Below are 71,890 nucleotides of genomic sequence, written 5' to 3' on the forward strand. Positions count from 1 at the left end.
GCAGGAGACGTTGTCTTCCCAGCTGGTAGGCCCTTTCTGGGCAGGGATTCAGCCACGGGAAGACAGTATCTGCACTGCGTGTTAATGCAGACCCCACCGGTCAAGAGCTCAGTCCCAAAAGACCGCCCCCACTTCAGATGAGCCATAGATGGGGTGCCCAGGTGGACCACACATGTGCCCAGCTGACTGCAAACTAGAAGAGTCCTACCACCCCCTCCCGCTCTGACACCACCCTTACAGCAGAAAGCGAAAAAGTAAAGAGCCTCTTGGTGAAAGTGAAAGAGGAGAGTGAATAAGCTGGCTTAAAACTCAGCATTCAAAAAACTAAGATCATGGCATCTGGTCCCATCACTTCATGGCAAACAGATGGGGAAACAGTGGAAACAGTGACAGACTTTATTTGGGGCTCCAAAATTACTGCAGATGGTGACTGCAGCCATGAAATTAAAAGATGCTTACTCCTTGGAAGAAAAGTTATGACTAACCTAGATAGCATATTAAAAAGCAGAGACATTACTTTGCTAACAAAGGTGCAGCTAGTCAAAGTATGGTTTTTCCAGTAGTCATGTATGGATGTGGGAGTTGGACTATAAAGAAAGCTGAGTGCCGAAGAATTGATGCTTTTGAACTGTGGTGTTGGAGAAGACTCTTGAGAGTCCCTTGGACTGCAAGGAGATCCAACCAGTTCACCCTAAAGGAAATCAGTCCTGAATATTCATTGGAAGGACTGATGCTGAAGCTGAAACTCCAATACTCTGGCCGCCCAATGGGAGGAACTGACTCATTTGAAAAGACTGTGATGCTGAGAAAGAGTGAAGGCGGGAGGAGAAGGGGATGACAGAGGATGAGATGGTTGGATGGCATCACCGACTCAGTGGACATGGGTTTGCATAACTCTGGGAGTCAGTGATGGACACGGAGGCCTGGCATGCTGCAGTCAATGGGGTCGCAAAGAGTTGGACACAATCGAGCAACTGAACTTAACTAACCCACCCCCTCCCTGGGGGTCATAATTTGCTAGAACAACTCACAGAACTCAGGAAAGAGCTTTGTTTACTGTCACCAGTTGCATATAAAGGATGCAGCTTCGCTGCAACAGCCAGGTGAAAGAGAGGCGTGGGACAAGATATGAAGGTAGGGGGAGGTTGGGAAGCTTCTGTGCTCTCAACCACCCTCCCAGCATGTGGCTGTGTTCACCCACTGGGAAGCTCCCCAAATCCACTGAGATTTCATTATGTAGACATGACTGGTCCAACCATTGGTGATGGAGCTCAGTACCCAACCCTGCTCCCCTTCCCAGTGGGCTGAAAACTCTAACTCTCTAAAGGTTGGTTTTTTTGGTGACCAGCCCCCACCTTGAAACTATCTACTCACCTCAGTTATACTATCAGCTCACAGGCCGCTGTTATCACCCGGAAGATCCCACGGATTTTAGGAACTCTGTGTCCGGAACGGGGATGTGCTCTGCGTGTATGCTGGGTTGCTCAGTCATGTCCGACTGTTTGCAACCCTTTGGACTATATCCTGCTAGAATTCTCTGTCCATGGACTATTTTAGGCAAGAATATTGGAGTGGGTTGCCATTTCCTCCTCCAGAGAATCTTCCCAGCCCTGGGACTGAACCCAAGCCTCTTGTGTCTCCTGCATTGCAAAGGGATTCCTTACCTGCTGAGCCATTGGGAAAGCCCAGGGATGGAGCTTTGACAAAGACCAAGTGCTTACTGATTTATTTACTATTATACCACAGAGCCCATTTTAGATCTGCACCGAGGGTCTTCACTCCACACGGGACTGTGATGAATGGGCTGTCCTGGGTATTTTCTTCCCGTCCTGGTCTTACTCTGACTCCAACTCCTCAGACTTTTTGAGGCAAGAAGTTTGCTTCTCACAAACTCCCTCCCTGTCAACCTATCAACAGCGGCCTTTTAGGACTTGACGCTCCTGCTCAGCTTTCTATAGAGACCCAGTATTGTGGAAGTTAGCCTGGGGTCAGGTAAGGCGCAGAACAAATACAGGCAGGTGATGGGGTTCCAGGCAGACCACCCCCCAGTATGCTACTTTGGCAAATTGATTATTTTGATTTGAAATTGCTTAAGAAATGGCCAGTGGGTGAAGAATGTGAAAGAGATGGCTTGCATGGGGTACAACCTGCAGGAGGTGATTTAGACACCTTTTAGTTCAAGAAACTGAGACATTCACAAGTTAGGAGTGTATCTGTCTAATTGGAGTGTAGTTGATCTATGGTGGGTATTATATTAATTTCAGGTGACAAGTTAGGAATTTAAATGAGTACACTGTATTAGCTTACTTGGGTTCCCATAATAAAGTACTACAGGCTGAGTGGTTTTAACAATAGTAATAGTAACAGAAATTTACTTATCACAGTTCTGGAGGCTAACTGTCCAAGATTATGGTGTTGGCTGGGTTGGTTTCTCCAAGGCCTCTCTCCTCGGCATAAAGATGGCCATCTTCTTCCTGAAGCTTTTGTTTTATTTTGTTTTAAATTGAAGTATAGTTGATTTACAATGTTGTGTTAATTTCTGTTGTACAGCAAAGTGACAGAGTTATACACACACACACACACACACACACACACACACATATATATATATTTATGTTCTTTTTTATATACTTTTACATTATGGCTTATCACAGGATATTGAAAATAGCTCCCTGTAATATACAGTAAGTCCCTGTTGTTTATACATTTTATGTTATAATAGTTTGTGTCTGCTAATCCCATCACTTCATGGCAAATAGATGGGGAAACAGTGGAAACAGTGGCAGACTTTATTTTTTTGGGCTCCAAAATCACTGCAGATGGTGATTGCAGCCTTGAAATTAAAAGAGGCTTACTCCTTGGAAGAAAAGTTATGACCAACCCAGACAGCATATTAAAAAGCAGAGACATTACTTTGCCAACAAAGGTCTGTCTAGTCAAAGCTATGGTTTTTCCAGTAGTCATGTATGGATGTGAAAGTTGGGTTATAAAGAAAGCTGAGTGCCAAAGAATTGACACTTTTGAAGTGTGGTGTTGGAGAAGACTTTTGAGAGTCCCTTGGACTGCAAGGAGATCCAACCAGTCCATCCTAAAGGAGATCAGTCCTGGGTGTTCATTGGAAGGACTGATGTTGAAGGCGAAACTCTAATATTTGGCTACCTGATGTGAAGAGCTGACTCATTTGAAAAGACCCTGATGCTGGGAAAGATTGAAGGTGAGAGAAGGGGACGACAGAGGATGAGATGGTTGGATGGCATCACCGACTCAATGGACGTGAGTTTTAGTAAACTCCGGGAGTTGGTGATGGACAGGGAGGCCTGGCATGCTGTGGTCGGTCCATGGGGTCACAAGGAGTCGGACACGACTTCGTGACTGAACAGTGAACAACAACTGAGAGTTGAGAAGCTGCCTGGCCATAAGCTTACACCATGCCTACTACAGAGCAAGATCTCAAAAAAAATTTTCGCTGTAGCCATCATCTTCATGGGACAAGAGCCCAGTTTTCTAGGCACTGTGTCCGCTTTTTATCCCACTGAATGTGATCTGATGCAGCAAAACTGTATCTATATTTAATAAACGCAAATTTTCTTGTCAGGGAAGTTTTAACCAGAAAATTCACCTATTTTATGCAGGAGTTCATATTTTAGTTATTAAAACCTGAAATGATACTTTAGTTATTAAAACATAGGAGAATGCACACCTCATAGAATTATTCAGCTAAAGGGTGGGGGGATCTGTGTCCTGAATTACATAGTAAAGAGTGTTCAGGTTCAGTGTGGGTGATTAACCATTTGATGCCTTGTCAGGCTTTGACAAGTTCTCCCTCTATTTTTTTTTTTTATGCCTCTCACTATGTCTTATGTAATTAAGAAAGGGTGCTGAGTTCTTGTCATCTACCATTAAGGACTAGTCATAGATAGTTTCATAACATCTGCTTCTTGCAACCTTCTAATTATCCATAAAAATCTGGCAGAGGGCCCTGACAGTTTATCCGGAACGCAGAATGTGAATACAAAATAGGATGCTTTGCTTCTCAGTGTAGAGCGAGGGTGTAAAACAGGTCCTCTCTAACCTCTTATTTTGCATGCAGCTATGTTCCCTGCTCAAATAAAATCTGGGTGCATGTCTTCTCAACAAAAGACTCAATTTTGAAGAGCATCTTTGGACAAAATGAATGTGGGTCAGGGCTATGTTAATGGTGCTGTGTCAGAATGCGCTGTCAGTGGCTGCCCCAATATTCTCCTTGCGGCCCAGCCGGCTGTGGTGACTTCTGCTACTTCCCTGCCCTTATCTGCCGGCGTGGAGTTGTCTATGCCCTCACGGAAAGCACTGAGGGGCTCCTGACTGGGCCAGACAGCTGCCTCCAGAAGGTCAACTCCTGGCCTCCCGCTGCGTGTTTCCAGGCGTGAGCGTGCCTCTTTCCCACCAGCTTGTCCGGCTTTGCAGCCCCGGGCCTCACGGTGGCTCCGGAACCGCACCCTGTGTGTGCTCTGCTGAACCCCCTTATTCTGGTGTTTGGTCCCCGTGTGTCCTCCCTCTGCCGAGATACACCTCCTCCGGCCATCTGAATCCGACTTGCCCTTGGGAATCCACCCTTGCCTCTCTGTCCACTGGGTTTCAGGCTCCTACTTTTTCTGTCTTTAATTTCCTCTGGCTATGACCTCACTGCTTCTCAGCTCTCCTGGTCCTGCTGTCTTTCACTCTCTCTGTGACTTACAACCAGTGAGATGTTAAAAAAAAAATACTCCTATTCTTATTTATCATTCGCTGAGTTTTTTGTACCTACAATGACCTTGAGTGATAAAGAACATGATTTACTTTGTAATTTTTTTTTGTCAGTTGAAGCACAAATAGGTTTACTATTTTATTAAGGTCATAGATGCTGGTGTGAAGGTGTTAGTTGCTCAGTTGTGTCCGACTCTTGTGACCCCATGGACTGTAGCCCACCAGGCTTCTCTGTCCATGGGATTCTCCAGGCAAGAATACTGGAGTGGGTTGCCATTCCCTTCTCCAGGGGGTCTTCCTGACCCACGTCCTCCTCCTTTGGCAGGCGGATTCTTTACCACTAGCGCCACCTGAGAAGCCCATATATTAGACATTGAGGGTACCACTGCTATTCTGAAGTGCTGTGAGTTCAGATTGGGATCACGTGGGCCATTCTTATGCCCAGAAAAGATACCAGCTTCCTCATCACATGTCAGAGCCATGACAAGCCCGAACTGCCCTCTTGCCTTCTGTGCCTCTCACATCTCCCCAGAGTGGCTAAGGTGCCAGGGCTTCAAAGAAAGACCAGAGGGGAAGGAGCCAAGGAAAGACCGGAGGCCCCAGCCCTCTGCTGACCAAGGGCAGGCATGGCGTGGAAGGAACCGGCTTGGACTCTCAAGCCCTCCAGTTCTTTGCTACTCAAAGTGTAGGCCTGGGGCCACAGCGGCATTGCCCGGGAGATTGTTAAAAATGCAGACTCTCAGGCCCTACGCCGCATCTGCTGAATCATTTTGACAAGATTCCCTGTGACTTGTGTGCACACTCAAGTTAAAGAAGCACGGCTGGTTTATTAATCCACAGAAGCACTGAAAATTAACCTTCAAGATGCAGGACATGTTTAATAGAGCCCTCTTGGAGGGGCCCAGGAAAGTTGCTGCCATTATTGGCATGGGCTTAACTGAAGGAGGAAGGACTCTGGACCAAATTGCAGTAAATAAAGTGACTTAGCTAAAAGTCAGGTTGTCAGGAGGGCAAAGGGGAGTGCAGGAGGCTTTTGAGGTGAGGCCATTGACAGTTGGATTATGACACAAAGTGCCATAATGGTGTAGCAATGAAATGTAATTGATATGGTTATGCTATAAAAGGGGACATTTTCTTTGTTACAGGCTCTTTCTTAGAAAGCAAATGATCTGGGGTAAGGTAAGGAGACAAAAGGAACTCCTTTTGTAAACATTTCCATTTCTCTTTTAGCCTTTTCTTTGTCCAGATGCAGATGAGAACCTTCCCAGTACTGGCACCTACCAGGTAGGCAGTCTCCAGCCAGGACCCTCATCCTCTGAGATCAGTTGGGCTCTCTAGGGGGCTTCTAAGGTGGTTCAGTGGGTAAAGAATCTGCCTACAATGCAGGAGACACAGGAGATGCGGGTTCAATCCCTGGATTGGGAAGATACCCTGGAGAAGGACATGGCAACCTAGAAGGGTGAAGTGATCTGAGAGCCAGGCGCCTGGCAGGTCCGGTCTGAATGGTGTAACAGCTCCACTTCCATCTCTGAAAACCCCTGGGAATGGAGTCCAGATGCTTGGTCGGGGGGTGGGGACACGGCACACTTTCTGTCAGAGCTGCAGTCTCTTTTACTGAGATCTCCACCGCCTGGCTTCTGCTCGAAGCCGCTCTTTAAACCTCGGCCTCTGGCTTCAGGGTACTGAGCTCAGAGCCATTGCAGTCCCCTCACTGATGATCTGTTTGCTATTTCCTGATTTCTTTCTTGATTCATCTCTTGAATGTTCCACTTTCTTGGGAGTTAAAACCATTTCTTTCTTTATTAGCTCTTCACCAGTTTCTTCTTCTCTTGCACCTTGCACTTGCCCTTGGGAAAATAGAGTGAAAATTTGAAATGGCACTTAACCTGGAAAAATGGCTACTTACTTCTGATTTATGCCACGCCTACTTTGCAAAAGAGGAAAATCCTTCAGGTCCCTATGGTATGACACGTGCACTGAATATGAAGCTAAAAAGGGAAAACTCCCTGAAAATGAAGGTGATAGGAGGAAGAGAGAAATGTTCTAGAAGCTGAGGTGGATCGTGGTTGAGACTAAATGGCACAGGAAACTCAACACTAGGTTGCTGACAGCTAAAGATGCGCTAGTTACTTATTCCTGGTTGGTGAACACGGGGTAAGCGTCTCAAAGGTACTTGTCTTGATATTTGTACTGTCTTGTTATGACAACAATAAACACTGTTTTTGATTCTTTAGGTTCTACTGGGCACTTGCTGAAGGTTTTGCATGTGTTATCCTATCTCATCCTCACTCCAGCTCTAAGATATGGGAGAGAGTAATAGAGTCCTGCATGTGAACTCCAGGGCAGGGAGCTGAGGCCTGGAGCTCAGCTCTGCTGCTCACCAGCTGGTGGCCTTGGGCAAGTCCCTTACCCTCTCTCCGTTTCAGTTTTATGATGATAAAAACTGAAATATCAGTCATAACTCATAAGATGATTGGAAATGTTGAATGATTTAATACACACTGAGCATGCAATGCCCGGACTTTAGCAAGTATTTGCCATTATTACTATTATTTCTACTTGACAGATAGGGAAATTGGATCTTAGAGAGGTTAAGTGACTGGCCCAAAGTCCCCTGGCCAGATCAAATTGGCACTGGATCTAATCTGACCCCTCTTAACTACTTCACACACTGGCAAACTGCTGCCTGCTGCCAGGCAATGCACTTGGGTACAAATAAGAAATCGTAATAGCTTGAGCAGTCAGTGTTCGATTATCTTTGGTGAGAGTTTCTCATCCATCGATTATCTTTTGGGGAACTTCTCCCAGCTGTTCAGCAAGATGAGGCCTCTGGGATGATATCTCCTTTAAACATGACTTTTTAAATAATGAAGTTTAAATACTGAGGGAGTTGTGTTGCACATCATAGTATATGTTTGTTTATAGATTCCAGTTACTTATATTTACTCCTAGCCATATTCTTCCCTGGTAAAGTTGAACATAGCAGAAATGTAGGTGGGTGTCTACCCAATTGCTACTATATTTAAAGTCCACTTCAATACCACATACCCTGGGGAGCTGCTTGCCTTGCTATTTCCCATGATCTCAGAGGGTGCCCAAGTCTCCCTAGAGCTAGTGATGCTTCAGAGCCGTATGGGTGTAATTCCCCTCTTCCCCACCGGGTGTCCCACCCAGCCCTGCTATCTGAAGTGCATGAAGGAGAAATGGCCTGCTTCACCCCTCCAAATGGGAAAAAGGAATTGAAGGGGGATGGAGAGCTTCCCAGTAGTAGAGGATCTACCTTCCAATGCAAAAGGTTCAGGAATCACGGGTTTGATCCCTGGGTCGGAAAAATCCCCTGGAGGAGGAAGTGGCAGCCCACTCCAGTATTCTTGCTTGGAAAATTCCATGGACAGAGAGAGGAGCCTGGAAGGCTACAGTCCATGGGGTCTCAAGGAGTCAGATGCGACTGACTATAGAGGCGTTGTGAGGAGGAGGTGGGGAGACTGTGACAGGTCTTCTAGAAACTGCTCCTAGCCTCCAGACAAAGGGAATCTTTTGCATTGTTTTTCTCTGATGCCTAGGTGTCTCTCTCCAGAAAGCCTTGTCAGCTCCCTACAGTTTAGGCAGCTTCTAGTTCCACTAATGAACTGGTGTCTGGCCAGCCCTTCCCATTTCTGAGCTTGAGTTTGAGGCTGCTGGCCGCACTGTTTTCGTTTTGCCTGAAAGTCACTGACAGGCTCTCATCCCTCGGTGGGCTCTTTCCTTCAGGGTCTGACTTAAAAAAGAGAGAGATAAGGGAGGTACGGACCTGATCGGCCCATCTGGTCTGACCCCTCACTATTTCCTTAATCAGGGGAGGTCAAAGATGGGAATTAGTGAGTGGCTGTAGCATGGACTAGCCCTCGTGTAAACAGTAATCTAACTCGTCCATGATAGTAGTATTACTTTGACAGAGAAGTTCCTCCTTACTTTCAAATAAAATCGTCATTCACTTCTACGGGTGGTAGGAAACGGGGAGGAAGAAGGGAATTTGGATTCACTGACTTTTAAGAACTGGGGACATTTAAAGTTCCAGGATACATCTATTGCAGGTGGTTGGTGCCTCGCCTGCTATCATCCTCCCTTCCTTCTTCCTTTCTTTTGGGGGACCACACACAGGGTCAGGATTAGGGTCAGCATGAGAGCTCTGAAGCCAGGTGGTTTTTTCCCTCTGACACTGCCGTCTGCACTGGGGCCATCTGGAGACCTCTAGCCATTGTCGTAGGTCACTCCCGCAGACCCTGGACATTTACCATAGACCCGAGACATCCAAATGGATGCAGTTTTCTGAGCCGTCTGGCAAACAGAGGCCCAGATTGTAGTTTATTCTGAGATTGAAGCTTCACCCAGACAACTCATCTGGCCCTGGCTTTAGGAACGTGGGGAATTTCTTCCATAAAGGACCTTGATAAAGACCAGACTACCATCCTAGGGGAGCGTGTAGCTTCCGTCTCATTATATGCATGGCTTTTACTATTTGGAGAGTCTTCTGCCAATACACATTTTCTCGTGAACTGGGAAACCGGAGCCCGGATGCGATGTATTATTGATAGGATTGTAATTTACTCCTCTCAGGTTGTATCTACAGTGTATACCATTAGCACGAAATAGGAAATTACCCGTGTTGTATATATTTGTCTGTTCAGGTTTGGCTCAATGATATTTGCCTTTCGCTTCAATAAAAGATCATGAATAAAGCAAGCAGGGCAATATTATTTGTTGTTGTTGTTGCAAGGGAATTTTGATTGAATCATTTTCTCTGTGCTGTATTGTGGCGAGCCATGCTTTGCAGTGAAGATACGGGACATAAAATAGTGGGGGGTGGACGAGGAAGATGGATGGGGTGGTTCATGCCGGCTCACAGCACACCCTGGCTTCCCTGGCAGGCTGCTCCGGGCTGGCTCAGCCTCCTGAACGGGAATCCGCTATCCAGCCCTTGCTGCACCGGGCTGGGGGGGAGGCGGGGGGCAGGGGGGAGGGGGGAGGGGGGCAGTTCAGACCCTGCATGGCTGCAGTGAAGATGGTGTTGGAGGGGGACTTGGGTTGTGGGAACCCAACAGTGCATCACAGAGAGCTACAACACTGAGTCCTAGCTGGTGTTTGACACACTCACATACACACACACACACCCCATCTATAGTTGACCCTCTGGGCAAGCATGAACACACACACACACACACACACACACACACACACACACCCCTATCTTTCTTCCTTTAAAAGGCATTCCAGGTGGTAGAGCTCAAACCAAGCTGCAAATGAAAATGCCCCCATCACTCCGGCTTTGTGCTCTTTTTCTTTCAGAGCCTTGAATGGAAGATATTTGCTGGTTCATTAGCCCTGAGTCCTCTGACCCCGTCCCCACCCCCGGTCACTGTGTAATTTTACGGGTAAACATGTTTTCAAAATCTGCCTGTGCCTTGGCCTCCTGGCCCTTTTGTTGTCTGGGCCTCGGAATGAAGGGGTGAGGGTGACAGGGAAGAGGTTTTGAATCTGTTTGAATTTGAAGCGGGAAAATGTTTTGAAGAAATGCTTATTCCTCTTGGCTCCTGCCCTCAGTCTGGGAGCTCTTTCTTCCTGAGGAGCAGAGTCCCAGGGAGGGGTGGGGGTGGTGGAGGGTCCCCTCCCCGCAGAGGTCACTGACTGGGGGAGGGGGCTCAGATACCCAAGTGACAGGCACCCATCTGCAAAGTCGGAGTCTCCTTGAATGCAGCCTCCTGAGAAAACCCCACTCAGCCCGGCCAGGGGGCATCTATTGACTCTTACCATCTGGAGCACATTCTGGAGGTGAAAGCCATTTTTTCTGAAGTCTTGTCAGAACCAGGCTTTGTTCAGACTTTGCTGCTTTAGCAGACTGGCTGCCTGGAGAAGCCCCCATTTACCTGCGTGTGCGTGCTAAGTCGCTTCGGTCATGTCCAACTCTTTGTGACCCCGTGGACTGTAGCCCGCCAGGCTCCTCTGTCCATGGGATTCTCCAGGCAAGAATACTGGAGTGGGTGGCCATGCCCTCCTCCAGGGGATCTTCCTGACCCAGGGATTGAACCTGCATCTCTTATGTCTCCTGCATTGGGAGGCAAGTTCTTTACCACTAGCGCCATGTGGGAAGCCCCAGTTTACCTGAGGAAGGGGCAAGTCACAGAAAGCCTTGAGCATCTCCTCAGTAACTGGGTGAGGCTTCCTTTGGACTAAGGGGCCCACCCTCCTCCCCACAAACCTTCTCTTTCCTTAAAGGGGAGATGTGGATAGAGAAAAGAAATTTACATGGTATGGTAAAACCGATGAAATCAATGCTAAATCTATCAAAGCAAATCATAGACCCTGACAGCTGAGAAGTATTATTTGTTTTTCCTCCCTCCCAGATTTCCACCAAGCCTGGTGTTTTAATCATGTGTCTTGGGGAGAAGAGACCCATATAAAGGCAATTACAATTGGTAAATGATTAATGTTGGTCCTGACATTTTTATGTGTCAAATGTGTTTAAGTGCATTAACCTTTACAGAATTTACATCCATACTCTATGAGATATATCTTGTATAGTGTCTCAAATATATGCAATCTGCCTTCACTTAAATCTTATTTACATTTATTTTATTACAATATAAATGGGTTTTAAAAATCTTAAAGAGTTTTTTTACCCCATTCTGCAGGTCCTGCTGGCACTACAGGGAGGCTGAGGGCAATAGGGTTCCTTGCTGACTGCAAATAGAGTTCCAGTCACCTGTCTGGAAAACTCAAGGAGGTGGTGGTGGTGGTGGTGGGGGGGGAGTTGTGTTGGTTGTTCAAGCCCACAACTCTGTTTTAGCCCAAAGGGGAAGTGACTTAGAAGGCCAGGGAGTCCGCATGCAATAGCATGAGTCACAGAGACAGGCAACTTTTAATTTTTGTGAGTTACAGAAAACACCCACGTCCATTTTAGAAGTAACAGGCACATCCCATCTGCGGTGCCGCCCCCTGTCCGCTGCTGGCCCAGTCCCTTGTGCAGATGGACACATACACGGTGTCTGCATCTCTCATGCCTCTCACTGAGCCTTTCCTTTTCCAATTCAGGCCTGCTCTTGCGGGCGGCTCCGGGGTCAGCTCCACGCCTCCTGAACTTCACTCCACTGAAATCTGGTTGGGTACTAGACAGACTCCGGTGGAATGAAGGACAAGAGAAACACATGGACTATCTGAGGTCTTGATCTCAGAGGGCGGGCCACGTGGCAACCCCGGCCTCTGCCCATGGGGCTGTTTCTTGGCTGGAAGCCTTCAGGATCTTTGAATCACAGACTTGGGAGGTGTGGGAGACCCGAGTGCTCACACCTTCCCCAGGATCAATCCTCCAGGAGCCGAGAGAACCAGCTCACCAAGAACCACCCCCACCGTGCCTGTGGCACCGAGGGTGCTCAGGGGTGGGGATGCTGTGCAGGAGCTGGGGCCCTTGCTGTCGGTCTCCCTCGAAGCAGCCATTCCAGCCAAGTCCCTGTGGAAACGCCTCTGCGTCTACCCAGCTGGCATGCTGGTCGGTCTGCCCACGTCTGTGTCCCTCTGCATGTGCCAGAGCCGAGCTTGGTCCTGGCTGCAGAAGGTGGGTGTTCTGAACCTGCTTCAGAAAACCCGTCTACTGTGCTCTCGCTTACACAGGCGGTGGAAGCAGGGGTGGAAGTGCTCCTTTCCAGAAGCACTTTCCAAAGAGCACGAACAGCCTGTTGCAGGCCCGTTTGTGGATGTGAAACAGGGAGAAGAGCAGCCAGCTGCGGCTTGGCACACTCATGAGGTCTGGGATGGCCGCAGGAGGGCAAGCGTCCTTGGTCTTGCTCCTATCGACTCACCTAGGTTGGCCACTTTTGGGTGACCTCACATCCTTTCCCAAACCTGCCTGGAAATGGCACCTCTAACATCTTGTCGGGCATGTGGGGGTGGGGGGATGTGGGGACGAAGGCCATCACCTGCTCTCAGGGACTGAACTGAGCTGAGGTGATGGCAGCCCTGGGAGCTCCCCGTCCTCCTGAAGAAATGCCCTGCAGTTCCTGCTCCACCCCTTTCCTCACTGCGTCCAGACATGCCCCGGGCTCCGTGTAAGCCCGTAAAAGGCTGTTCTCAGCACCGACTTGCAGACTGGGTGAGTTAGGGCAGATCCACCCTGTTGTTTGGAATACTTTCTTCCTGGGGCTTGTTCTGACCCGAAGCAGGGAGGTAGTGACTTAGAATGTGGCTCCCCTCCCCCTCCATCCAAGCCCCTGGGCACCCGGCATCTCAAAGAGGCTCTTCAACCAGGGCCCAGGGTTCCAGGTACTGCTGAGGCAGGGCCATGCTTTCCTTGGTCAGGGGGACCCTGGGGGTGGTCTGGGAGTGCAGATCTGAGTGCTGGGAGGAGGGAGGCTGACCCATCCTTTCCCAGCCGCCTTCTTTGTTAACACTCAGAGTTCTCAATGATGAGAGAGAAGCGTGCCCCGCTTGTGAGTGATCTAGTTGATAAAGTCCCCCTGCACTGCCTTTGAGCCATTTCCTAGTCAAAGGAGAAAAGGGACCGACCTGTTTGGCCCTGCTAAATGATGGCAGACACAGGAGGAAATGGTTCTGGGATGGAAGGATTCTTTGCTTTCTCTCTGGATTTCAGCCTGACTCAGAGAGCACAGGGATGATTCCTTCCAGACCCTCCTTACCCCACTCTTACCCCTCCTAACATGCACGGTCCACCAGATCTTCAAATCCTTAGTCGGAGTGTGCAGAGAGCATCACCCTCACACGGGCTGCTTAACCTCTACGGCGGCTACTCCATCGACGACAGAGTCTGTAAAAGCACTTTAACTGTGAAAGGCTGTGCAAATAGACATAGCACTGATATCAGAGAGCCCAGAAAAGGCAAGCCCTTCCCTTATCACCGTCTCCTTGCCCTACAGACCTGTAGCTAAAAGACAGAGGCGGGAAAAGACGAGCTGGAACCTGTATCCAGAGCCTTGACCCACTCTGGGTCCCATCCCTCAGCCAAGATTCTTCTGCCCAGCGTGGCTGCACCAACTTGATGTGCCAGTGACCTCTGCCTTGCTCATTTGCAGAGTGGGGACTGCTCAGAGAAGCAAACCGCACATGTATTTGGCTATAGAGTAAGTTCATCCACTGACTGTCTTCCTATGCTGTCTAACTGCCTGCAGGACTGTGCCTTAAATAACTTCCAAATGAAACCAACTTGGACCCAAGAACTGAAGAATCTCCTGTTAGCGCTCTACCCTCCAGCCCAGGACTGAAAAGCCAGCCAGCCCCCTATTCCTCTAATTGGGTAAATATCCATGAAACCAGACAGAACTGCAATCAGGGAACTTAACTGATTAGCACCCAACTCAGCACACCTATTCCCATTATCAGGGAGACTTACTGAGATCCCTGGAAATCGGGGATCAAGAAAACCCTGAACTGACTGGGGATTTGGTAGAAATGCGGCAAGCTCAGTCCCTTTAGCCCTGGAGAAAGTTGATGATCAACTTCTAGTGACTGTGGCATTTTCCACAGCTCGCTTTCTCCTCTTTTGCCCAGTGCTTCTCCTGATGGAGCCTCTTGGCTTTAGATTTCCAAAGTCCCCCCAAGATGCAGAGAATTCAGACTCACCTGTCCATCTGAGTGTCTGTACCTTCAGGTAGCAGGGCCTCCTTTGAGCTTGAGTCAAAATAATGCCTAGATTTTTTTCATAAGATAATTCCAAACAAAGAAATGGCTAGAGACTCCAGGAGTCTTGCCTGGAGAATTCGTGGACAGAGGAGCCTGGATGGTTACAGTTTATGGGCTCACAAAGAGTCGGACATAACTGAGCGACTAACGCACAGGCCCAGAGACTCATACGCATGAGAGGAAGAAAAGGAATCCGAGTCCTGCAATGCTCTTTGACTCCTAAGATTTGAGGACAGGGAATAAGAAATGAGAAGCACTTACTGTATAAAGTGTCCAGCTGAGCAGGCCCTGTGCAAAGCAGAAATGGGTCCCTGAGGGCAGGTGGGGCCCGGTCCCAAGGAGTCACTCTAAGCATAGGATAGCAGAGGAAAGGGGAGATGGCATACCAGGGAGCAAAATCAACCAGAAAGAAAAATTTTGGAGTTATGGTGGGGCTCAGTTGAACTTTGAGCACAGACAATACAAAAGAGAGGAGCTGGTTTTCCTAAGGCGAGGGTGAAGAAGTAGGACTCGGCCCCTTTCAAGGAGGTGGTGCTAGTCCCCCACTTTATTTATGCACCGCTTGGCCGAGCTTCGTGTTACCTGTGGAGCCTGCCCAATGGGGAGAGGTCTGGGCTGCCGGCTCCTCCTCTCCGCACCCACACCCTCAGAGGCCTGGACTGGCACGCCTTTCTGCACCTACCCTGGCTGTCTTATTGTTCTGTAAACACCGGAAAAGGGAGGGGAGGTCTCTGGGTTGCAGAGAATGGTGAGCTGAGCGCTGCTGTTTGTGAAGGCCCTGGGCTCCCAGAGACCTGGGCAAGGAAGGAAGAAAGGGAAGCTCAGATCTTATCTTGGCTAGCAGAGACTGTGTGTGTTTGCGTGTGTGTGTGTGTGCGCGCGCGCACGCATTCATGCACACTCCAGGACAAATACAGGTTGTGGGACTGGTTGGCCTCTGGAACTTTCAGAGCTCTTAGCTGCGCCCTGAGTGCTAGCTCTACGCAGGGCACTTCAGGAATCCAGCAGAGGTCCGTCAGCCCATCCAGGGACCCTTGGGTCTGAGGAGAGTCCCACCCCATGTGTTCTCCCGGCATTTAGTACAGAGTGAGTTTGCTCTGCTCCTTGAGAGGAGTAAGTGGCTTTATAATCCAAGAGGCTTTGCAACCTGTTTCTCTTTCATTTCAGAGGGTGGGGAAGAGACAGCCTCCTGTCTGGGGAAGTTGGGAAGAGGAACTGCAGGAAGAGCCAGCCAGCTCATTAGGAAACATGAAGGCGGCTGGTCTATCAACTCCTGGTTGTTTTAAGTTCCCCTCCTCTCCTCCCTGTTCCTGCTCCCCTCTCCCCTCTTCTCCCCCTGGTTAGGAGAGTAGAAGTCTCCTCAGAGGTGGTGTCAGAGAAGGCAGTGGCAGCCCACTCCAGTGTTCTTGCCTGGAGAATCCCAGGGACGGCAGAGCCCGGTGGCTGCCGTCTATGGGGTCGCACAGAGTTGGACACGACTGAAGCGACTTGGCAGCAGCAGCAGCAGAGATGGTGTATTTTGTGGAGCCTCCTGGTCTGACTTCCGCTTGTTCACAAGGCAGGTCTCCCGGTGCAGAGGGAAAGGAGGGGAATTAAAGAGCCTGATTGATAGGATACTGCAGGGCCACACTGTCTCACAGCCCTTCTTAGAACCCTAATTCTTTCAGCTCAGAATCTCTTTAGACAATCAGTCAATTCAAGCCTCTTACCAAACAGATGGGGTAACAGGCTCTGAGGGGAGAATTTCTGTCTCACTTGTAGGGTTAAGATTCAAATCTACTCAGATCCCCTCCATTAAAGGACTCTTTAGAACAGACACTCCGTGATCGTCTTCCCCGTTTCTGGAGGGTCTTGCGTTTGTCTGGAGCATTCCACACTCTTTCTGGAAGAAGAGAAGGCTCCACTGGGATGGGGGTGTGTGTAGATTTTCCAGGTGAGGGTTTTCTTACGCCTCACCTCCACGATCCTCGACGATCAGGGCCCCTGAACTCCCTGGCAACTGGACCCTGTTCACCTTATCACAGCCTCAGCTCTCCCTTCTCCCCACTAGTGATGTAGAGAGAGAAGCAGGGATGACCAAGATGACACACCCTTGTGCCCCGTCCACCCTCCCTCCCTGTATTTCATTCATTCACTCACTCATTCATTCATTCACTCTCCCCCTCCCCACCTCCCTCCAGACAGCATGGATTCTGTACCAGCTGACTGAGGAACTGTGCTTACCCTTGAGGAACTCCCAACTTAGCGACGCACATACATGGACAGACAGAAAAAAAAAAAAAAACAGGCTGAGAAAAACACTACGAATGACCTCCAAAAGGAAACTGCCAACTTTTGTCCGTGAGATTCAGAGACGGTCCCAGAGAGAAGGTGCCATCTGAGATGACTCTGAAAAGATGAGGTGGAGACAGGGGCTCGGTAAGGACCTGGCTTGAACGGAAGTGACGAGGAAGGAGCCGTCCCCCTCTGGTTAAGAAGCTCGCCCTAGTTCCGGGTAGGACTAGAGGCAGGTGGCTGGCTGCTGGTCCCCAAATGTGGGGTGCTGGGAAGGGAAGGATGGGTACGGAGGGCAGAAAATGTGCACAAATCCTGCCCGTCAGATTCTTTCCCTCACAGTGGCGTTTTTGACCTCTAAATTTGTTCAGAAAAATGGAAACAAATGATAACCTAGCTGACAAGGCCAGAAGAGTCCCACCTGCCCTTTATTAGTTGGGCTTCCCTCAGAGCTAAGTTGGTAAAGAATCTGCCTATGATGCAGGAGACCCCGGTTCGATCCCTGGGTTGGGAAGATCCGCTGGAGAAGGGATAGACTACCCACTCCAGTATTCTTGGGCTTCCCTTGTGGCTCAGCTGGTAAAGAATCTGCCCGCAATGCGGGAGACCTGGGTTTGATCCCTGGGTTTGGAAGATCCCTGGAGAAGGGAAAGACTACCCACTCCATGGGAAGCGCCTCAGGGTGGCTTGGCGGGAAGCCTCCTGTCCCCCGCTTCTGGGTCTGGCCCTTTCCTCCAGAGTCTCCTTGAGAGTCAAAAGCCCCGGGCATCCGCTCTCCCCCACATGTCTAGTTCTGCGTCTCTAAGAGGCTTTCCCCAGACCGTTTCAAGGGCTGCCCTGCCTGCCTGCCCAAGAGTGTTGGGCAGAGTGAGAAGGGAATGGGACGGCAGAGTTGCTGAGCTCAGAGCATGGGGCCGTCGTCTGCACTCGGGAGCTGGCTGTTGTAACGCTGTTTGCTGACTTTCTCCAGTTGAGCCGCACAGTTTGGTTGGATCGATCCCGACTTCATCTCCCTTCAGCACGCTGAGCCAAGGCTGGTCTGCTGCATAGGACCTTGGTCCCCACAGGCCTCTCTGGGTCTGGGTTCCCTCTGCTCTGACCTCCAGCCGTCTATCTGAGTGCCCCTTGGGCTGCCTGTGGACTGGAGCCTTTGTTACCAGCTTTCCACTGGTTCTGGAGCTCCGGCTCTGCTCCACGCTGTGAGGCGCCGGGAGGAACCCTCCTTGAGAGGTTTCTCAGGGCCCAAAGTCCAGAGGAAAACATGCTAACTCACCTGCTTCTGCCTGGTTCTATACTTTGGCTCAGAAAGTAACTGCACAAATGTAGGGTGGAGAAGATATGACTTAGCAGCAACGTACACAGAAAACAAAACTTAGGATTTGAGTTTATGGTAAGCTGGTGCTTCCCTAGTGGCTCAGATGGTAAAGAATCTGCCTGCAACACAGGAGACGGGGTTCGAGCCCCTGGTTCCGGAAGATCCCCTGGAGAAGGGAATGCCAGCTCACTCCAGTATTCTTGCCTGAAAAATCCCTTGGACAGAGGAGCCTAGTGGACTGCAGTCCATGGGATTGCTAAGAGTTGGACACAACTGAGCGACTAACACTTTCACTTTGTGGGACCCAGCGTTGTGATGTGGCTGCCTAAAGGGCAAGCTCTATCTTTGGTGGTATTATTAGAAATATGAGATGGAAAATGAGGGAGGTGATATTTCTACTCTGCTCAGTAGTGCTTAGATTATACTTGGTTTGTTAGGTTTGGTTATGGTTTCACATATTAAGAGGAGTCAACACAAGACTGAAAGTGAGAAAAAAGTGATCAGAATGGTGAGTGGATTTGAAAATAGGTCACTTCACTCTGAGAAAGGATTAAGAGACAGGGGCTATTTAGTCTGGGGAAGTGATGGCTGGGGAGTGGAGGGAGGGAGGGATATGATTGCTGTTTTCAAATACCTGAAGATAACGCCATGTAAAAGGGGTTTATGTTTGTTCTCAGTGGTCTCACGGGGTAGAATGAGGAGTAACTTTTTCTATTACCAGTTCGTCATAGAAGTACCTTCTTAGAAACAGACCGCAGGGGGCACAGGCAGGCAGCAAAGGAAACCTGATGGTTCTGGAGTCAGTGTAGCCCCCCGAAAGAGGGTGAAGTCTCACCCCAAAGTGGAAGGACGAGGCATGCTTTCTGCATACACCACTAGGAGGTACAGAACACCTGTCTGAACAGGTGGAGCCAAAGGGCTAAACCCAAGTCCGTAAATCACGCTGAGGCCTCTTTCTGCCGTCGTGAATACCTTTCCCTCCCACGTCATTGTATCTCCGTAGTTGACTTGCCTGGTGCCAGTGTTGTGTCCCCAGAAGTGTGATTTGGGGCTGCTGCTCACTAGCCAGCCCTTTGAATGTTGGCTGTTTCCTGAGGCCACATCCCCACTCCGCACACACAATCCTGTGACCTGGTGCACGCCTCTATAACACGTCACCTTATGGGTATTGATTTCTTGCCTTTCTCTCTCTCTAGATCATGAACCTCTTAAAAGAAAGGAAATCCAGCGCGAAGAAGTTCCTGGCTCGCGGTAAGTGCTCAGTAAACATTTGTTGGCCGGGTGAGAGTAGGGGCGAGCTCTGAACGGGAGACTTGGGGTCCAGAGCTAACATCCCTCCCTGACCCGCCTGGCCCCATTTCACTCCAGTATGGTTCAGAACTGTATTGGATTTCACTCCAGTATGGTCCCAGTTTCAGGACCAGCTGTTTTCCTGCTCTAGGGGATCTGACAGCTTGCTGTCTACTCTTCTATTTCTGGGTGGAGGGCCTTCATTCCAGAGGTGGGTGTGTTCTCCAGAAATTGAAAAGGGGGTGAAGCCTGTCCTTTTGTGGGTCTCCTTTCCCAGACCCTCCCTCCCAAGGCCTAATCTAGTCCTTCAGGTGAGAGACTCGACTTCGAGGCCTGCCCCTGTGCCCCTCCTGGACAGAAGAGAGGGCCCAGGGGACCTTATAGCACGTGAGAGCCGAGTCATTCGTCTCCCTGGTGGCTCAGATGGTAAAGAATCTGCCTGCAATGCAGACCTGGGTTCGATCCCTGGGGTGGGAAGATCCCCTGGAGGAGGGCATGGCAACCCACTCCAGTATTCTTGCCTGGAGAATCCCATGGACAGAGGAGCCTGGCGGGCTACAGTCCAGGGGGTCACAGAGAGGGGACATGATTAAGTGACTAAGCACAGCACAGCCACCACTCTGGACGTTTCCTGCAGTTATCTGCTCCCCTAAACATCTCTCCAACCTGCCTGGAGGTTTTGTGGGTTGGGGGAAATTCATTTCCCTGGAGAATGCTTGTTAGAGATTTATTTTTCTCTGTCAACATCTGAATACTACTTTAAGAAAGCAGAGGGGTGGGGGAGCATTCTTAATAGAATAGGCTTTGATAAGCTAAAGCGGTTCAGGTTATTCAACACCAAGCGTGGGTGTTCAACACCAATGCTCAGTCATGTCTGACTCTGTGCGACCCCATGAACTGTAGCCCTCCAGGCTCTTCCGTCCATGGAATTCTCCAGACAACAGTACTGGAGTGGGTTGTCATTTCCTTCTCCAGGGGATCTTCCCCACCCAGGGATTGAACCTGAGTCCCTTGCATCTCCTGTGCCACCTGAGAAGCCCCTTTGACACCAAGAGGGGAATCCAAAAACACTGAGCTAGAGAGAGCTTGCATCTTCCTCTGTCCTTGACTTCTGACCCTCACCATTTGGAGAATTAGAGGGCTTGGAGAACTGAGGAGAGACAGGTGTCATTTGTTAACTGAGATCTTCACTCAACCTTTACTGGGCACCTACTATGTGCCAGATACTCCATCAGATGCTGGAGTTGACGGATGACTAAGATTTAGCCCTGGGACACAAAGGCTTTCCGGTGCAGTGAGGGAGCCAGCATGGGGATCTGGTCTACAGGAGGGAGGGGCCAGGACGGTAGCCCCTGCATTCGCCAGTAGTGACCAAGAGAGAGGAGCCTCTGTCTCCGCCTAGTAGATCAGGAGGACGTCACGGAGAGGTGCCACCCTGATGAGTTCAGAAATGCTAGAGGACACATGCCAACTGGAGAAAAGAGAGAATTTGGTGTGGGGACTCCTCGGGGCGGCAGAGCTGAGCAGGGGTGGGCAGGATGCCTTTCTCCTAAAGTAAAAGATAAAAAAAGTGCAAGCTGTACCCTGGGTCACTGCCCAGACAGCAGGTTTACTACCTGGGGGGTCTGGAGTGAAGGGTGGGAGGGGATTGAAAGAGCCCACCCTGTGGAGGAGGAAAAAAAAATTCTAAGCTAGACTTCATCAGCACCTCGGCGAGATGGATTGACGCAGGTAATCAAATTTGGCAATCTCCGCTGGCTGCCTCAGTGCGTGTTTTTGTACGTTTCATGAGATGCCAGTTAGAATCTGCTAAATAAAGAGGGAAGATTGGCAGGAGAGGGGCACATTTTAATGGGGAGAAACTGACTGGTGAGCTGGTAAATGGAGACAGGCAGACCTGAGGCTTCTAGAACGCTTAGCTCAGCACTGGGAAGGGTTGGTGCGTGCATAAGTATGTGCGTGCATAGGTGTGTGTGTGTGCACACAGGTACCTGCAGCTAATTAATAACATCATGGCATTTTAGCCTGGTTTACGTACTAGTCACAGAAAGGCGATTAGGTGGGCAAAATGAAGGAGGTAGGAAAAAAGGGGGTGGATTGGACAGTTGTGAAACTTTTCTGTGAAAGGTTCCAACCCTCGCTGAGTGAGTTGTTCCAGGGCGCAGTGAGCCAAGTTTGGGTCTCTCCTCTCATACCTGCAACTCTTAGATGAAACAATTAAGAGACCAACCCTTCAGGTTGGGGAGTTGTTTGGGGGCTCAGAGCACAGGCCTCAGCTCTCACCCGACGCTGGCGGGTGCCAGCTCATCCATCACGCCGAGTGCTGGAGAAGCCCACGCCGGTGCTGAGCTCAGCAGTTCTGAGCAGTAGAGCAATAAACCAGTTCGGGAGCCCTGTCGCTGCAGCGGAGGGGGATAATCCTACAATTTAATAAGCAGGAACATGCGGCAGGACTGGAGCAAATTGTGTGGAGGTGATGAGATTGCAGTGCCTTGCCGGTGGAGAGAAGCCTGTGAGCAGTTCGGGGTTTATGACACTGGGGGAGGGCTGGATGAGGGGGAGATGAGGAAGAAGAGGGCCTGAGCTCCACCAGGAACCCTAGGATTCACCTTTCAAAGGCTAGGAGGACGGATGACCTCAGTCTGTTCAGCCTCATTTGAAGCACAGGACGAGGGGGGGCTGGAGAAGGACCCATTCTTACTGAAGTGGGCTGGGCCAGGTCTCAGGCGGAGACTCGTCTGAGGTGGGCTGAGGGGTCAGGCTCCATTCACTGCTAATTGTGCAATTTACCCAAGTGACAGGTCACTCTGGTGTCCTGACCTGTTAACAGGACGTAAGAGTGACGCCTGGATAAGGCCTGGGAACAGCTCCCTGAAACCAAGCAGGACTTCAGAATCACTAAGAGTGTTTATCACACCTGAGGTCCCCGAGCGTTTAAAGGCAGAGAGTGGTATGGACTCAGGAGGTTGCTAGGTGGGCCCTGTTACTGGTTCTGTGTTAGACGCGGAGGGCCCGGCGGGAATTGCCCAGTTTTTAACTCAGCTTAGAGATGTGCCGCAGCCGTAAGAGCCAGTTGTTACCATTTCAGGAAGTAGCTTCCCATCTGGCTGTTACGTGTGTTGGTCGCTTGAAATCAGCCGCAGCGGGAGCGCTGACACCTCGCTACAAATCAGGGTCCTCCTGGGAGCTGGTGGTCAAGCCGTTCCCAGCCCGTCCCTGACCTCACCTTTCCCCCTTCACTGGTTCTCCGCGTTACCTCCCCAAGGCCGGCTTCCCTGCCCGCGTTTCTCCTCAGTCACGCTCAGCACGCTGGGGCAGGGATGGGAGGGCCCTGACGCGGGCCCAGTTGTGGTCCTGAGGCTCACGCTCTGGTTCCCCTGGGCTGCTTCCTGTTGCCAGGAGGGGCCATCCAAATGTCTGTTTGTTTAACTCTGTGCTTTTGATCACGCTCTTCCCTCCGTGAATAACTCTCTTACGGTAATTACGCCAGGGCTACCTATCGGCCACACGGCACAGACATTGCGCAGATGTGGAAACGGAGGTTCGGTAGGCCTATGACGTAACCTAACTGGGAAGTGTGAGGACTGAGATTTGAGAAGAGATTTTTCCTGACCTGGGGCCAGGGCTTTTGCCGTTACTCTTCCCAGCGCATTTATTTTCGTTGTCATCTTCCTCTTCCCCACAGAACCCAGCTCGATGTCCTGTACAGTGTCAGGGTTTAACGTCTGCGTGATGAATTGACTAAAACGTCCCTTCCTCTCAGTCACGTCTTTTGTGATAAAAATGAGGTGGGGATTAGGGAGGAATTATAGCTGGTATTACTTCTACAGACTCAGCCTTGTCCTCAGCCAAGTCCTGAGGATCTCCACTCCAGCCCCCACCCCCTGGGTACTCAGCTAGACGTTCCCTTCAGAGTGAAGCCTGGAGTGTGTGTGAAGACCGTAGAAAGGGCTTCAACAGGGACACACATCTGTGGACTTGCAGCAGAAGAATATTATTAACAACGTATGCTGCTGTTATATTGCCAGGGTCAGACCTTCTCAGCCTCAGTAGAGGTCTTCTGCCTCTTGATCATGTTGTAGCCAGGATAGCAGATTAACATTTCCCTTAATTGTGAGGACGAGGGGGTCCATGTGAGAGTGAACAAGTAAATGGACTTTTTTGCAGTGAATAAGGGGCACTTCCAAAGGTTTTCTTGTAGGTGTATTTATTTATTTATCATTTATTTCTTTGTGTATTTAAGGGCCCCCTTCATCTCCACCTCAAGAAAAAAAACATAATAAAGGTAGGGAATGGGAATGGTTTAACAAGGAGAGTTTTTTCTATTTCTCCATAAGCCTAGTGCCTCTTTCTGTTTGGGCTTGGAGATATGAGTCTTATTCTTATTTCTCAGCCAGTTTAAAAAGGAAATAAGAGACACTTCCCTACTCCTGTCTTTTCTGAACTGTCAGAGCGAATGCCACACAGGGGCCAAGAGGCACCCGCTGGGTTTCCTCTGATGGAGCGTCCAGAGCTAAGTGTGTCTTCTTTCCCATGAAGGTTCTGCCAGGTCGACGGTAGGTGAAATTATAGGTTTACCTCCGGCCAGTGTTTTGAAGACCTGCGGTGTTCCTATTCTTTTCCAGCTAAGCTCTGATGTGTGCAGACTCCCTGTAATTATGGTATAATTGGATTTAACTATAGGGGTAGAACTAGTTTTCAACCAAGTCCTCCTCAAATAATTTGTTGCTTATTAGAAAAAAAGGGTACTCGTACTGGCTTTAGAGGCATATACGGCTCCCCTCGACTCCCCAAGGGAGAAAACAATTGCTGGTATGAGCCCAAGCGATTTAGTGGGGTTGGTTGAATCACAGCGCCCTTGAATCCTAGCTCTGAACATTCCAGAAGATTCACTTTCTCTGAAAAGGAAATCAGAGACGAGGCCTTTATAAGGTCCCAAAGTGAAATGACTCAGTCTTTCTCACTCCTGTGGTGAGGAGTTTATTCTCAATGTCCAGAGTTTATAAACCGGGGTCTGTGGGTTGAACCTGGGAATGGGTTAGGGCTACAGATGTAAATTAAGTGGTTCCACATAAAATTCCACATGTCAGCTTCTCCTGAAAAAAAAAAAATCTGTCAATTTTGGGCTGGAAGCCCTTGTTTACTATACTTTGATTGAGGGCAGGAGGAGAAGGGGACAACAGGGGAGGAGATGGTTGGATGGCATCACTGATTCGATAGACATGGGTTTGGGTGGACTCCGGGAGTTGGTGTTGGACAAGGAGGCCTGGTGTGCTGCAGTTCATGGGGTCGCGAAGAGTCAGACACGACTGAGTGACTGAACTGAACTGAATCTCAGGTCCTCTCAAGAAGGCAATGAGATTACCACTCACCCTCCAGTCCTCATCACTCATTTAACCTTCTTGACTGCTGGCATTTGAATGATTTGTATCCTTGGGTCTCTTTCTGTCCCTCTCTCAATTTGCGTCCACCCTGCCCCTCCATCTCTCAGTAACATGAAATCATCTTTTATTGAAGGCAGTGTGATGTAATGCCAAAAATAAGGTCTTTCGGGTTGGAGGAACTTATTAAAACCCCACCTTCCTTGTTCGTTAACTGTGCTATTTTGGATGAACAACTTTACATTTCTGATGACTGTTTCCACATCTGGGACTTACCTGATACTATGTCACAGGTGTGAGCTCTAGCATAATCCTTGGCACATGGCGAATGGTCAGTAAATATTAGTTTCCCATGCTCTCATTCTGCCCTAAATGGAAACAGAGAAGGCTATTGCTACCAGCCAATGTCACAGACTTCCTTACACTGAAAGGCATCTGGGAAGTTTGTCTTATTTACTTCTCAGCCTCTGACTTAACTCTCCTGCGCAGGTGAAAGGCAGAGAGAGGCAAACCCATTTGCTCCAGGTTACTCAGCGAATAACAAGTAAACTCAGGTGTCCTGGGCTCTTAGCCGAGGCCTCATTTCACTGGAGACAGCCTGCCAGACCCACACAGATTCTCTCCAGCAGAATCGAGGATGGAGTGAGCGTGGGATTTCTGTTGCTTGGGGCTTGAGAAAACGGTTGCAGACAATGAGTGGTTTGAGTGTCTGAAAAGAAGCATCAGGGAGTGGATCTGAATTAATCACACGATTAAAGCTCTGCCATTTCATTTCACTCTTTAATAATGCAGGTTGCCTTACCTTCCTTTTTGAGGTGACTATGCAATAAAGATGTGTCATCTAGGTCAGCACCTTAACTCAGCGTCTCTGGCTGTGTCCTAAAGTGAAGTAAAAATGATATCAAATATCTGACCCAGGCTCTTCTCCCTCCCACCACCAAGATCCCTGGGACCATGTGGCCATCAGACACGTGTCTTCACTTGCAAATGGCCCCAGAGATATGGTTAAGCAGAGGCCAGGTTCGGTCTTGGGTAATGATGCCACCTTCTCATAAAATGATTCAAACTCCCTGAGGTCTGGGAGTTAGAAGACCAGGATTCCAGCCCCACACTTGCTCTCAAGAATCTGTGTGACCCTGGACAAATCACTTCACATCTGTGGATCTCAGTTTTCTCGTATGTCAAGTGATGGAGGTAGAAAGACAAACTCTTAAGGTTCCCTTCAGTTGCAACAGTCTTAGATGACTATTAATGTATAACTTAACTTCTCAAAAGGTTGAAGATAGACTTTGGAAAGAATCCAAATCAGGTTTCTGAGGGATAGGAGGAAGGTTATGACCCTAGAATGTACCAGAGAGAGACAGAGGTCAAGGGATCAGATTCCATGATTTTTTTATTTACAATCCTTGGGAATCCCAATGAGCCTGAAGAATGCCAGGCTGCTGAGTTGTTTTGGTGGAACACAGTGTTGGGGTCCGAAGATGGTGCCCTGGAGATGGGCAATGAGGTGGTGAGGTAGCAAGTAGAAGGCGTTGCAATTTCATCCGTAGGTTTAGAGACCGAGCAGTGCATCTTTGGGTTTCACTCACTTACCTACCTCAGAAATGTAGATGTGGGAAGACTGTGTGTGGGTCAGGGATGAGATTTTAACAAGACTCACTCTTTAGTTGGGGTCAGACCAAAGATAGGAGCAAGGAGGAAAGAAGTGATGGATTTCTCTTTCATAACTGATTGAGTGGTTTCCAGCATAGCATTTAGTCTCTCCGAATCTCTGGGGTTGATGTCCTTCTTAGGGCTAATCTAATTCTGTTCCTTGAGCATATCCAAGTCTTTGAGGAGGGCGGCTTTAACCAGAGCCAGAGACAGTGCATGAATATTGACTTTTCTTTTGACATGTGACCTTGAACTTGGCTCAGGACCACTAGAACTGGAGTTTGGCATTTCTTCTGTTGTCTGCATCCTATAGAGCTCTTGGACTTGCCCAACAAATTGAGAAATTAGGAAAACCCTGTGGAAATGGAGAGGCAGACTTGAATTAGTCTAGACTAGACTGGATCGGACGTGGTTTTGCTGGGACTCTGATTCCAAGGCAGCCATGCCCTCCCTTGCTCTCTTAAAGAGGTATTCATGTTGCGGCCCTATAGATGCTGCGTATAGCACCCACGGTTCTTCTGACTCCATGAATCAGCATCCCTGACTTATTCCTCTCCTCCTGTCTTATTCTACCCTTCCTCTATGCTGCTGAATGGCCTTCGTCATGTTTTTATTTCTTTTCTTCTCCAGCTGCTCCAACCCATGGTGATCTCTTCGGCTCCAACCTGCTGGGGCCGTTACATTCTGAACCCTTCCATCTGGGTTTTAATTCCAGATGCTCTGTATTGTTGCCCAGTCGTTTCATGTTGTTCTGTTACCTCTTCACAACCCCTCCAGATTGCAGGATTCTAGGAGCCAGGGACCATGTCTTCTTGAATCATCCCCTGACCCAAGCTTGTTGGCCTCAGAGTGTCACAGATTTTTGTAGGAGACTATCCCCCCTGCCTCCACGCACTTCCCCCAGCTCCCGCTTTGCTCCTGCCCATGACAAACTTTCCTTTTCAGCTGCGGCCTGCTGCTGCCCTAGCATGCCTGCTGCAAATCAGCTTGAAGTAAGCTGTCTGTAAGTGCCCTGATGAGTCAACTGGGCCCCTCCTTGGAGACAAGGAATTCTGAGGTCTTGCAGGCACTTGCCTGCCCATCTGTGGAACGATTCCACAGCCAACCCCCATCTTGCCTCTGGGAACGCTCCTTACTTTTACCCTGCTCCCGTAAGCTGCTTCCCTCCTCCGCTGGCTGCCCTGACTTGTCAGGTGTAGATGTCAGAGCAACTCCAAAGAGCCAGCCCTTGGTGGGGAGAGATGGGACTCTTTGCTTTGAGAGCCAGAACACCGTGGGATTCTGCTGGGTTTACTTTGGTAAACCCAGGAGAAAGAGGAGAAACCACTGAGTCACGGCTTCTTTTAAAAAGTGTTCCTCCAAAGAGAGCCAGAGCAGGGTGGGGAAGAAGAGACCAGGGCTCTGGTTTGGCTTGGGCCAGCGATTTGCTGTGTCATCTTGTGTGAGTCACTTATCCTTTCTCATTCTCAAACTCCTCTTCTGTAAAGTGAGGTAGTCAGATTAAAGCAGTAGATTTTGAATTTATAATACAAAGCAGCACTTTAATCCCATGAAATCTTGTGAAGAATTTCACTTTCTATAACAGAGAAGCAGAGTCATTCTGATTGATCCTGGGATACAGAGGGGTTCTTGGTTTCCTTCTGGTCTTTCAAATCATCCTCCGAAAATACATCATCAGAACTCCCCAGGAACCCAATCTGAAGAGCACTGAGAAGGATGCTCTCAATGGTCCTTCTGGGTCTGACCATCTGGCCCCTCACAGTGTAGTTCTTGGGCCGGCAATGGCACCTGGGGGCTTGTTAGGAAGGCAGTTTCAGGTCTTCTTCAAGAGCTACTGAATCAGAACTCACATCCTCAGATTCCCAAGATCCCCAGATTTGAGAAGCACTGGTCTGTACACACAGCTAGGGGTCACAAGCACCAAGGGAGTATCGTGTCTTTCATCGTCTTACATGGGCCTGGTCAATGGGTTGAAAGTGTGGGTCGCGTCTCTGTCTTGAGTTTCCTATGTTTCAGTGAATTAGTTGTCCCCTGGATGGGGAACCAGCTATGGGAAACAGTGAGGCTTGTCCTTGGCTTAGCTGAGGAGGACCTAGATGGGATACCAGTTGGTCCTGCCGGACGCGTGTTTGGAAATGTTGGAAACACAGCATTTCAAAGAGGGATTTGTGTTTCTAGTGTGGAAGTGCTCACTGCTGATGGCTTAGGAGAATGTCTCTACTAGACCATGTGCTTTTCTTTTCATTTTGTTTCTTTCCTTGCCCGGTCATGCAGGTCTCCTGACCTTTTCAGCACCTGGGGATATGACAGCTGCGCTTGGACCTAGAAAATCCATATGTTAGTCCTAGCTCTGGCTTTTTCTAGTGTTCCTTTAGTTTCTCTACCTCTCTGGGCTTATCTGTAGCACAGCATGGTAGCCCAGCAGAGTTGTGAACTGAAATTGGAGAAGTTCTTCTGGTCAATCATAAAGTGCTGAAAGCTCAGGAATATTTTTGTTTCAATTCTGAGCTCTAAAAACACCCAGAGTTTAGCTTCAACTGACTCAGAAGCCACAAACATCCATATGAATCTTGCAGCTGGTATCTTGTGTCAGACTCAGCTTTTCCTTGAAATCCAGGTTTCCTCAAAGTTAGCCCTGTTGGTGGTTCTTAACTACCCTTCATCAGAGTTGAGAAATCAATACTCGATTTTCTTTTAAATAGTAATGTGGGATATTAAAAGGAGGAAAATAAATCTGAAACTATTCTAAAATGAAAAAATAAAAAGGTTATTAAAAATCCAAAAATTAAAGAAAAATGAAAGAGAGGAAAAACAAGTTTTACTCTTAAAACCTCTTTTACTCTTGAAACCTCTGTTGTCCTTAGAAAAGGCTGAGAGCCTCTTGCTGGTGTGTTTTCTTGATTTGGTGAGAAAGTTGGGATGAGATGTGTCTTGAGTCAACCTTGAAAATGAACTTGCTATTTTTTTTTCTTTTATCAATTAATTTTTTAAAGGCCACTTCTGTAAAAAACAAAAACAAACAAATACAAACTCTTTCTGGTAATTTAAAAACGCGTTTGTGCGGTCGGGGGGATATTACAAGAAATCTGTATATTTCTGGTGCTTTCTATGTTGACAGAAGTATTTAAATGTCATTTAATAAGACCTTTAGGATTTTCTTCTGATTTCTCATTTCCTCACTCTTTTGAAAACCTAAAATCTTCCTCAGCCAAGAATAAACAGATTTTAGCCCTGAAGGTGTGGGCTTGGTTTGACATCTAAGCATCTGGAATGGAGGGAGGTTCCTAACTTGGCAGGCAGCCTGCGCCCCGCCCTGGCTCCGCTCGGGCACGGAGGCACCCCACCTCTCCCTTCTCTGTGCTCAGCTTGGCCCCTGCCATGTCATCCCACCCCACCCCAACTACTAACGGCCTTCTTTCCAAGGGCACCCACAGAGGTTCTCTGCTTTTAAAATGCCCCCTTGGGGACCTCGGAGCTAGAATTGGGGAGAAACTCTGCTTACTGTGGGGCTGTCGCAAGGATGGAGATGAATACAGGACAGGTTGGGAAGATCTCAAAGCTCTTGAGATAAAACCAAGTCAACTTCTCCTGAAAAATATTTTTAAAAACCATTGAATGGGCTGGTAAATCCCCATCCTGTGAGTCCATTCTTGGGAAGCTGGGTTTGGTGGTGCTATTCAGCTACAAGCTATTGCTTGTCCAGTCTTCTTTACCAGGATCTTATGTCATTTGAAAGGTCATGCCATCATTGGCTGGGCCTGGCAGAGTGGAAAGGGAGGTTTTGTCCAGCTGTATCTGCCCAAGGATCAAGGATCAGTTTGTCTGTTACGGAAAGATGCTTGAGTCTCTTGGCCAACCAAGGATGCCTTCAGTGACTTCTGGGATTTCCCACTAGTTCAGCATCTTTCTTTGAAATCTAGGCTAGTGATCAACTCCCAAAGGCCCATGAGATTTCCATTTGAATCTTCTCTTTAGGGGCTGGGAAGATACACATATCTTCTCCATCCCTTCCTTTTCCCCCATTTCACAAATTGCTTTAAGGCATGCCTCCCTTATTTTGTGTCTTTAGCCCTGATCTTTGTCTTAAACATAAGACCTGTTTGTCCAACTTTCTCTTGAGCATCTGCAATTTAAAGTCAATATGTCAAAATTGAATTCATCGTATTTCCCCAAAAACTTGTTCCCTCAAACACTCCTGTATTCTTTTTCTCTGTAAACAACATCACCTTTCATCCAATTGCTCATGTAAGAAATTTAGGAGTCACCCCTGATTCTTCTCTCTCCCTTACTCTTCAGGTCATCAAAACCTGTCAATTTCATCATCTTAATAGGCCTTAAATCCAACCATCTTTGTCCATTCTCATTGTTACCACACTGGTGCATACCACAGGTATGAATCACCTGGATTAGAATCAAAAGGAGAAGGTTTCCCCCCACCTCCTGCCCCCACCCAGTTCCAAGCAGAGAGACTGACAGGATAGATGTGGAAGAAATGTTGGCTAAATCATGAATCAGAGAAAGGAAGGAAAGACACATGAATATTACCAACTACTCTCTCCTGAAAAATACAGGCTAGACACAAGAGGGAGATGAGGGACACTTCAAAGATCAAGACCTCGGATGAGATGTTTCATAACATCCCTCTGCTGCAAGACTCATTGCCAGTAACTTCATTATCTAAGCTGGATCCCAACTGCCACAGTACGAACCTGTTTTCACTGGCTCTGTCCTTAAGGAAGAATAACTCATCCCATTTCTTCTGTATGAGGCAGAAGCAGCTATGGGGATTATACAACCTTTGTCCAAAGCCTGGTTCCAATCCAGGCTGGAGACCTGAATCCATTTGCTGGGAGGAGAGCTGCCTCAGGGCTGGCTTTCTATGCCAGATAATTAGCAGAAAAACAAAACTGAATTTGAGGTTTGGGCTCCACTTCTGGTGTCTTTACAGTAGCCATGTATGGCTCCACTGTTCACACACTCTGTCCCTCCACTCTTCTGGGCAGCTCACCCAATCCTTTGCAGTCTTTTCCTTTTCCCCACATCTGGGAAGAAAGGAGATAGTAATACAGTAAGAGAAGCCGAGAGTCTCAAAGCCCCACCCTTGTGAAGTGAATGCTCTTTTCTCTTTGTTTCCACACCAGAACGTGATCTAACATGTTTTGCTGATGCTGGATCCTAGAACTGTGGGGAAGGGAAAGGAAGCCTTGACAGAATGCATTGTTTGAAAAGGACTCCTTCCTGATATTGTTACCCACTACCAAGGGAAAAAGAAAAAGAGGCGTCTTCAGTTTCACAACCATCTCTCTCTGTCTGGACTAGCTTAGACGCCTTGGAAGGTGCCAGACGTTTTTGTAGGAATGTGGCCTTCTGCTTGGAGAGGAAAGCCCTGCACTTGTTGGCCGCAGAGACCCTTCACTGCACAGGCGTAGTTGTGTCAGTTCCGCTGAAGGGCAGCCAGCTGGCCAAGGCTCCGGCCCTCCTTGGGTAGTGAGGGAGGCTGCGCCAGTGGTGGTGATCACGGGGGTGCAGGATGGGGCTGACGTGTGTTGGGGGTGAGGGTGGGTCCAGGAAGGAATTGGAAAGGGGAAGGATGAAAAGTAAGCCTTCTTGGAAGGCACAGTGTTGATAGGCGAAATTATTTGCTCTGAGACAAGTTCTGAGCAGGAAGGTAATTCTCTGGGATTGGGAGAAATTCTTTCGATCTGCAGGAGAATTTTCAGGTACAGCAGAGAGTAAGAAGCTTTTTAAGCTTTTACTCCCTTAAAACAAAGGAAAATCACATGTAGATTTAGCAGCTTTCTTAGCTCTATTGTGATACTCTGGTAAGAATTTGTCATCATTTCTGTTCATCTAGGCTGTTCCTCCAATTGACTTAAAATGATTCATTGTGTACTAGTTTTTCTGAATGTCCAGATTTGTAATTAGTTACTCCTGGTAATTAAAAGAAAATTGGATAAATATTACATGTCTGCTGAAATTGAACAGACTGCTTCTATTTCATCTTGAAAACAACTTCCAATGGTGTAATGTGTTATTGACTAAAACTTAACATAAAGTTACTAATGATTTGAAACTCCGGTGTCTCTGTCTGCAAAGAATTATAGACCCAGAAATTCACAGCTGAAAGAGACTTTAAAGATATTTTTCAGTGAGTCTCAACCAGGGCACTTGGAAATGTATTTGGTTGCTTTGGAATGTCACAATGACTGTGGCACGTAATTAAATTCAGTGTTCTGAAATAAAGGATGCTAAGCATTCCATGTGCTTACCTGCTATATGGTGTGATGTTGTTTCACAGAACTGAGAATTTCCTTGTTCAAAGTGGCAGGAATGCTTCTGCTTAGAACACTGAGTCCAGCTCATCATTTAAGTTATAACGTTACTAAGGTTTGGTATCCTCCAAGTCAATAAAATGACAATGAATGGAGCTGGTTTACAGATCTTGCTTGGATTTGATCTAGTTCCTTTTATTCCCTTCTGCCAACTTTAACAGTGGTTGTACCACTAATGTGAAGAGATCTTCTCCATTAATTATATAATCAGAGAACCAATCAAAGCCTGGTATAAGTTTTGGTATTTGGATATCTAATTTTTCCCCTCCTATCCACTGGGGCCCACAAATCTTATTTTCCTAGCTAACTAATGGGCTTAAAAGTGCAAAAACAATGAAAATTACAGTTTCCAAGAATGGATGAGCCATTGAGAAAGGGATTGAGCTTGAGAAAACTGTAATGTTAGTAGATGAATGAGAGGCAATGGAAGCCCAATGGGAGTTTAAGTACAATCTTCATCAAGAATAGGAAAGTCAAAGAAGAGATGTTAAAGTAAGAGTTAAGAGTGGGTGGGGAAATATTAACATGCGGTCATTTTGAATCAGATCACAGGTTCCAAGGCCAAGTGGTTTCACCCTCATGTACTAAAGACATTTACAGATGAAATCTCAAAACTCATTTTTAGCAATCATAAAGAATGGGAAAGTTCCCAGAATACTAGAAATAGAAAATACTAGAAATAGGAAAATATTCTTCTAATTTTGAAAAAGAGAGGAAAAGTAGTTTTATAACCTAACTCCAAGGAAACTTGACATTACATCTAATAAAACTCTTCAACAGTACATTAAACTCATGCTTTATGCATACTTAGAAGAAAATGAGGTGATTTCTGGCAGCCAATATGGATACTCCTACCATAAAATGGGGCTTCCCTGTGGCTCAGATGGTAAAGAATCTGCCTGCAATGTGGGAGACCTATGTTCTATCCCTGGGTTGGGAAGATCGCCTGGAGGAGGGGATTTTTCTCCAGTATTTTTGCCTGGAGAAACCCCATGGACAGAGGAGCCTGTCCACAAAGAGCCGGACACAACTGAGCGACTAAGCACAGTCCCATAAACTGACCCAGTTTGGGCCAACTACTTTGACAAACCTGTGAAGGTCCATAAACATAGGACATCTTGATTTCTACAACATTTGACAGTCTTCCATGATATCCTGGTGGATAAGACTACCGCAGGTTTATTAAGAAGTATTGTAGTTAACTGAATTTCTATTTGGTTCAATTTGTGTATTAATATTTAAAGAATGTTAACAAATAATAATATGGAAGGAAAATCAGTGATTTACCTTTGCCTTAACCATGTCATGTTCAATACATATATCAATACTTTGAAGGAACACAGTAACAAGTATAATTTCCAATTTCTTTGTATGATATAGAGTCATATGGGGTAACATTAAAGTGACCCCAGTAGCCTGGGAGTCTGAACCAAATTTGAGAGATGAGATTTACCAAATACAAATGTTGATCTGTTGTATTGAAACAAAAAATCAACTGCATAGCCGCAGAATTAAGGGATTGTTTTTATAGACTTTAACATCAAAAGGAAGAGGGCTTTCTAGGTGAAGGACTTTTTATTGGACAAGAAACAGGAGATAAAACATCAGTGGGATGTGGTTTCCATAAAAATTATTGTTATCTGAGATGCTCCAGACAAGCACATTAAGTTGATGAGAGCCTTGGAGAATGCATCTTATGAAGGGATGATTAAAATAACAAAAGCCCTTACAATAATTGGGCTTCCCTCGTGACTCAGATGGTAAAGATTGTCTGCAGTGCAGGAGACCTGAGTTCAATCCCTGGGTCAGGAAGATCCCCCTGGAGAAGGGAATGGCTACCCACTCCAGTTTTCTTGCCTAGAGAATTTCATGGACAGAGGAAGCTGGACGGCTGTAGTCCATGAGACCACACAGAATCAGACATGACTGAATAACGACTAACACTTTTTTTTTTTTAATAATTAGGTTAAAGACGAGGTGACCAAAATGTCAAGACTGTCTTCCAATATTTAAGGTTTCCTTGTGGGAAAAGGGGAGAGGGTTCACCTTATAAGAACTTAACTAGAATGTAAACTGATGGACAGAAGTTATAAGAAAAATATTTAACTTGAGTATAAGGAAGCCCTTACTGGTAGTTGAGAAGAAATGGGCTTCCAACCCATGTTCTTAGCAGCATTATTTACAAATTCAAAAAGTGGAAGCAACTGAATTGTCCATCGATGGTTGAATAGATAAACAAATGGAGTACATACACACGATGAAATATTATTCAGTCTTTAAAAAGAAGGAAATCCTGATGCACACTAAAACATGGATAAACCTTGAAGACATCATGCAAAGTGAAATAAACCAGACACAAACAGGCAAACAGTGTATGATTTTGCTTTTACGAGGTATATAGAATAGTCAAATTCACAGAAACAGCAAGTAGAACGGTGGTTGCCAGGAGATGAGTGAAGGGAGGATTGGGAGTTGTTTAGTGGGTATAATATTAGTAGAATTTCAATTTGGGAAGGTGAAAAACTTCTAGAGATGGGTGTTGGTGATGGATGCAGAACAATGTGAATGTACTTAGTGCCAGAGGACTGTACACTTGAAAATAATCAAGATGGTGAATTTTTATGTTTTGTATATCTTACCATGGTTTTAAAAAAACAAGTTAAGAGCTCCACTGCCTACAGAAGCAACCCTAAAAGAACAAAGGATGAAAGGGCTGCGATGAGAAGTACAGAACTTCCCATAACTCTAGGTAGCCAAGCAGGGGGCTAGACAATTTCGTGTCGTGTGTTCTAGAGGGAATTTCATGATTCTAAGGGATCAATGCCAATGATTTCAGAACTTCTGTAACTCTTCATGACACAGATTGAATCAGATTGCATACCTTCTTAATACTGAATAACATGCATGAGTATTCATATATAATATATCATACAAACATAAGACCATGTTTTACAACAAATATCCTTTTCAATATATACTGTTGAGTGAATATTTAAAAATGAATATCCATTTAGCCCACATCCAGTTTCAACACTGGAACATTGTCAGTATCTTATGTGCCAGGTACCCTTTCCCAATCACATCCCTTCTGTCCTCCCTAAGATGATTTCTCTCCAGATTTTTGTGATGACTTATTCCTTACTTTCTTAAAAAAAAAAAAAAAAAAAAAAAAAAAGCTTTATTACCTATTGATAAGTGAAATGAAAGTGAAAAGTCAAAGTGTTAGTCGCTCAGTCGTGTCCAACTCTGTGACCCCATGGACCATAGCCCGCCAGGCTCCTTTGTCCGTGGGATTCTCCAGGCGAGAATACTGGAGTGGGTTACCATTTCCTTCTCCAGGGGATCTTCTCGACCCAGGGATTGAACCTGGCTCTCCTGCATTGCAGTCTGATTCTTTACTGTCTGAGCCACCAAGGAAGCCCTATTATTACCTATTACGCTTTCCTAAATAACATAGCTTAATTTTGCCTATTTTTGAATGGTATGCATGTCATGTTTTAATTTATTACTTTCTTCTTTAGCTTATTATGCTAATAAGATTCACATGTTGATACATGCATGCAGCTATAATTAAGTCATTTTCAATAGGTCAGACTGTTCCCTTGTGTGTATATGCCACCATTTATTCATTGTTTCTGCTGTTAATGGGCATTTGGGCTGTTTCTAGCTTTTAGTTTTTATAGACATTGCTGCTAGGAACGTTCATGTGTGACTTCCCATACTTGTGTACTAGAAGTTATCTAAGGAAAATACTTGGGAATAAAAATTCTGGGTTGTACGCTACTCACATCCCCGAATGTTCAAATGTTCAAGATAATGCCAAACTGCCTTCCTAATGATTGTATTAATCTATGTGACCACCAGCAGTGTACCAGCTCTCATTTTTTCATGTACATGTCTGATTCAGACTTCAGTCTTTTCTTTCATTTTTTTTTAATTGAAGTATAGTTGATTTACAGTGTTTCAAGTATATAGCAAAGTTATATATATATGTATATACACATATATATATATATATATATAATAGTGATATATATTCTTTTCCAAATTCTTTTCCATTATAGATTATTACAAGACAATGAATTAATGAATATCATCCCCTGGACTATGCAGTAGGTCCTTGCTGTTTGTCTATTTTGTATATAGTAGTTTATATCTGCTAATCCAAAATTCCAAATATATCCCTCTCCCTTTCTCTTTTGGTAACCTTAAGTTTGTTTTCCATGTCTGTGAGTCTATTTCTGCTTTGTAAATAAGCTCATTTGCATCATTTTGTGTTAGTTCCATGTATAAGTGATATCATATGATGTTTGTCTTTCTCTGACTTCACTCACTTAATGTGATAATCTCTCTGTCCATCCATGTTGCTGCAAATGGCATTGTTTCATCCTGTTTAGGGCTGAGAAATATTCCATGGTACCTCATCTTCTTTATCCATTCATCTGGAGATGAACATTTAGGGTGTTTCCATGTCTTGACTATTGTGAATAGTGCTGCTAGAAACATGGGAATGCATGCATCTTTTTTAATTATAGTTTTGTCTGGATATATGCCCAGGATTTCGACTGCTGGATCACAGGGCAACTCTTTTTAGTTTTTAAAGGAACCTCTATGCTGTTTTCCATAGTGACTGCACCAATTCACATTCCTGCCAACAGTGTAGGAAGGTATCCTTTTTTCCACACCCTCTCCAGCGTTTGCTGTTTGTAGACTTTTTGATGATGGCCATTCTGACTGGTGTGAAGTGGTTTTGATTGGCATTTCTCTAATAATTAGTGATGTCGAGCATCTTTTCAAATACCACAGTCTTTACCTAAGAATAACAGAGGTGATAAGATTGACACCTTAGCTCTAATATCCCATCACGTGGGAAAATGTACTTGAGTTGCACCAAGAAGAATTTTGATTCCGAATCGGTGAGTTCTTCTTTTGAGTTCAATGGCTTAAGAAAGATGGGCTTCAGAAAGATAAAGAACATTACAGCATACTAACACATATATATGGAATTTAGAAAGATGGTAACGATAACCCTATATGCAAAACAGAAAAAGAGACACAGAAGTACAGAACAGACTTTTGAACTCTGTGGGAGAAGGTGAGGGTGGGATGTTTCGAAAGAACAGCACGTATATTATCTATGGTGAAACAGATCACCAGCCCAGGTGGGATGCATGAGACAAGTGCTCGGGCCTGGTGCACTGGGAAGACCCAGAGGAATCGGGTGGAGAGGGAGGTGGGAGGGGGGATCGGGATGGGGAATACGTGTAAATCTATTGCTGATTCATGTCAATGTATGACAAAACCCACTGAAATGTTGTAAAGTAATTAGCCTCCGACTAATAAAAAATAAAAATTAAAAAAAAAAAAGAAAGATGGGCTTCCAATTACATCCACAGCGCACAAAGGGCAGGAAAGGCCAAAATCAGCTGGCTATTGCTGCTTGGTCCCTCAGCCCTGGGGTTATAGTGCCTGCTCATCCAGTACTGGTGACCTTATGTTCAAAATGCAGTCTTCAAAGAAAGAAATTTCAAAGCAAGACATAATTTACTAAATTGCAGCAATGTCACTGTTTGATGAGACTTACTAAATTGTTTTGAAATGAACTGGCCTTGAGAGAGTATTGTGGGCTTCAAAGCTCTGTGTAGGCTTGGGCTCCGGTCTGAGCTTCAATTCTATCCTGCCCAGCCACTTTGCAGCTATGAAACTCCTAGCAAGTTATCTCATCTCCCTAACCTCAGTTGCCTTATCTGTACAATGGCTGGAGTAATAGGACCTCCTGCGTGTGTGTGCGTGTGGGGAGGGGGTTGAGAAGATGAGATAATTCATATAAAAGTGCTAAGCTCAATCCCTGACACTCAGTGCTCAACAGTGTTGCACATATTATTAGAATCTGTATTCCTGATGAAATACTTTTATAATGGTTTCTTGGATAATTTAAACATGAACTTGCCTGGGGAGATGGGGCAGGACTTAACCTCGTCAGGGTCCTCCCCTCCCAGCCTCCAACCTTGGTAATTTTCAGCAGCAAACATTTAAAATAAGCTCTGGTTTTACTCTTCATCAAACCCAAAGTGACAGCAGAAACAGACATTTCTTTCAGAAAAGAAATTAATCTCCTAAACAGGGCGATTTTCCCCCTTTTCTTTAAATACTTCTAAACTCATGAGGGAGAAGCACAGCACACATTATCCATCAGAATGAAGCATCATCCAGCACTGCTGAGTTTCATTGACTTTAAGATTGCCCTCTGAGCTATAGGCTTTTTTTTTTTTTTCTTTCCCAGAGCACAGTTAGCAGGGATATTTTTCTTTAAATGGCCCCATTTCATTTGCATTTTTAAGCTTTCACTGCAGAGAGTAGAAGCCTTGTAAATGGTTCCAAGAAGGCGTCTGTGATTTCACCCAACTCTGAGCTGCCTGCCTGAAGCTTCTGAAATTGAGTGTCAGTTTCCCCTGGAGTAGAAAGGTATTACTTCATATTTGTGCGCACGGCTCGCCGCTCTGCTCTTGGTTTGATGGTCTCATTTAGCCGCAGGCATTCTCCGGCAATGATCCATTCTCCCCAATAAAATTAAATATCACCTTTCTCTCCCCACCCAGCCCACCCCCCTTTTTTTAATAAGACATTTTCTTGTTTAGACTGAGGCAAGACAAGGTGAGAAACTGAGTTCTTCTCTGATTCCTTTTATTGCTCTTTTTGGATAAGGAGAGAAGAGCAAAAAGGTAAAGAGGAGGAAAATCTACTATCGGAAATCTGAATGGAAAGCTGTACCGAGATCACAGATAAATCTGAGTTTGTTTAAGATTCTATAGCAAGGCCTGGGGAGAGGAAGGTAAGGTATAGAGAGAGTTTAGGGATGCATTACAATGTTGTAGGGCAAGGCATTCTTCCATCCAACTACTAACCAGGCCTGACCCTGCATAACTTCTGAGATCAGATGAGATGGGACGCGTTCAGGGTGGTATGACCATTCTCTCCACGCTGATTCTTCAGAAGTGAAGTGTTCGCCTCCCAGTTATGTCCGATTCTTTGTGACCTTATGGACTGTAGCCTGCCAGGCTCCTCTGTCCATGGAATTCTCCAGCCAAGAATACCAGAGTGGGTAGCCATTACCTTCTCCAGGGGATCTTCCCTACCCAGGTATTGAGCCTGGGTCTCCTGCATTGCAGACAGATTCTTTACTGTCTGAGCCACCAGGGGATACTCCAACAACCCTGAAGTTAGGGGCCAAAGTCTGCAGTGAAGCTCATGGGTTGTTGTGGTCATGGGGTTCTGACACCACCCGAGCCATTTCAGGAGGGTGCTGGGTGGAATCCAGAAAGGGATGGGCATGCAGCTCTTTGTAAGATGAGCAACCATCAGGGTAAGAGGTTTTACAGGTTATAAAGGGAAGGGAGCCTTTGTGAATCCGTCTTTATTGGCAGAAGTTGTAAGCCACACTATCTCGATTGATAGGATCCTTGAACAAAACAAATTGAAACTCATACATTTTCTCAAACCTGGTTTAATAGTCAGTCTTCATACCGATAAGCTGTGTACCTGAAATTTACAAGTGGAAGTCTTTAGAACCCAGAACACAATCTACTTGAATATGGTCCTTTAATCATGGAGTGGCGAAGTTTCTTCTGCTTGGCTGAAGAAATGTGTTGCTAAGAGTTTCACTGGGAAGGGGACAGGAGTTCACGTGGGGAGGGAAGAAGACGTAGAAGAGAGTCCATTACTTTGTCCTGGTTTTTGAGCCATGCTCTGGAGAAATTCTGCGTTAGAGCTGGCACGTTTAGACATCTTCCCTGTATGCTTCTCCGTCCCCTGTTTGTCGGGCCTTGTGCTGCCCCCATGGAGCAATAAGCAGTGTTGTCAGGGACCGTGTGAGGAGGATTACTTCCTTTGGACAGTGGGTATAAGCCAACTGAGGCCCTGCCTACTCAGATTCTGTGATCCCTAGACAAACGGGAGGAACATGGGGATTAGAAATTCACTTTGATTCATCTCTTGGTGATTGGGTACCAGGGTTAGTCTTTACTCTTGCGTATTCCTGATTGGTGCCGGTGGGATCTCTGCCAGGGTGACTTGAGTGCCCAGGTCGGGGGCTTCACCTTGTCCACCAGGGTGGTACATCCTGCTTCCATCAAGCAGGACGCAAAAACTTCACTTTCAGAACCCTCCGAGTCCTAGGCATCTTTATATTTGTCTGGCCTGGGGAGTTGTATTCTTTGTGATAAAATTTTAATCATAAGTAAAGCACTTTCCTGTATTCTATGTGTTATCCTGAATAATTGAACCTGAGGGAACTGTGGGAACCCAGTTGGTCAGAACGCAGGCAGCCTGGGGACCCTGAACTTAACGGCTGTTGTCTGAATTGAGGGCAGTCTTGTTGGAGACTGTGCCCTTAGCTCATGAAGTCTGAGCTGACTCCGGGTAGTGGGTATCAGAATTGCACTGCAATATCACACCTCCCCAGGAGAAAGTGTATAGACTTGTTAGGGGAAGCGCACTGGCTGAAACTGCCCACCCTGGCCAGGAACCATAGTCACCATTTGCATGAGTTGTTTTACGACAGGAGGTCCTGGTGAGGAACACGGAACTAATAAGTCACCACCCACCAGAAGAGTTCAGGAAAGGTCAAAAGGAGACACCACACGTCTGACCGCCTCCCAGAATCCTCCTCACTGACATCCATCTTGGCTGAATAAGGCCTGCACCACCAGGAAGGACTCTGAGTCAGAAGACAACCCAGAAACTAATCCCATCACCATAAAACCAGATACTGTGAGCCACGTGGTGGAGGAGTTCTCCTGGGTTCCCTCACCCTCTTGCTCTCCTCCCGGGTGCCCTTTCCAATAAAATCTCTTGCTTTGGCAGCACATGTGTCTCTTCAGACAATTCATTTCTGAGTGTTAGACAAGAGTCCAGTTTCAGGGGCTGAAAAATGTCCCCTTTCCTGCAATAGACTCAGTGAGGGGCTGAGTGCCCTATGTCTAAAAGAGATGTGGTTATAGAACATAGAGGCACAGAAAGGATTGTACAGTCAGAGGCAATTGGAGGCAGAACTGGCTTTATTTAGAAACAGTGTCTCTAGATTTTTGGTAGGATAGCAATAAAGAGATTTTTTTAAAAGACAGAAAGATTGTTCCCTTTAAGTCTGGTCATACTTTGCCTTTGTGCTTCTGAGTTCTTGGATCTGTCTGTCCCTCAAAAATTTGCGAATACTATAAAAATATGACTTTTTCTTTTGTCCCCTGGAAAAGGCAGAGAGTAGCCCTTGGGGATAATAATGATGCATTTATGCTGCGCTCTCTTGTAGTTAAAATTGTGTCAGCCATCTTGACCCCTGACTGGATTTATGGTGGCTCAGATCTCTGTTGGAGAAATGAGTTTTGGGCAGTAGACAGGAGGAAAAAGGTCTCAGGCTTGGAGCATATTATTTTACCGAAAAAATGGGGAGAAAATTCACTTGAGCCTTTTTTCCTCTTTTTGGCTGTAGAATCTGACTGACCATTCATATTCTATCACCTGGTGTGTACTTTGATCTACAGGGCTCCCTTGCCTGGGGGACTCTATTCTTTTCTTTTTGGAATATAATTGCTTTACAATGTTATGTTAGTTTCTACTATACGACAAAGCGAACCAGCTATATGTATACATACATCCCTTCCCTCTTGAATCTCCCTCCCACTTCCCTCATCGCACCCCTTTAAGTCATCACAGAGAACTGAGCTAACCTTCTTGTGCTATACACAGCAGCTTCCCACTGGCTATCTATTTGACATGTGGTCATATATATGGAGGCTTCTATTCTTATAATAACATGAGCTCCCATGATGTGTTGATCTCCTATGATATGACTAGTCACAGGGTCAGCTCCTTAGAAACCCTCACTCTGTCCTTCCCTCCTACCTTTGCAAGTCACAAGTGTCTCCATTTTATAGGTGAAGAAACCACAGCTTACTGTGGAGACTGAATCACTCTGTCAACAGCAACTGCTTGAAATACCACAGAGACTGGAGACCAGGTCTACACAACACAGCTGCAGAGTGACTCTGAAAGATGGAGCACATACTGAACCTGAAGCTGGAGAAAAAAAAAAGATGACTAAAACTGATTAAAGATTTAAGGAAACTGCAGTCAAAGCAGAGAGACTGGCTGTTATGTTCTGATCAAGGTGCTGACTTGGGGCAAGGTTTGGTAGAATGAAGATTTTAGTTGTTAAGGCTAAAAAGATCACCATGGAGGGTCCCCAGCAGCATCTTAGTTTAGAGGAAGCTTGCCTCTCTTTTTTGAGCCTTCTAGAGATCATTGCATAAACTTGAATTTGAATTTTCTTGTCTTTCCTTTGTAACCAAGTAAAATTCCATCCAGACTATCCCATGGAGATGGAAGACGATGATGTTTTTAGAAATTCCAGATTAAGAGACAAGAAAGTAACGTTTATTGACATTTACTACACTCAGAGAACTTCATATGCTTAAAAAACATTTTAATTCTTTTGGAGATCAAGATATAGAATCTCCGTGTTCAGCTTCCCTAAAGTCTTATGGCTTTTAAGAGCGAATCCATGAGTCAACCTGACCCTAAGGAAATATCAATCACCCGTCTCAAGGTTCCCCTTTTTTACTGCCTGGATAGTGATCAGATTATGTCAATGGCACTTTGAACTTTTGCAAGTATCTTTTGCTGTTCTTTTCTCAGTAATCAAAAGGTCCCAACTTCACAAGGCAGGGACCCAGGTCTCCATCTGATCAAGGAAACCTAAGTGATGTTGTGGTGTTTAGTGACTAACCGTCTAGTTTAGGCTATGGTTTTGCCAGTAGTCATGTATGGATGTAAGAGTTGGACTCTAAAGAAAACTGAGTGCCAAAGAATTGATGCTTTTGAACTGTGGTATTGGAGAAGACTCTTGAGATTCCCTTGGACTGCAAGGAGATCCAACCAGTCCATCCTAAAGGAAATCGGTCCTGAATATTCATTGGAAGGACTGATGCTTAAGCTGAAACTCCAATCCTTTGGCCATCTGATGTGAAGAGCTGACTCATTTGAAAAGACCCTGATGCTGGGAAAGATTGAGGGCAGTAGGAGAAGGGGACAACAGAGGATGAGATGGTTGGATGGCATCACCGACTCAATGGACATGGGTTTGGGTGGACTCTGGGAGCTGGTGATGGGCAGGGAGTCCTGGCGTGCTGTGGTTCATGGGGTTGCAAAGAGTTGGACAAGACTGAGTGACTGAACTGAACTGAACAGAACTGAGAGGCCACAAAACTCCTGAGAGATAGAAGGAGAACACAGGTCATTCTATCCCAACAACTTTTAAGTGAACCTCCTCTTTCAACTAAAGATTAAAAAAAGAAGAATTTGAAAACTTCTTTTAGAAGATTGGCTTATAGAAGCCAATCGCTAGACACTTTTTATTCACTTACTACAACAACTGTTCAAGTCAAGCATAGTTATCCTTATTTTACAGATGAGAACTGCGGCTCGGAGAGGTTATCTAATGTTGCCAGAGTCACATAGCAAGTGGCGAGTCTGCTGTTTTCATCCTAGCACACTGTCCCACATGGCTAACATTTTCTAGAGGATCTTTCAGTTGAACATGTTAAAAAAACATCTTCAGGTCTAACTCATGTGAAAATAGAAAACAACCTAACCTTCTCTTAGCCCTGGATACCGTTCAATACCTGTGCCTTCCTGATCGAGCCTCATCATGGACAAACCTATTTTCCAGCCCTCCCTCCTGAGTCCCCCACCACTGTGTTTCTCCCTCAGCCCCTCTGGCTCTTGCAAGACTTCTAGTGACCACCTCGTTGTTGCCCAACAGCTGGCCTTTTGTGTGTTTCCTTTGCTTCCTTCCAGCCCTTGACACCAGTCCTCTGTTTCTGGAAACTCTCCCCCCTTGGTTTCTGGACCACTCATCTTGTTTTCTCCTCTCTCTCTCCGACTACGCCCTCTTGGTTGGCCTTTAAGTGTCTGGGTTCCCCCAGAGCTCTGTCCTCAGCCTTCTGCTTGTTCTCGTTTATCCAACCAGTGGTTGTTACAAGCTTATCAGGTGTCACATCCTGTGCTAGGGGCTGGGGATCAGTGACAAGGCACCAGTGACAAAAGGGTCTGAAACGTGAGAATTTCATCCCCCTCACTGCCCACCCGGCCCCTTCCCTGCCTCCAGCCCTGCTCTGCACCACTCTTGCCATCCCCATATTTCAATGAGCTCTCTTGTGCCTCGGGACTTCTGCAGGGGTGGTTTCCTCAGCTAGCAGTGTCCTCTACATTTGTCCCTGTGTTGGCTTAGCTCTCTCGCATCTGTCAGCGTATGGTTCAGGTGTCATCTCCTCTGAGAAGGCATCTGGAACTCACCAGAGTGGTTCAGGAGCTATCTCTGTGCTCAGGTTCATCACAGAAACCACACACAGAAGAACTGCACCCATCACACTCTTCTGTGCAGTCCCTGATGGTAGCGGCCAGCTCTTGGGCTCCCTCGTATCCTCAGCACAAACACAGTCCTTAGCATGAAGCTCTTTGTAGAGTGAATGAGTCCCACTTGCCATGATTGGTCTTTGGTCCTTTTCAGCATGGATTCCTGTCTCTCTTCTACATGCACGGTTCCCATTAGCTTCTGTTTATTCACCTTGACTGCACATGAAATTCACTCGCAGGTAGGAAATAAAAAGGCAGTCTATTTCAATTGAATTAGATTATCTAGTGGTGAGACCCAGATATCTACATTATTTAAAAACTCCCCAGGTATTTCTGGGGCTCCCCAGGTGGTGCTAGTGGTAAAGAACCTGCCTGCCAATGCAAGAGACTTAAGAGATGCAGGTTCAATCCTTGGGTCAGGAAGATGCCCTGGAGGAGGAAATGGCAACCCATTCCAGTATTCTTGCCTGGAGAATCCCATAGACAGAGGAGGCTGGTGGGCTACAGTCCACGGGGTCACAAAACATCAGACAGGACTGAGTGACTTAGCACGCACACCCAGGTGTGAACAGCAAGTAATCATGAGTCATCTGTCTTGGTCTCAGCACTGAGAACAATGCTTTGCGTAGCGAACATTCAGTTTCTAGAATGATTTCTAGATTTTTAGAATAATTGAGTGGAAGCCTAAAAGCCTGGTGTTTACATATTCAAATTTAAGCCAGCCATATGCTGTCTCCAAGCACCTTCACACAGAAAGCCAATTCTCCCAGAAATTTTGCTTCTGAAGGATTTGGTTCTCAAAAGGTATTATTTAGTCCCTTTTTTAAAAAAAGAAATGAAGTTTTCAAAGCCTAAATCAACTGCTCTTTGTGTAACTTAGTGGTGCACAGGTTTTGTTTAAATCTCCATAAAAACGGTAGTCAACTACGTGAGATTTGGGTGAGAATGGAGTAGATGGAGATCGCTGGCTTTCATTACCTAAGGATTTAGAAGGTTTGTCATGGTTTCTGGTAAATGCTGGCAAAAGTTTGTTTTGCCCTAGGCCCTGTAAAAGCACCGACCTGCTTCCTGTTTGATGTTACTGACTTTTCTTTGGCAAGGGAATAAGGCCTAGTGGAGTCTGTAGGTGCTGGAGTCAGGCAAGAATAAGGCGGGTGGAGTGGGGGGCAGTGTTGATTGCACCTAGCTCTCTTTACTCTGTTTCCTCAGGTCTTATCTGCACCTAGAAGCCCTTTGAAAGCAATTTGAAGTCTCAGTGATTTCCCTTGTGTTCCAAGGGCAGACAGGTGGGGGCTCCCCCCCTCATTTTCCATTGTCATCCCTCCTGCCATCCCACCCCAAGTTCATAGCACAGAGTTCTGATATCTGGGAGCTTAGTCAATGTCACTGGCTGGCTGTCACAGTTCCCACAGGTACCAGACCCTCTGTAGGGGAAGTTCATGACCATCAAAGTGTTGAAGGTTCACAGAAACACTATGAGGGAGGTGATATTAGCCCCATTTTATAGACAGCAACACTGAGGCTCAGAGAAGTTCAATGACAGGGATCAGCTATCGAGTGGCTTGTCATCCCAATCTCCTGACTTCCCACCTAGTGTTCATTCCACTACCAGGAAGGTGACCTACTTGGGCTGGGGCAAGGCAGCAGGGTACAGACCGGCCAGGAGATAGTTCTTCTTGAAATGGACCGATGAGGTGTGATGGGGCAGCCCTGGAGCTGAGACGCTGAGGGTGTGGGTGTCTCTAGACAGGCTGAAGAGGTGGAAAATCTTGGAGCTGACTCTCCTGGGTGAAGTGAGAGCAGGCTGCCTGGGCTCTATGGCAGCCTCATTCCAGTTCTGGAAATTTGGCAGAGAAGTCCAAGCCTTCTTCCATCTGTTTGGAGTTTGGGGGGACCTGGGTAAACAGTCCCATAAAACCTACCTGAGCTTTCATTATAATCCCATAAAAGGTTCAGAAACTGTTGGAGGGTGGGAAGAGAAATCAAGCGGCTTCTTGGTGTGGCTGGCTTGTTTACCACCGGCATCTCGTTTATCGGAGCTGCTTTCCATTTGTCAGGCTATAACCACAGCGGCTTTTATGAGTAAGCATTTTTTTTTTAATGAACTTGTTCCAAATGTGTATTTCGTTCTTGGAACTCTGTGCTCTGAAGCAGTTTTGTAATTATTGCCTCTGGTGGAATCGCCAGACTCAATCTGACTTTTATATAAGCAGTTTCACTTGGTCTGCCTCTTCCTCTCTTAGCTTCGAGTAAGGAAGATGAAGGGGTGGAAAATACAATAATCATAACTTTTCTTTTAAAAAAAAGAGTGCTTATTATATGGTAGGTATTGTTCTAGATGTTATGGGTTTTTTTTTCTTTTATTTTATCCTAACATTACTTGGGTCTAAGGTATTTATAGCCCCCATTTTACAGATGAGGAAACTGTGGCTCAGAGACATTGAGCAAATTGTTTAAAGTCACTCAGGTAGTAAGTGGTGGAGACAAGACCTGAACACATGTGTGTCTGACCACACAGCTGGTGCTCCGGACTCTGCTGCCGTGTGGGGTGGGCTGCTTATGCCAGTGTGGAGCTGGCCACAGGAGAAGGACCTTAGGACCCCCGATGCTGTGGAGTCATCAGTCATGTTGGTCCATGTAAAAGATGTTGCAATTCAGTGCCAATGACTCTGCAATTATGGACAATTTTCTGGTCTTTTGCTTTTATAAAGGGAAATAGAAGAATTCTGAGAGCTCCCCACACTTGTTTCAGCCCACAGTAATGCTACCTTCTGATTGGCGTCTGGCTGCACCATTTACCCTGAAGCTCAAAATATGTTCATATCATAGGTTGGCCTCTATCTTGCAACATGGGCTGTTAGATACCATCTTATTCAAAAGCCTGAACCTGCCCAACCAGGCTGAGGCTGTTGTGGGTCCCCTTCTTCTCCATGCTGTGCGCTGCTCCAAGGGGGCAAGGACATGGCGGTCTTCCATCGTCTCCATCTGCTCTTGAGCCATCTCGGCCATGTAAGACCAGCTCTGGCTTTAGCTGCAGCTCAGATTTCTGCCCCTCTTCATTCTTACTCTGGAACTTTGGATCAGTCATTTAACCTCTCTGAGCCTCTCTTTCCTCATCAGTAAAATGGGGATCATAATTAGAGTGTCTACCTTATAGATTTGTTGTGAGGATTAAATGAAATGAGGCGTGTAAAATGATTGGCTCCATGAGTTTGGGCACTGTTTATTCTCTCAACTCCTGTCTACATCCTGAAGTTAAGGATTGGGAACCACTAGCAAACCGCCCTTTGATATCCTGCCTTATTTCAACAAATGTGCATAGAGTACCAGGAGCAAAGCTGTCTCTAGGGCCCTGTTTCTTTTTTAACTTTTAATTTTTTACTGGAGGACAGTTGATTAACAATGCTGTGTTTAATTTCAAGTGTACAACAAAGTGACTCAGTTATACATATGCATGTATCTATTCTTTTTCAAATTCTTTTCCCAATTAGGTTGTTACAGAGTATTGAGCAGAGTTCCCTGTGCTATACAGTAGACCCTTGTTGGTTATCTATTTTAAATATAGCAGTGTGTACATGTTAATCCCAAATTCCCTAACTATCCCTGCTTCCCACCCTACTAGGACACTGCTTCTTATTGCAGTTTCACTGTATGGGGTGAAAATGAACAACGAGCAGAGTTTGCTTTGGAAAGAGCCCTTCCATCTCCCATTTATCATCTCTGCCCCCTTGTTGCAAAGGCTGCCTTTTTGCACACCTAGCCCCCTCTCACTGACCCTCGGCTCCCCAAAGCTCCTTACGGGAACACCCAGGCTCCAGGGTCCTCTTGATTAAGACAGAATCAGATCTTTTACAGAACAGGGGAAATTTGCTTGGTTTGACCCAGGAATGGATTTGTTTCTCTCCAATTAGTTGGAAAATCGAACTTGATCTCTGAAGAAGACAGGTTTACAACGTGAGCTGATACATGACTGCCCATGCTTTGTTGTAATGAAAGATGAAATCGCTCCAGTGGGGGCTTGGGTGGACATCAGGCCGGGTTTCTAATGACGGTTCCCTCTGATTTTCAGTGCCTGAGTGAAGCCGGCTGGGATGATCAAAGAGCCCTTCATTGTAGATAAAAGATAATTTGAGGAGTTGGAGAGGAAGAAGGTTGGAGGGCTTCTTTTTTCCTTTGTTTTCCATTCCACCTGCTTTCAGTGGGACTTGATGCTGCTCCTCTAGGTGGGGGAAAAGATCTGTCCTGGAAAATTTTCCACAGATGTCTGTGTAGACTACGCACCCTCAGGACAGATGGCCGCCAGGCTGGCCTCCACAGTGTGTAAAGGCTGTTTCTCTGCACTAGGCTCCTGAACTTCCCTTTCTCTGTCTCTCTCCAGCTGTTGAGTGTCTTCCGTCCCGTCTGTCACGCTCTCCTTACTGCTCCGTCGCTGGCTCGTCTCCTGTTTCCCTTCCTCTCCCTTGGTCCTCCCTCCTCACCCTCTCTGCCACTGCACTGCATTCTCTGCCTTGTTTGCCTCCCTCCTTTCCTTTCATGGTCTTATTTTTGATGCTCCTCTTTACCTTTCTCTCTCTCTCTCCTCTCTGATTCTGATTCATAACATCTTGAAAGAGCGTTTGATAACGCTTGCCTGACCCTGCCTGACATCGGGTGAGTGATTCCCCTCAGGCAGCTTTTGATGTGGTCTGTGTGAGACTGATGAAAGCTGCTCAATTTGCTCTTCAAAGCTCTGTTTATGGAAAGCCCGGATGCATCTCCTCGGGATGTCACTCTTTTTCTTTCCAGAAACAAGGCCAAAGGATCGATCGGAGGAACCCATGCTACTTCCCATGTGATCATCACCCTCACAGAAGCCTTAATGCTCACAAGAGATGGAACACATTGCATAATCCACCTTTTTATTTTTTCTTTAGCTGTTGTTATTCTCAGAGTCCTCATGACTGAGATTTTTACCCACAAAGGAGATTTTTTGAGCAACCTTTAATTTGAATATAACTCTCAGCCCAGAAAAGAACTTAGGTTTGGACACTGAATAATAAAAATAGAAGAAAAATGTCATCTGTAACTACCAGAATCTAAGGATATTAGGTATCCTGGCTATAATTAGGATGCAGTCAGCCTAAAATGAGAGGAGCCATAATCAAAAGAATTGTCTGCAGCTTCTGGTTCTAAAAAGAGCAGTGGGTCAAGTTCTTTCTAGCACTAATCACACTGGATCCCAAAGGCATATGAGAAGAGGTGTATTTTTCATCTGGTCCAGGTTTTCTGAAACATTATTTCTGTTTTTCATCCTAAGAAGAGGATTCTTGCACCTGCACCAGAAGGCTTACATGTTCAGCTGCTTGAAGAAAGAGGAACGGGCAAATAATCAGGAGGAGACCTTTCTAGCTCTTAGATGCTCCGATTCTGAGAATCTAATACTTTAGGTATGATAAATATAGTGTATTGAAAAGATTACTGAGTTTTGTGGGAAATTACTTAAGTTTAAATGCAGATTTGGACAATTATTTGTTGAATGATCATCAATAAATTTTTAATTTTTTCCAGTTTTTAAAAACGGTTTTGCTGAGGAATAATTTACATACCATTAAAGTCAGCCATTTTAAGGGTACGGTTCAGTGAGTTTTAGTAAATGCATAGAGTTGTGCCACCACTGCCACAATGCAGCTTAATAACATGCTTTATAAATCTCTTAACCTCTCTCCATTTTCCCCTTCATCTTATTAATAAACTTGAGCTCATGTGGTGGATTGATTACAAAAATGACCACAATCCTAGTCCTTCCATGCATTGCAACATGACTTTGTTGTTCCTTCCATTGAAAGATGGGATTGATTTCCCCAGCCCTTGAAAGTGGTCTTGTGACTTACTTTAACCAATAAAGTGTGGTCACTGTGAAGATGAAATTGTTGTAAGCTGAAACCTCAAAGGAACTTGCATGCTTCTGCATGCTCTTCTGCAACTCTGCTATCTCCACTCCGAGGATAAGATTGGGCTGGCTTGCTGGAAAATGAGGAGGCATGTGGGGAGAGGTCCCAATCATCCTTGCCACCCCAACTGAAGCCAGCTTAGATCAGCTTCCCCAGCTGCCCTCCAACTGATCACAGGTGCATCAACTTGCTTCACCAAGACTGACCCAACACAGCCTGGATCAGCGAAACTGTGAGCCACCCTGGAGACCGACAAGATACAGCAGAAGGGGACTGTTTGAAGCTACTAAACTTTTGGGTGTGTGATGTGCATGTGTCTGTCCAACTCTTTGCGACCCTGTGGCCTGTAGCCCGCCAGGCTCCTCTGTTCATAGAGCTGTAGCCCACCAGATTCCTCTGTCCATAGGGTTCTCCAGACAAGAATACTGGGATGGGTTGCCATGCCCTCCTCCAGGGGATCTTCCTGACCCAGGGATTGAATCCACATGTCCCATGTCTCCTGCATTGGCAGGCAGGTTCTTTATCACCAGGGCCACCTGGGAAGCCCAAAGAGGATCTTGGTTTGTGTGGTTTAGTTGCTCAATCATGTCGGATTCTTTGTGACCCCATGGACTGTAGCCTGCCAGGCTCCTCTGTCCATGGGATTATCCAGGCAAGAACACTGGAGTAGGTTGCCATGCCCTCCACCAGGGAGTCTTCCTGACCCAGGGATTGAACCCAAGTCTCCTGCCTGGGAGGTGGATTCTTTATCATTGAGCCCCCAGGGACAGAGCTCCTGAAACCCTTGAAATTTCTCAAGTGTGGGCAGCTCCAAGGGAGTCTTTTGTTATGTTAATGAAGTGACCTGTGGGAAACACCTAAGGATGGGAGCTGGTTGACAGTAAAACCAGGCACGTAATTAGAAGGCTGGAACTTTCAGTCCCACCCCCCTGACCTCTGGGGAGGAATGAAGGGCTGGAGGTTGAATCAGTCTGGACCAATGGCCAATTGTTTAATCAATCATGCCTATGTAATGAAGCCTCCATAAAACCCCAAAAGGACAGGGTTCAGAGAACTTCCAGCTGGTGAACACTTAGATATGTGGGGAGAGTGGCGTGCCTGGAGAAGGCACAGAAGTTCTGTGCCCTTTCTTTATGCCTTGCCCTTTGCATCTCTTCCATCTGACTGTGCTTGAGTTATATCCTTTTATAATAAACCGGTGATCTAGTCAGCAAAATGTTTCTCTGAGTTCTTTGAGCAGCTCTAGCAAATTCATTGAACCCAAGTAGGGGATTGTGGGAACCTCTGATTTATAGCCAGGCAGTCAGAAGCCCAGGTAACAACCTGGGCTTGTGATTGACGTCTGACATGGGGACAGTTGTGTGGGGCTGAGTCCTCAATCTGCAGATCTGACGCTGTCTCCAGGTAGAGAGTGACAGGAGTGAGCTGAATTGTAGGACCTCCAGCTGGTGTTGCAGAATTGCTTGGTTGGTTTGGGAAATCCCTCTGCAGACTCAAACAGGAGTCAGAATTGTTAGATTGGTTTGTAAAACATCATGACTGTGGCAAGAAATCGCTGATGGGTGGTCACAAAAATCAATTTTTAAAAAGCTGTGAAAACATCTAGCCCTCTGCCTATTGCATAGTAAGTTCTCACTAAATTAAAAAAATAGATTCAATTTAACAAACATTTATAGAGGTCCTTGTATGTGAAAAGCAGTTTGAGGTTATGAGACATGTGGAATTGAAAAGAGACATGATATAAACTCTTTGGGAGTCAGTTCCAGTGGGAAAAACAGATGCTTACCCAAACAGTTATAGTATAGGACAGCCTGTCCCTTTATTATAACATTTACGTCTAAGAGATTCCTCCATTGTCTGCGAATAACCATGTTGTTCTTTTCTTGGTATTTCACTTTGTTCAAAAATGTGTTCAAAGGACATGATGTGTTGAAAAATCCCCAATCAGCACATTGATCAAAATTAAGTTTTATTGGTATGTCCAGGACAGTGTCTGCATTTACAGGAAATGGCCCATATGGAAGCTTGGCTGCGTGAAATGCCTCACGTAGCTAAGGAAACAGAAAAGCAGACATGAAATCAAAAGCAAAGGCGGGAGGAGAATGGAAAGGGAGAGAGGGGTGGGTAGGAAAGTCTTAATTTTGAAAGTAACCAGGAGCTTTCATTCTAAGGATGCCTAAAGAGAACTCTGCCTTGGCTGATTGCTTTCGCTTGCCTCCAAAATAGTCTAGAGGTTTGGGAGGCTGGGATTGGGGTGGGGAGGAGAGGAGGGAGGACTGGTTCTTGCAGACAGGCTCTTTGGAATCCAGGATTCTTGGGGTTGGAGGGGCTCAAGCAGTTTCTCTGAATCCATACTCTCCAGGGAGCAGGCCATCTGGGTAGTCTGACCTCGAGGAGGGCAGTGTACAGACAGTCCTGGCTTGGGAGCCAGGGGCCCTGGTTCTGGTTCTAACTCTGACGCTGAAGAACCCTTGCTGTGGGATCCTAGAAAGTTCCTCTCCCTTCCTGGGGGTTGACCTAAGTGGTTTCTAAGGTCCCTTCTAGTTCAAAGAGTCTATGACTTCAGGTCTAATTGAGCCACTAAGTTGAAGGCGGAGATTGAAATCAGAGCAAACCAAGACAGACAGAAAGGCCTTCTGACAACATGCGTGGGCCCCTGGAAGGTGGAGCTGTTCAGAAAACCAAAGCAGGGGTGACTCCTTCGGATCTGGGAACTCTCATCTGCACTGACTCCATTGAGTTCAGACAAGCCTGTCCTCAAGGGCTCCAGAGGCCCGGGGTGCTCCCCAGCCTGGGGCCTGACCACTGGGTGCTCCCCAGCCTGGGGCCGGACCACTGGGTGCTCCCCAGCCTGTGGCCTGACCACTGGGTACTCCCTAGCCTGGGGCCTGACCGCTGGGTGAGCTCCCAGACTCTGGTCTGGGTCCATTCAGTGGCTGCCTCTCTTTCCTCTTAGAGCGTGGGTATCACAGGGGTTTCTTAAAATGCACATGCGCTCTAATAAGGGGCTGTTTAAACAGGGGTAAATATTCCTAGCAGTCTGGTGGGAGGGGTAGGGGTGAGGTGTTCCTTTGTCCAAGCAGTGGAACTAGAGGAAACTCGAAGTATGAAGAGCTTTTTGCCACAGGTAACTCCCAGAAGCTGGGATGAAGCAGACACTTTCAATGCTGGTTAGGGTCTCTTTTAGGATGATGACTATCAACTGTCTCAGGGATAACTGGGCAACTTCTGGGATGCCTTTGGTCAGACCCAGTCCTTGTCACCTCCTTCTAAAGCACCCCTAGGAGGTGGGAAGGGAAAGAAGCTGCAGAAGCCCCCACCCAGACCAGCATCATTGGGAAGTGATCTCTCTCTCTTGCAGTGAAGAACTGATTTCTGACTTGAAGCTTCCGCATTGGGTTCACTGCAGGACTGACGTCCCACTGTGAAGTCATTTGTCTTCCCACTGTGGGTGACCTCTCAAATGCTGGAAGCTCCACTCTTACCTGAGAGGCCATGAGAGAGGGGCCATGGGATGGGAGGCTGGGGACCACCAGGTCTGAGGGCCCCAGGGCCACTGCAAGGCTGGACCACCCAAAGCTAAGCCCAGGGATCACCTGTGAAGAGTGATTGCATTCACTCCCTTTTACCTTAAAAAATAAAACAATGCAAACAGCATCATTCAGGTTACTGTCCTTTTTGTAGAGTGTCATTTTTGAGTTTGCTCCCTCCTCTGTCTTTTTTTCTAAAACTCTTCATTCTCACCTCTAGGATCATTGGGTCGCTGAGGCCCTGCTATTCACTATAGACTGCCCAGACTTAGTGGCCTAAAATCACCATTCCATTCTGCTCTTGGATTCTGTGGGCCAGCGGTTCACCCAGGGTGGGGCAGGGATGACTTATCTCTGCTCCACAACGTCTGGAGCCTCAGCTGGGAAGACTCAAAGGCTGGGGGTGATTCAAGGGCTTTGGGATGTGATGGTTAGGAGGTTCATCCATTCACGAGACTGGCATGGGGTACTGGTGGTGGGCTGAGATCTCAGATTGGCTGTCAGACTGGACACACACACACACACACACACACAAACACACACACACACACACACACACACACACACACACACGGCCGCTCCACATTCTTGAGCTTCCTCACAGTATGGCAGCCCCAGGGCAGCCTCACAGTGGCTCAGGGTTCAGGGCTCAGAGTGCATGTATTCCAGCAAACAAGGCGGAAATTATAAGGCCTTTTCCACCTAGCTGCAGAAGTCTTGGAGCATCATTTCTGCCCCATTCAATTGACTTCCAGCAAGTCAGAAGCCGACTCAGATTCAGGTGGAGAGGCTATCAACCTATCTCTCCCAGGGAAGACTGTATTTTCAGACTGATTTTAAAACCTCCACAGTAGCCCACGTTGTGAAATTCAATAGACTCCACCACCCCTCTGTCATTTTCCCTAGAAAACGCTCCCTCCTCTTTACCTCTGGGATCCTAGGACACTTTAGAGGTTACCATAGGGAAGTGATTCTAGTGCTTCTTGGTTCTCTGAACATGGCTGAATTTCAAAATGGCAGCAATGCTGGGGGAAATCCTCCTTCCTTTTGCTCTTTGACTGGTCTTGGCCCTCCTCGGGTTCAGCTTGGGTGTCCAGCCTGTGGGATCCTAGAAGTGGTTTGGTGCCCTTCTGTGGGTCCTTGCAGGATGAGTTGGGTGAACTGGTTCACGTCCAGGTCAGTTCAGGTCTCTTCATCGGCAATACCTCCATTGTAAGTCCTGGCCTCATCAGCTTTCTGATTGAAGTGGTTTCTCCTCTTGGGTGGTTTTGGGGAAAAGGCCCTCAAGAATGTTCTAGAAGGCATTGGTCTGCAGTGCCTAGCACGGAGTCTGGCACAGGCACTTGCTTAATAAATGACTATTGAACAGATTAACCCTGGCTTGCATGGGCTCTAGATGACTCACAGGGCCTGATTCAGCCTGATTCACCAGAGGATTTGGGGGGATTTGACTAGTGGAGAGGGCTTCAAGTTCCAAAAGGGAGGTAGTGTGTGTGTGTGTCTGTTCATGTCTGTGTGCATTTTGGGGGAACTAAGGGCAGATGGGGATGGTCCTCATTGCATAGTATTGTGGGCCAGGCCTACAGCACTTGCTGCCATGGTGATCACCGGGCTTCCACTAAACTGGAACTGCTTCTCTCCATTATTTGGAAACTTTTCTGGAAACTTTGAACAAGCCCTCCAAGTGTCAGGCTACTTGCCAAGTCTTCAGCAGCTCAGACCACTGCTGCTTCCTCTTTTCATCCCTAAAGTATGCGGATACATCACCAGAAACTCTCTGGGTAAGCCTGACCTCACCACTGGGAGGACCTATTTATGATAGAGTTGAGGGTTTGTAGGGGGGTGGGGGGGTGTGTTCCTAGGCTTATAGGGCTCTGTGTCAATGGAAAAGATGATAAAGGTATCTAGGCTAATCAAACAATCCAACTATTTCTCATTTAAGATAAAGCAAAAAAAAAAAAAAAGCTTCCTTGTAGGGAGGGAGCAAATGGGTGGGACCATATGTCCATGGAGATAGGGGCTGCGGACTGACCATGGAACTCTTCATTCCTGCTTTTTCTTTTTCCTTTTCATCATCCCCTAAGGAGACCCATGGCCTATGTGCTTTAATTCTCCATGCCTATGTGGCAGCACTGTGGTAGGCCTTTACATGGGTTACTTTCAAATCTGAACAACATCTCAGTGAGCAATGGATTGTTATCTGCAATCTACAAATGAAAAATTACAGGCCTAGAGAAGTAAATTAAATTGTCCAGAACATACTACTAATAAGTGGATAAATCAGATAATTTATTCATTCAGCAGACAAACTAGATTATGCATTAAGCTATGGAGAGAAAAAAAAGAATAAGTTGAGTGGGTTCTAGTTGATAAGAAATTCATAGTCTAGAAGAGGAAAACAGCAATTACACAGCAATATGGTAGGTACAATGCTAAAGCTATAACAGGGCTTTGGGCTAAGCCCCAAGGGGGCATCTATTGCAGCTTGGGAGGATCAGGGAAGACTTCCTGGAGGAGGTGATGTTTGAGCTGAGAGTTTGGATAAGCAGAAGTTAGAAGAAATGCTGAAGGGTGGGGCATTTCAGAAAGAGGAGGCAGCACAACCAAGGCATGGAATTAAGAAACAGCAAGGTATGTGGAACTTCGAGCAGTTTGGTGTTGCCCTGGAGTTGGTCTGACTAGGGTTTATCTGACTTCAAAATGCAAATACTCTTCTCACTGTGCTTGATTTCCTCAAATAGCTGATTTTGGAGGGTGTGGCATGTGTGCCACTTTATGGGGCCTGGGACACTCAGTTTTCACTCTTTACAAGGCCCTTATGGAATTAACAGAAGGTAGGAGGATTTTACTAGAATTTCTAGGTTGTAACTTCTCAGGAAGGCTTACAGGGGATCAAGAGGGAGAGGGAGTCGGGCCGAAAAGGGCCAGCTGACTAACTGAGGGACCGTCGATCCACCCCCCACCCTCCCCTCCTGCTCCATGACTGCCCCGCGGCGTTTTGGAAGAAGCAGGCCAGAGATCGCTGGGGAACATTGGCTGCGGGGTTCACTGCCGCAAAGCACGCTGCGGTGAGTCAGAGAGAGGCAGCAAGTACACACACCAACACGTCTAGCTGGCAGCGAGAAGGCATGAGCTCAGTGAGACCGGGCTGAAGGCGGGTGTGGTCTAACTGTGCCAGCAGTTTGGCTGGTTCTTTCTTTTGTTGGTGGCCTGGTGGGGGTGGGATTGGGGGGGGGGGCCTGGGGAGATGTATGATACACGTGTCTATGTTTCCACTTACTAAATAGAGGCGGCCCCCCAAATCGCCATCACCTTTGGACTTTCTGCTCTTTCCTTTCACAGGTCTTTTCATGGGGCCGCTTGAGAAGATCTGTACGTACTCCTGGGGTCTTTTGGGAAATATCTTATTCTACAGCCCAGGTCTATCACAAATAGGTGGATTTTCTGTCCTGCTATGACGAATGCTACAGGAAAGGTAACTGTGACCAGATAATTTCAGGGGCTTTTACTAGAAGTCCTTTCTCATATGAGTCCTGGGATCAGAGCTGGAGGAGCTGGAAATACCCTTTGTTCTTTCACAGGTCAGGAAACTGAATTGAGGATTAGGAAGTGACTTGCCCAAGGTAAGCCTCAAATCTGACATAGAACCAGGAAAAGTCTAGACTCCTGATTCTAAACTTGGTTCTGGCCCTATGCTGGTCTTCTGCCCGTTGTCATAAGGCCTGAAATACTGTTTAGTTATCTTTCAAATGAGCACTGCTGTTTACCTTTTCTTTGCTAAAAAATAAAAGCCATTTTAAGGACCATATGTTATTTATAGGTTCAGTGCCCACCATGTGGTATAATGCAGTAATAATGTCCCTAGAACATTTCTACCCTTGAATGTGCATACAGAGGCCCCACTGGGAACTGAGATTTGATGGTACCTTTTGATTTAAATGGGACCTCATGTGTAACAGGGCTTCCTGTCCATTATCTTGCCTGGGCCCTGTTCAAATCCAGCTATATTTTCTGGGTTATTTTTGCATTCATAATTCTTGACAAGAAAATCCTCCCATTTAATCTTTGCTTTATTTCTTTGTTTCAGGAGATTATCTAGTGTGTCTAATAGAGCAACAAGTCACGTCCCGCGGCTCCAGGCCTGCAGTTCCCCAGCATACCAATCTCAACCACAAGACTTTCCCTCCGACCTCACCCAAGTCAAGAGTGGAGGTGGGGCTGCTCTCTGCCCCCTGGGGAGGAGGGATCTATGACCAAGTGGGTAATGTTCTTTCTTGATTTCTCCAGGTTTCCCCAGAGAGGTAGCATTCCTGGATGATGGGGTACAGAGATCTCTGAGATTAGCTTGCAGTGAAGCAATGCAAACTTAGACTTAGGGTAGAATTATCCACCCCAGAGTTGTTGGAATATTGGTGAACTATCACTTCTTGCTATTTCATTGACTCATCTGGGATAGGAGAGACATCTCTTGGGGCTGATTTAGGTCAGTAGGTCCAAACTTTTTTAGTATAGAGAGCATATTTTAATCTGAAAAGATCTATAGAACTGCAGATAAAGATACATTTTAAGAATGCATTGATAGAACAAACACTTAATAACAGAACCTATCACCTTTAAGGGAGCTTGAATGCTATTAATCACCAAGATAATTTTTGTGCATGCATGCTAAGTCACTTCACTCAAGTCCAACTCTTTGTGACCCTATGCATTGTAACCCACCAGGCTCCTCTGTCCATGGGATTTTTCAGGTAAGAATACTGGAGTGGGTTGCCATGCCCTCCTCCAGGGGATCTTCTTGACCCCGGGACTGAACCCACTTTTCTTAGGTCTCCTGCACTGGCAGGCAGGTTCTTTAACACTAGTGCCATCTATATACGGTCCCAAATTTGAGTTATTGCTTTCTTTGTGTGTTTCTGTAACTCTCTGTCTTCACCACTGGCCTGGACATGCCAAAGGCCATCGTTGACTTGCCCCTTGTTCACTGCCTACTGTATACTCAGCACCTAGCACGGTTCTTGACACAAAGTATGCACGTTATGTGTGTTTGTGGAATGAATAAATGAATACAGTGGAAGTATCAGCATAGTTTGACTAAATAGTATGAGTCATGTACAACTATAGGTGCTGATTCACACAAAGATGGTGCCCCCATGGGTCCTAGGGCTCACAGATTGGAAATCATGGATTTAAATTTCTATCCTTGGGTCCAGTATGCTCTCCATTTCCCCCTGGGGGAGCTTAGTGTTCAGTAGGCCACAACTATTGGTCTGTGGCTTTAGAGACACATGATAACTAAAAATGGGAGCAATTGACATTCCAAAGGCCACATGAAAAGTCCATGAAGAGGACGGAACGCAGAGCTTAAACAAGGCTGGGACTTCCCAACACCCACGGAATCAGGGAGGTTGATGACGGCTTCCTTCAAGAGTCAGCTTCTAACATTTGTAGGAACAAAAAGTAAGCTAATCTCTGGGAACCTCTAGGCTGTGTAGTTGTTATTTCAACCCCAAACAGGCTTGCAAAGGTACCTTGCCTGTTTCCTCTGTCAACCTATTTGTGTGGAGCGTTGATCCCTGAAATGACACACAGTAAATGCTCTTTGTCTTGTAAGACTTTGGCTGGGAGTGGAGATGAGTATAGGAATTAAAAGAAAGAATGATTGATTTAAAAGATGGGAATGTGTCCCTGCTGCATGCAGGGTGTGTATTAATATTTAAATGCTGATGTCTTTCTTCTCTATCAAGACAACAGGGCTTCTTCTCTGGATTGTCCCCATTCCTTCCTCACCAAACAAAGAAAGGGAGGTATTCCAGGTGTGAACACATCAGGGAGGTTCCCTGCTTAAGATTCAGAGATTCATGGCCCTGAGGAAATGAGGAAAAGAGAGGAGGGGAAAGAGCAAGAGAGATGAAAAATAGAATCTTCGCCACCTGCTATTTAGTGATTAGCTCCCAGATAAGGAAGGCAGCGACGCATTCCAGGAGCTCAGGACTTGCCCAGACGGAACTCAGAATAAAGGAGGGCTTGGTGAAAAGTAAAGCCAGAGAGAGGGGTGGTGGTGGGGGGCACTGAAAACACCATCCATCAATTTGTCTCAAAGCCCCTCCGTGTCACGCGGCTCTTACAAATTTAAGGTCCTCGCTTTCTCCTCTTTCCGGGTTTCCCCCGCCTCACCTGCTTTGGTTTATGTAAGGAGTCGTGTAAAGCTCTTTCACAAACTATTGGTGTGACCGGGGCAAATCACTTACCTTCTTAGATAGAAGCCTAGTGGCTGCTATCTCTTGAGAGTTTCAATAGCTTCTTCCAAAGCATAGGAAAAGAAATCAACAATCACAACCAAACAACCGAATCCCAAATCCCCTACTGCTGGGCAGGGGAAGCCCTGGTGAGCTGGTGGGTGAACAGCCTCTGCTCTTTGCCTTAGTTCCAAGCACACCAGGCTGTTGGATTAAACCACAGTGAAAAGCAAGCTCTTATTTATTCCCTGACAGGGGAGCAGCCTGCTGCATTGTGAGGTTTTTCCTTTCTCAGGAGAGGATGTTGAAAATAACATGTGCAAAGCCTACCTCTCTTTCCATCGCACCTGTAGCCGCAAACATGACCCGGGTCTGAGCAGAGGGGGCAGGATGCTCTGTGCTCGTCTGGGTTGTGTGGTCTCTTCTCTCATTAGCCTTTGCCATTCCTTTTGTTCTTATGACCGAGAGTGTCTTGTCCTTGACAACGGCCATGTGTTCAATTTCTCCAACATGGTGAGGTGAGGTCAGCACACTGACTTTCAACCTCTGGAGCAGGTAAGAGCCATTGAGCCTTGACAGATGCAAGATCAAGTTACTAATTCAGCCTGATTTTCATTTTGCACTGCTCCCGTAGAAAATAAGTGTGGAGGCATGGATAATTATGCTTTGGGAGAAAATAAATACTCTGGTGATTAAAAACTGGAAATCACTAGCTTTGAAATTTCTCCAAAAATATAGCCCCAGATGTCATGCAAGCTCCCATTCAAACATAGGCTGTAAAAATCCAACTGTAGACATCGCCTTGTAAAGTGTTCACAGATGCATGAGCAGAAGAAATTCTCACAGCTCAGAAAAGCAAGACTTCTGCTTTTTTTCCTTTCTTTCTGTCTTTTTTTTTCCCCCTCCAGGGGTGATGGAGGGGTTGTGCATCAAACTGTTCATTTCAATATGTAATTTGCCTCAAAGAATTTCTGACTTAATTTATTTTCTCACCAACCTAAATCCAATTCAAAAAACATTTATTGAAACCCGAACAATCTCCTTTCGGTTGACGAGTGCTAATAGGTGCAATGTTACTCCTTGTCAACTTATAAGAGCACACACTGAGCTTGGAACTAAACAGGAAAACAGAAATTAAACTGGAATTTGAATTTGTTTCCCTCTGAATTCTCCACCGTATTTGGACATGTACAGAGCTTAATGGGAATTGTGTATTCTCATGCACAATTGTGACACTGTGGGCATTTCCTTATTTAAAAAAAGTTATTTCTTTTTTTTTTTGAAATTTGGAATATGTTTACATCTTAGTGCTGAATGTATCTCTAAGGCAGAGGGGATAGAATTGTAGGAAAAAAAATGAATGTGTCAAAAAGTCCTTGCAAAAGAAATTTCCAACATTTCTTTGCTTGTTCTTGGACTAAACAAATATCTTTCCTGTGAAAAATGACAAATATAATTTTTCCCCAATAGCCCAGCCTCTCTGGTCTCTTCACTTCCGTGAATATGTGGTTCCTCTGAGATACGTAACAGCATCATGTCGGTTTTAGCTTGAGAACTGTTGGGGTATCAGTAGGTGGAGGAAACAGGAGGGTATGAGTGAGTGTATATGTGTGTGTGCACACTCCCTGTGTGCCTGTGTGTGGTGCCAACAATGGTGTATCCTTCCTGGACTAAGATTCTATACCCGCTCTTTGAATAAATTGGACAAGGTGGTTGAAACATTTGGCCCAACATTACTGCCTTTCCCCTTTGATTTGTAGTTAACAAAGAGAATGTGGCCATTGTGTTAACATTCTAGACTTTGCTGGCAAGTAGGGTCCATAAAAAAAGATGATTTCTCCCCTCCCTCTGTGTGCAGATTGTGTCTATCTGTAACTGACAGCCCAGATTTCTCTTCCTTTTTCAGTTCGTTCTTTCACTCCTTTATACAGCAGACAATAGCCAAGTACCAGCTCTGTACCTGGCAGTCTGCTAGGTGTGGGAGACACCACAGAGAAGGTCCCTGACCTAACGGGGCTTATATTCTGGCATGAGAAGACAGAAAGCTAAACAAATCCCATGATCTCAATTCACAAAAGTCACCACGGAGGTTGAAAAATCACGGAGATAGGATATAACCAGCAGGTGTGTGTCTGTGCGGCACAGTGTGGATAAGGATACCAGAGAAACACCCTCTGAGAAGGTGATGGGTGAAGACAGTCTGGTGGGCGGGGGGCGGGCTGGCATACAGGGACGAGGGTTCGCTGCTGGAGAAGCAGTGGTGATCCAGCAGGACACGTTTGCTTGTTCAAGTGAGTTCTCCTTGTACGCACTACATTCTAATGGAGGGGGTTTTCTTGACCTGTTGATAAACCAAGTGGGAAGTTGGACTCCTCTAGGGATGGATGTGAAAGTGTCCGCTGGGATCCTTTATATGGGAAAATGAAGTGTTGCTTCCCTTAGAGGTGGAAATCTTGATGGAGAAGCTGAAAAACTTGAGAGCTCTGGTCCCACATTGCCACTGATAGATTCTATCCTTTGAGGAAGTCCTTTCCCCTCTCTGACTTCTGTCTCTTTCTGAAACAAGGTGTTGGATTGAGTGATCTGAAATTCCCTTCCATCACAGACAATCTTTGAGCCCGCCAAGAACAGAAACTGAGATCAAATTTTCCTGCTTGAGAATCCCAATTAATATGGACTCACTCACTAGGATGTTCATAGCCCAGTCCTGGGTGGAAACAAGCATATGAACTGGAGTTGCACTTGACCAGTTCCTTCTAGAGTCTAGAGGAGCCATATTCAGACACTTGACACATTTTACTCTCCTTGATTTGATCTGTTTTATGGCTTTAGTCCGTAGGGAGCTCCTACAATAGGCAACCAGCAGAGAGAATTCCAAGCACAGGCCAGACCTGCCAGCATACAGTGAGTGGAGGCGTCTACCCTGACCACACGCAACTGCAAGAGAAAGGGCAAGCCTGACGGCAGAGAAAGGCCATACAGGAGTCCTAGGGTCTCGCCCTTCAATAATAGATGATCCCGCCTAACAAAGGTCTCTGGTTAAGGCAGCCCTTTACTGTGATCCTCTGGCTTGCTGGCACAGAAGCAGCCTTCTTTAGATCCTGCTGTAAGGTTCAGAGAACCCCATGGCTGTTTATTTCTTTGTTGGGTCTGTTGAATGATGTTCTATCATTCAGGTCAAAGAAACACCCCGAGGTCCAGTAAAGATATAGGATGAGGGGGGTATCATTGTAATGTGTTTTGAGCATTCCTCCTACATGGAAGAAAGCATCTAAAGAGACACATAGTGGATCAGATGTCATCCTTGACTTCCAGGAACCTTCTTTACATAGACTCATGCAGATGCCTAACATGAACACAGGTCAGAGAGAAGGGAGGGATGGATGTAGTGAAGAGGAGGGCAGGGGATGCATTGACACTTAGAATTGGTCCTTAGGGATAATTCGGATTTCAAAGGTCAGAGACAGGGGTAAGGAAGGGCCTTCTCAGACAAGAGAGCACAATGACTAAAAGCTAGGCACGGAACAGAACTTCCAGGAAGAACAGTGAAGTATCTGGGATTCAAGGGCAGGAATCTTCAATTTAAATTTAAATTCCAAAGAGCTTGACACGGAGGAAACCAGAGCTCTACCCTTTTGGAATGAAACGACTTTTGGTCCTGATGTTTCTGGTTCCCATTCCAGAAGAAGCATAGCTGCCTCCTGCCCTCTTTTCCTCCCCCACCCCCTCCCGCAGTTGTAGGAAACCTGAAAGGAGAACAAGGCTGTGGTTTTCAACAAGCTTGCATCATCTGTGATCAGGGAAATATTTTAAAAAAATTTCATCTATCATGGCATTCTGATGATTTGCTTCAGAGTTAGAAGCAAACTTTAGCTTAGGATTCTTCATTATTCCTTTGCTGTGGTTTCTAACTGCCATGTCTGCCTCACCTTCCTCCATCTAATGCCCTTCATCTCAGACACAAGCCTTTGGACATGTCTCTGTTCCTCTCTGATTTCAGTTCCCAGATCTCACCTGTCCATGTTCCCCTCTCACCAATCCTCATCATCCAGATACCTCTGAGAAACAAAACCACATACTTCCTGGCAACCACCCTGGTCTGATTATTCATGCCTCATCATGGCCTTGTCCCAAATTAATTCTACCTTGTCTTTCCCATCAATATTCTTTTCATCTCGGTGTGTGCCAACAGACTGATTCATGTTTACTCTTGACACGCATTTGATGATTGTATAGAATTTTACTAGCTAGTTATTTTCTGGGCTACAGTATTTAGTTTGTGATCTCTACATTTCTTCTCTTTACAGTGCCATGTTGATAGTTAAACAGCAGTACCATTGATTATCACATCTTTGGCCACGTAACAACACTAGTGGTAACAAAGAAGAACTTTTATAGACTATCACCTTCTCAAAGCTGTGAAACAAATGATCCCATTTGATAAATGAGAAAACTGGGAGATTGACTTGCGACTTAATTAGGTGATTAAGTTTAAGGTCACTTTGGTAGAGATAGGAAGGGCTTGAACTCAGGACCATTGAGTAGAAACAGTGGTTCTTGGGACAAGCAGCCTGCTCTTAATTCTGTCCAGGTCCACCTGGATCCTCCAGAGACCCTTCAAACCAGAGGTTTCCACCATCAGTGGAGGCTTGTTTAAAATGCAGAATCTCTCCCTCTCCCCCAAACACATTCTGATTCTGAGGTCCTGGAGCCCTAGAATTTTCCTTGTTAACATGGACCCCTGATGTTATTGATGTAGGAGTGTATGTTGAGAAATTGTAGGACAGAGTGGAGAAGTTTTTTCAGTCTGATAGACTAAAAACGCTCTCTTTCTGTTTTACCTTCCATTGTATGCAAATTTGAGTTCATTCAGGGAGAGATCATTTATATTCTGCTTTAGTTCTTATAAAATACCACTTTAATCTTATTTTAAATAGCTGCATTTCTGGAAGAGACCATTTTATCCCAAAGAGAATTTTATTTCTGATGGTTTCAGATAGGTCTCTTCTTTTAATTCTCTTTTCCTTTTTTAAATATGACATCATAATCGTCTTCACATCTAGATTTTGTGTTATACTGGTGTCTTTTCATGGAATATTGCCAAAACTGGTATTAATGATGGAGTTGTCAGAACTGTATTCTAAATGAGAGTAAAATTCAAATAAGGATCCAGATGAAAAATACGTCTATAAATATTTGAAAAGACCTCTCTCTCTCTCCATCCACCCCCCACCCCACTCTGTCTTTTGGCAGTTTTTCTATTGAGCAAAAGGAAATATTGAATTATATAAATATCTTAGGGAATGCATTTTGTTACATGCACCATCTTAAGAAATATTCAGCTAAATTCTGCTTGTCAGAATTCAATAGAGGTCAGAGTACTGGATAAAATATGAGTCCAGCTTTGATTTCCTTATGTAAATGTTTTCTCTAAGGTATATCCATTATGCCAAATCTAATGGTTCTAATAACCACTCCAGAGCCATCTAATTCAATTTAATTCTCCCCGATCAAAAAATGCAAAACAACTTTTTGAAAGACAGAGATTAGCTCTATTTCTACCACTAAAGGAAATGAGAAAGGTATTAAAGAAATGAGATCTCAGGCAGAGGTTTCAATATTGATCTCGTCCTCCCTAAGTCTGATCTTGTATACAGTACATAGAGTGAGATTTGGTATGAAAATATGCATTTGTAAGGCCCAAGGAAACTGGAACAAATCATCTATTTTCAACTCTTCTTTGCGGGAGTAGTATTTTTCCTTCGAATCAGGACAAAGATTTGAGTTCACTTCTCTCAAGATTTCAGATCATTGCCTTATAGCTATAGTTGCACACAAGTGATGGTCTGGTTTCTTACACAAATGTCACATTTTACAGAAATATCATCTTTCCATGGAAGATATTTAACCCTGTCTTGAAAAAACTAAAGAAAACAAGTCTGAGACAATACATTTCAAGTGCCTTCATTCTGATGGGAACGATCCTTTGGTCATTCACATTCCTACTCTCCATCCCTTTTATGGCTCTTAAACTATCTTTAAAACTTTGTGGGAGAGTGTTGTCCACCCATCTCAGTTCTTGGCTCCATCCACGATGAGCTGCTATAGGAACTTGTGTATTTCCATCTCCTTTGAGAGAAGTCTTCTTCAAGCAGGAACCTCAGTGGCAGTTCATGAGTGCTCTTAGCCTGTGGGAATCTGGCTAGTGTCTGGAAGCTTAGAGCCCACTCTCTCTTGGAAATGACTATGTTCTAGTTAGAGGTAAGGGGACTAATGATAAAAATAGCTCCTGTTCATTGACCACAGGCTTTGTGCCACCTACTGGGCTAAATCATTTCCCAAATGTAGTTAAATCTCATCTCACAACAGCTCTGGGTGTTAGTACTTTTATTCCCATTTTACAGATGGAAAAGTTCAGGCTCTCAGTTGCTCTGGTGCCCAGTGAACTCAGAGTCAACATCCGAACCCTGGGCTTTCTGACATCAAAGCCTCTTTACTAAATATATGCTACACTTACTGAAAATACAGACAATAGCTGATGACCAAAGACCAGGAAAGAGCAACAGAAAAAGAAATTTATCTCCAGGGTTAGAAGGAGTCCACTAGAAGCTAGACGGCTTCATCTAGTCCAGTGTGGTAGGTCTCCTTTTTAAATGATTTCCCCTTGCAGGCAGAATTCTCCAGAAGAATGCTGTTGACAATGTTCAGTGCATCATAAATAACATCCCAGGTGCTCCAGCTGCCCCCTCAGCCACTCTCCTCTAGAGAATTTCCATCTGAACCACCCCCTCCACTCACATTCCTTCTTATTCCCTGCTCCCTACCACCGACCCCCTCTCCTCCGCCCCCGACCTATTTCGAACTTAGTGTCAAGTGTTCACATTTGCTGATTGCTTTTTAAGTACTCCTACTATTTTTGGCTAGCATTTTTTTCCCTCAAAGGAGTACTGTCTCCACAGGATCTATTGCTTTTGTATTGTTGTTTAGTCGCTAAATTGTGTCCGACTCTTTAGCCACCCCACGGACTGTAGCCCACCAGGCTCCTCTGTCCATGGGATTTCCCAGGCAAGAATACTGGAGTGGGTTGCCATGTCCTTCTCCAGGGGATCTTTCTGGACCAGGGATTGAAGGCAGGGTCTCCTGCATTGGCAGGTAGATTCTTTACCACTGACCCACCAGGGGAGCCCATTCAATTCTAGTTAGTACCCAAATGTTCCACAAACGTTTTTGTTGGTTGTCTGATAGAAGATCACCTAAGCTGCAGATTCCTTGAAGATTGGGTTGTGTTATTCCTCTTTGGTTCTTAGCTGAATAGGACCTAGGGCAGGAGCTCACAGAGGTTTGATGCGCTAAACCAAATATGGAGCAGATTGTCCTATGCTCTGCAAAGGCGAAACACAGAGGATCCTCAGATAAGTTACATTTGGGTGAGTGCAGAGGTCAATCAAGATAAGTCTATATATAACTGCAATACTGTATTGTAATAATAGGAGGGCATGGCAACCCACTCCAATATTCTTGCCTGGAGAGTCCCCATGGACAGAGGAGCGTGGTGGGCTACAGTCCATGGGGTCACAAAGAGATGGACACGACTGAGCACCTAAGCACAGCACAACTGTAACACGATGCAGAACAAGATAAAATATCATAACAAGGATACTAAGCGCCAGCGCACTTCAGAGGCTGGAGAGATCTTACCTGCTTACCTAAATGAGGGGATCGGAGGGCTTTAGATGCCCATCGAACCCTCATCCCTGGCACCGGGGACAGGTCAGGTTGTTGTTCTTTGCAGTGGCAGTGGGAGGGGCAGCGTGGAGAAATCTTTTACTTTATAATTTCCTGATGAATGAGTATTTTATGACAGATTCATTCTTCTTGCAATTAAAATGAAAAAGAAAGGACTAGGTGATGAAGGCAGCACAGTACTGGGTTTGGAAAGCTCCGTGGGGGTGCTGAGGGACAGGAAGAAGGATTCCAGCCTAAAGATGCAACACCAGGAAAATCCACGAGGTGGGAAAGTTTCAGGGAGCCAGGACTGGGAAGGCTGGGCTGGCATGCTGATTTCCTTCCTCAGAAAGGTGGCTTAGATGGTAAAGCGTCTGCCTACAATGTGGGAGACCTGGGTTCAATCCCTAGGTCAGGAAGATCCTCTGGAGAAGGAAATGGCAACCCACTCCAGTACTTTTGCCTGGAAAATCCCACGGACGGAGGAGCCTGGTAGGTTACAGTTGATGGGGTCACAAAGAGTCGGATACGACCGAATGACTATACTTCCACTTCCTCAGAAAACTACAAATAGAATTTCCATATGATACAGCCATCCTATATCTGGGCATAAAGCTGGACAACACTATAATTCAAAGATACAAGCACCCCTATGTTCATAGCAGCACTATTTGCAATAGTCAAAACATGGAAGCAACCTAAATATCCCACGAACAGATAAATGGATAAGGAAGACATGGTGTGTATACACAATGGAATATCACTCAGTCATACAAAAGAACAAAATAATGCCATTTGCAGCAAATGGATGCAACTAGAGATTATCATACTAAGTGAAATAGGTCAGAAAGAGAAAGACAAATACCATGTGATATCACTTATATGTGGAATATAGCATATGGCACAAATAAACTTACCTACAAAACAGAAACAGACCCACAGACACAGAGAACGGGGGGAGGGGTGGGCTAGGGGTTTAGGGTTAGCAGATACCAGCTATTACATATAGAATGAATTAACAAGGTCCTAATGTACAGCACAGGGAATTATAAACAATATCCTTGGATAAATCACAATAGGAAGAACATATATTTGTGCATAGTTGAGTCACTTCACTATACAAGAGAAATTAATACAACATTGTAAATCAACTATACTTTGATAAAAATAAATTTAAAAGTATTGATATTCTTATCCTTCTGTTTATTCCTCTTTCATTTGTTTAAATGCATTTCAAACATAAACACGTATATACCCACATACTCAGTCTGTTCACTCACTCACTATATCTCCTCCCTTAGCTACGTTGGTTCTACTGGAAGCAATGAGGACAAAAAGTCAATTAAAATTTCTATGAAATATCCATCTACTGCTTTAGTTAGTCACAGACTTTTCATCAGTCAGCCCCTTCCTGGCTGTGATCATTTCCTGTCATTTCATTCTTTTCCTTGCTGTCCAGGCTGAAGACCTCACCTCCCACCCACTGCGTTTTTGGTTTTAATTTTTTTTTCAATTCTGAAGTGAAAACCCATGACCGGTTTCTTGAGCCTGACTCCTTTGTTGATGTACATCTTTTGTATTTTAAAATATTTCTAAGTATTTGTTTGTCATCTATTTTTTCGCCTACTAAAGACTTTTCAAGCAAAAAGAACCTAACCGCAAAAAGAGCTACCCAACTGAATATGACTGTTGCTGGATCAGACTCCAGTGGTCTTTGTGATGGTTGATTTTCTGTGTCAAAGTGGCTAGGCCGTGGTACCTGGGTATTTGACCAACTCCCCTGAATGCTGCCATGGAGGTGTTTTTCAGATGAGTTTAACACTTAAGCACCAGAGATTTTGAGTAAAGTAGATTACCCTTCGTCATGTGGGTGGCCCTCGTCCAATCAGTTAACACTTTAAGAAAAATACTGTCCTCTTCCAAGGAAGAGAGAATTCCCCTGGCCGTGGCAGACTACCTCTGGACTCAAGCTACAACATCAACTCTTTCCTGGGTCTCCAGCCTGTAGGCCGACGCTGCAGGTTGGGACTTGCTAGCCTACACAATTTTATGAGCCAATGATTTAAAACCAATCCATCTCTCTGGGTCTCTTTCTTTCTGGAGAATAACCTTGAGCGATACAGCCTTCATACCCATATTCCTCTAGCAATCTTACTGTTTCTTCTTATATTCAAGAAATAACCTATTGGATAGCCAGCCATGAGATGCCAATAAAGCGATTCTTCTTTACAGTGACAATACCCACCCTTCCCCTCCTCCATCTTTTCCCCCTGCATGAAAATTTATATACATGAGAACCCCAGAAATCATCCAATTCTCACCTTGTTTCATATTTTTTTCTTTGCTTTTCCCATCAGTGGCGGAAAGTGGAATTTGGCTGCCATCACTGATAAAATAGATATTGCAACTTTGAAAACCCCTGCCTTCTGGTTGAAATCTCCACGGCTTCCTTCATCTGTCTCTCATAAGTACTGTTTACCCGTGCTTTACTCATCTGCATTTCTCTCCTCTGAGCCCTCTCCAAGTTCACTCTTTGACTTAACTGGGACCTTCACTTTGATCAGAGTGATATTTTTCATGGAATGACACAGTGTCCCTGGGATGAAGTCAGGTATTGGGCATTGCCAAGCATCTCCCACAGAAATCTATTCCTGAGTGAATGTACATCAACCTTAACCATAGCAGACATCAGCATTTACCAAGCCCTACCTACATGCGAGGCTCTGAAGCAGAAGATTTACAGCCACCGTTTCATTTTGTCCTGTAAATTAGACACAAGAGACTTTATTGATTGTTGCCCTGATGCTGAACTCCTGCTTTTAATAAGAAATGAAACCTCTGAGCTTTGGCTGGGTACATGGACATTAGAAATAAAAATTAAATCTTCCAGCCTGTCTTGCATGGAGATATGGCTTGTGTGACTAACTTCTGGCCAGTGGACTCTAAGAGGAAGGGCTATGGGGAACTTCTGAGAAATACCCTTAAAGCAAGGATGGTGCTTTCCCTTCTGCCTGATGACTGGACTTTGGACAGAGTGCCTGGAGCTGGCAAAGCCGTCTTGAACCATGTGGTATGAATAGGACGGTGTGGCAGGATGGTGGGACAATCGGATAAAAGCAGCCTTCAGCCCTGATGGCCTGTGGAGCCATGCTACTCATCTGAAACTACTTGCATCCAGGTTATTACTATTCTCTTTAACATTTTAAGTCCCTCGGGGTTTTTGAGTTTCTGTCACCTGTAGCTGAATCTGACACTAATGGATTCAGTAGGTTCAAATAGTCCCATTTAAAAGAAGAAGAAATCGAGGCTCAAAGAGGTTAGACAACTTGTTCAAAATTACCTAAGTAGCAAGTTGTAAGTGCTAGAGCCTGGTTCTCTCCCATGCTGAAGCCCACAGCAGAGCTTCTTGTTGGTGAGTGCAGGCC

The 71,890-nt window shown here is 45.9% G+C and overlaps 2 long non-coding RNA genes across 3 annotated transcripts; one reads left to right on the top strand and one right to left on the bottom strand.

The window, feature by feature from the left end:
- Nucleotides 1–16,602: 16,602 nt before the first annotated feature.
- LOC122708191 lies at nt 16,603–43,488 on the top strand. The gene is made up of 3 exons (XR_006345039.1): nt 16,603–16,809; nt 19,177–19,231; nt 42,566–43,488. It is a non-coding gene; the product is annotated as an uncharacterized LOC122708191 (long non-coding RNA).
- LOC122708192 lies at nt 25,176–31,306 on the bottom strand. 2 transcript variants are annotated; one of them, XR_006345041.1, is made up of 3 exons: nt 31,014–31,306; nt 25,454–25,530; nt 25,176–25,360 (listed from the first exon to the last, which is right to left on the bottom strand). It is a non-coding gene; the product is annotated as an uncharacterized LOC122708192 (long non-coding RNA). The 2 variants fall into 2 exon arrangements; XR_006345040.1 differs by lacking the exon at nt 31,014–31,306 and adding an exon at nt 27,441–27,529.
- Nucleotides 43,489–71,890: the final 28,402 nt, after the last annotated feature.

This window comes from Cervus elaphus, chromosome 14 (genome assembly GCF_910594005.1).
Source record: "Cervus elaphus chromosome 14, mCerEla1.1, whole genome shotgun sequence".
NCBI classification, from domain to species: Eukaryota; Metazoa; Chordata; class Mammalia; order Artiodactyla; family Cervidae; genus Cervus; species Cervus elaphus.